The 57,492-nt window shown below is 48.9% G+C and overlaps 2 protein-coding genes across 8 annotated transcripts; one reads left to right on the forward strand and one right to left on the reverse strand.

The window, feature by feature from the left end:
- The first annotated feature begins 3,664 nt into the window (after positions 1-3,664).
- DNAJB2 (DnaJ heat shock protein family (Hsp40) member B2) lies at positions 3,665-11,126 on the forward strand. 4 transcript variants are annotated; one of them, XR_008667005.1, is made up of 10 exons: positions 3,665-3,842; positions 4,053-4,153; positions 4,809-4,918; positions 6,304-6,357; positions 6,524-6,646; positions 7,354-7,446; positions 7,652-7,754; positions 7,930-8,000; positions 8,854-9,978; positions 10,187-11,126. XR_008667005.1 is itself a non-coding variant. In XM_055345417.1 (10 exons), the coding sequence occupies exons 2-10, from the start codon at positions 4,089-4,091 to the stop codon at positions 10,195-10,197; spliced, it is 837 nt and encodes a 278-aa protein (XP_055201392.1). In that variant the 5' UTR covers positions 3,667-3,842; positions 4,053-4,088; the 3' UTR covers positions 10,198-11,126. The 4 variants fall into 4 exon arrangements, 3 of the variants coding, with proteins under 3 accessions (XP_055201391.1, XP_055201394.1, XP_055201392.1); XM_055345417.1 differs by having other exon boundaries at positions 3,667-3,842; positions 8,854-9,060; XM_055345416.1 differs by having other exon boundaries at positions 8,854-11,126.
- Positions 11,127-12,716: 1,590 nt separating this feature from the next.
- PTPRN (protein tyrosine phosphatase receptor type N) lies at positions 12,717-31,353 on the reverse strand. 4 transcript variants are annotated; one of them, XM_055345421.1, is made up of 23 exons: positions 31,212-31,353; positions 29,709-29,759; positions 29,377-29,490; positions 25,790-25,886; positions 24,633-24,894; positions 24,192-24,546; positions 23,622-23,753; positions 22,974-23,008; positions 21,996-22,270; positions 21,721-21,807; positions 21,303-21,382; positions 21,058-21,122; positions 20,464-20,682; positions 19,831-20,031; positions 19,583-19,730; positions 19,347-19,420; positions 18,983-19,060; positions 18,778-18,897; positions 17,327-17,493; positions 14,479-14,532; positions 13,783-13,847; positions 13,522-13,595; positions 12,717-13,316 (listed from the first exon to the last, which is right to left on the reverse strand). In XM_055345421.1, the coding sequence occupies exons 1-23, from the start codon at positions 31,324-31,326 to the stop codon at positions 13,245-13,247; spliced, it is 2,940 nt and encodes a 979-aa protein (XP_055201396.1). In that variant the 5' UTR covers positions 31,327-31,353; the 3' UTR covers positions 12,717-13,244. The 4 variants fall into 4 exon arrangements, with proteins under 4 accessions (XP_055201396.1, XP_055201395.1, XP_055201398.1 ...); XM_055345420.1 differs by having other exon boundaries at positions 23,622-23,756; XM_055345423.1 differs by lacking the exon at positions 31,212-31,353 and adding an exon at positions 31,081-31,117 and having other exon boundaries at positions 23,622-23,756.
- Positions 31,354-57,492: the final 26,139 nt, after the last annotated feature.

Consider the following 57,492-nt stretch of genomic DNA (forward strand, 5'->3'; position numbering starts at 1 on the left):
ACAGTAGTCTCCCTTGATCCATGGGGGATATGTTCAAGACTCCAATGGATGCCTGAAACCATGGATGGTACCAGAACCCATATATACCATGTTTTTTTGCTATACATGCATCCCTATGATAAAGTTTAACTTGTAAATCAAGCCCAGAGATTAACAATAACTAATGATAAAATAAAACAGGGCAGCCCGGTGGCTCAGCGGTTTAGCGCCACCTTCAGCCCAGGGCCTGATCCTGGAGACCTGGGATCGAGTCCCATGTCGGGCTCCCTGCATGGAGCCTGCTTCTCTCTCTGCCTGTGTCTCTGCCTCTCTCTCTCTCTCTCTCTCTCTCTCTCTCTCCCTGTGTCTCTCATGAATAAATAAAATCTTTTAAAAAATAAAATAAAATAAAACGAGTCTAATAATATACCGTGACAAAAGTTATGTGAATGTGGTCTCTCTCAAAATATCTCATGTCGTACTCCCCTCCTTCTTATGACAATAGAAGATGCTGAAATACCTACGTGATCAGGTAAAGTGAGGTGGAGGTATTGTGATATGGTGCTTGGCTACTACTGACTTTCTGATGATACAAGAAGGAGGATCACCATTTTCCAGACTGTGGTCCACCTCGGGTAACTGAAACCATCCATAAGGTGGGCACACATGTTTAGATACATTTTATCTTACCCTCGTTTTTTCATTTAACAAGAAATCTTGGGATCCCTGGGTGGCGCAGCGGTTTGGCGCCTGCCTTTGGCCCAGGGCGCGATCCTGGAGACCCAGGATCGAGTCCCACGTCGGGCTCCCGGTGCATGGGGCCTGCTTCTCCCTCTGCCTGTGTCTCTGCCTCTCTCTCTCTCTGTGTGTGACTATCATAAATAAATTTTAAAAAATTAAAAAAAAAACAAGAAATCTTGAAGACTGTCCCTATCAGTACATATAGATATACCTCATTCTTGTTGGTAACAATGTATTATTTCATTGCATAGTGTATCATTGCTTATGTAACCAGTCCACTATTTTAAAAAACATTTATTTGAGAGAGAGAGTGTGAATGAGCACAAGTGGGGGGGGGGGCGCAGAGGGAGAGAGAGAAGCAGGCTCCCTGCTCCATCCCAGGACTCTGGGATTAGGATCTAAGCCAAAGGGCAGATGCTTAACCAACTGAGCCACCCAGGTGCCCCTAACCAGTCTACTATTAATGAATATTTAGGTTATTTCCAATCCTTTGCTTTGGAAACAAATTCTGGAACCCTTGTACATACTTCTTTGCACATACGTTCAACCATAAACTCTTAGGATCAGAACTGCTGGGTCAAAGACTATGCACCTTTAACTCTGACATGCTCCATACTGCTCTCCTACTACCAGTGTGCTCGCACGCCTATGCCCGGGGCCTTGCCCATATAGTGTATACAACTTGTTGATCTTTGTCAATCATCTGATAAGTGAAACAAAGTATTTTATTGCAGCTTTCCTTTATAATTCTCTTGTTATAAGATCAAGCATCTTTTCATATGTCTAAAAGTCAGCATTTTCTCTTCTGTGAACTGTCTTGTCTGAGCCTTTTGGCCATTTAAAAAACTGCTTTCTTTGTCTTTCCTTGCAAACAAAGGAAATTAACCCTTGGCTTGCTAGATGGCTCGATATCATTTCCTTCAGGTGCCACTTGTCAATGTCCCAACTAGATTTTTATCTCTTTGAGTACAAGGGCTGGAACTTAAACCCCTTTGTATTCCTAATTCTTAATATAATATCACATACACCATAGATGCTAGACAAATGTCTGTTGAGATAAGAGAAGTAAGGAGAAAGAGATTTGGAAAATTTTGGAGTGATCTACCCTATTTCTTCCTCTTATACCAAGGCCAGTCAGGGCTCTTGTAAACAGCAAAAATTAGCTCTGGCAAATTAAAACAAAAAAGACACTCCCCCACCCCCACTCCAATACACACACATACATGCACAAATTAGAGACACTGGGTTGCACACAGAATTAATACGAGGGATGCCAAGTGAGACTCCACACAGATAGGGACCAAGGGAAGCTGAGCATTAAGCATCCTAGTCAAGGTCAGGGCACAGGACAGTCTGCCTAAAAGAAGGGGGTTCCCTACAGAACAAGGGGCTGCAATGAGGCTCCCTCCCCACCAGGCACTGACATTTCTTCCTCCACACACTAGAGGCCACTGCTGGCTCCCATGTCACAACCACTCCAGAATTCTCAATTTTTCTGTGGCTTGCTCCACATTCAAAGTCCCAGTTGGAGCTTTCAATTGGCAGGACGTGTGGCTTTTGCCTGTACCCCCGGAGCTGAGACGTTTGGGACAGCGGGGCTTTGTGACAGGTGGTGGCCTGCCTCCCAGCAAGGCCTACACAATGGGAATTGCCCAAACAGGTGGAAGTCTCCGACTGTGGGCAGCCAGGGGAAGTGGACAAATGCACACTTCCTTCTTTCCTCATGTGTGGCTCAATCTTTGGACAAATGCACACTTCCATCTTCCTCATGTGTGGCTCAAGCATTTCTGGGTCACCCAGCCAGAAAAACACTCTTCTGGACTCACATAGGCATGACTGCCTGGGCCAATCACGCTGCTAGAGAGGATATGTACTAAGACCCAGACATAGTGTGTAGCACACCTTATCTGACTTTCAAGCAGCCCTAGGCATTTACCTGTATTTAGGTAAGAAAAACTGAGTCCTCAGAGGTTTTGCCAAGTCACACAATAGTGCCAGGTTGCAGACCCAGTTCTGTTTTTTTTTTTTTTTTTTTTCTGTCTGTTTTTAAAACCTTGGGATTTCCCAGTGGACTATATTGTTAGGCTGTTATCTTATCAAGTCGGAGCTCTGTGGACCAGGGACTAGGTCATATTCTTTTCACATCCTGCCTGCATCTACTATGTAGAATACGTTCAATTAATACTTGTGGTTTAGCCTGGATGGTATCAAGCAGGAGCCAATTCTGGAAAGTTCTCTAACTCTCCCACGAGGCCTGAACCCAGGAGTCATTTTGAGATGGACGAGGTCTATTTGGGATCCCTCTGCGTGGAACACAACCACAAAAACCACAAAACCTTCCATCTGAGGGACTTCCTTTTCCTGTTTTCCTTTTATCCTTTAACCCCACCTCCCCACGATGTGTCAAAACCGTCAACAAGAGGTTCCAACTTGTTCGTTATTTAATCATCCAAAGGCTGTTCCTGAACCCTACAACTGCCCCACATACTCTTGTGCAAAAAAAAAAAAAAAAAAAAAGGTGGTGGTGGTGGTGGTGGGGACACAATGTCTGTCCCGTGGAATTCACAGTCTCAAGCGGGAGGCGAACGTCCATCAAAGGAAGAATCAAACAAGTAAGGGCTGACTCGCAGCTCGGCCGGCGGGTCTGACCTAGTCGCGGAGTCGGGCGGCCTGTTGTCGGGACCGGTGCGGGGGCGGAGAGCTGAGGCGGAGGCTTCAGGCCGGGGGGGTCTGTGAGTCCGCGCGGCCATCGATCGCCCATCGCCGACCGCCGATCGCCCGCCGCCCAGCCCGCGCCCGGGAGAGCGGCCGAGGCACCGCGGGCGGCGGGCGCCTGAGTGCTGCCGAGCCCGCCCCCGCCCGTCCGGGGATGACGTCACCGGGGCGCGAGCCCAAAATAGTCGGCCCCGCCCCCGCCTCCCGGCAGCCCGCGCGGCGGCCGCAGCCCCGCCCCCGGGCCCAGGCCGCCGGGCCGCCGCGGGCTCTGGTAGTTTCGGCGGCGCTGACGCAGGCCGGCGCGCACAGCCGGGCCCGCGCGTCCTCCGCAGCAGCCGCGAGCCGCGCGGCCGGTGCCAGACGGTTCCGGCGGGGGGCAGGGGCGGGGCGCCCCGGCGGCGGAGGAGGTGCGGGCGGGGGGCCCGGGGCAGGCTGGGGGGCCCCGGCCGGGCCGCTGGAGGCCGGGGCTGACGGGGCGCCCCGGGGCCTGGGCGCCGAGATCGCGGGGCCCGGCCTGCGGGGGGCCTCGGCACGGCGGGCCGCCTCCCCGGGGGGGGGGGCCTCCAGCCCCGGGCAGGGACCCTGGCCTTTGCCTGACGCCGCGTCCTGTCCTGCAGCCCCGGCGAGGCCCGTCTGGCTGCTGACGAGTTGCCATGGCATCCTACTACGACATCCTAGACGTGCCGCGAAGTGCGTCCGCTGACGACATCAAGAAGGCGTAAGTGCCGGCACCGCGCATCAGGAAGCCTGTCGCCCCGCACCCCGCCACCCCCCGCACCCAGCCCACCCCCCCACGGGGCCCTTCGGAGGCCTGGCGGAGGGAACTGGGTCTTTCGAAAGGATGGGGGGCTCCCTCTATAGGGAGGAAGAAGACTCCTGGAGGAGCAGGGGCGAGTCCTTAGCGCGAAGCCCTGCAGAGAGCTGCACTGTGGGGCCTTCTCGGTGGATCCCCCCTTCCCCTTCACTCCCATCCCCAGCCCAGGGTGTGGGCATTCTCAGGATGCCTGCAAAAATGTCCAGGGCCTGTGACCAGGGGGACCAGTGCCGGGTACGCTCCATGGCCACGCGTATTTCCAACTTCTGCCGCCCCAGTGAACTCCGGGGCGGGGGGGGGGGGGGGCGTTAGGGCTGGGGCTTCCTCATGCTTCCATATTCCTCTGCTACTACAAGTAGTCCTAGCACTGGCTGCAGAGGGAAGAGACAGGAACCCCATTAACACACGCCGCAGAGGCAGCCCTGGCAGCTAAGGTGGATGGGGAGCTGAGCGAGGAGAGGACAGTGGCAGGCTAATAGGCAAATGGGTCATTCTGTTTCATGGTGGGAGGTGCTTGCTTTTGTCTTCTGACCCACTCCTCTGAACCTACTTTTTGCAGATATCGCAGGAAGGCTCTTCAGTGGCACCCAGACAAGAACCCGGATAATAAAGAATTTGCTGAGAGGAAGTTCAAGGAGGTGGCCGAGGCATATGAAGTGCTGTCAGACAGTAAGGGCTGGGGGCAAGGCAGGGCAGCACCTATTCTCCCCCCCCCCCCCCCCCATTTCATGCCCTATCCTCCTCCTTCCCAAACAAAGCCAAGCTGCCACCTCCCGTCTCCTCTTCTCCTCCGGGCCTGTTGTTTCCAGCCTGGGATTTCAGTGCCTCCTCCAACAGGGGACTCTGGGACTTTTTATTATTATTATTTTTTTTTTTTTGCTGCAATTCAAGCAAGCACCTATTATGTGCAAAGCAGCCTTTTATTCTTCCCCTAATCCCCCATCCTCAGTGTCTGCTCCCCGGGATCTGGTATGGTAGTTGCAGCATGGGTCTTGACAAGGCTATGGCAGCAGGGCGCATAACCTACATGTGCTGAACCTTCTCTGTGCCAAGCATTGGTGGGTATAATCTCCAGAAATACTCACGGTCATCCTATGAGGCAGGATTTGTCATCCCCACTTTACAGGCAAGGAAACTGAGGCTGAGAGAGGTAAAGTAATTTGCTCAAGGTCACACAGAGCTGGAATATAAATCCGGGTCTGTTTTTTGTTTTGTTTTGGCTTTTTTTAAAGATTTTATTTATTTGAGAGAGAAAGAGCAAGCAGGGGGAGGAGCAAAGGGGAGGGAAAAAAAGGGGGAAAGAATCTGAAGTAGACCCCGGGCTGAGTGCAGAGCTCAACTGGGGCATTGAGCTCACGACCCTGAGATCATGACCTGAGCAGAAATCAAGAGTCGGCTGCTTAACCAACTGATCCACCCAGATGTCCCTCCAGGTCTCTTTTTATTCATTCATTCAGAAAATATGCATTGATGTTTAGGGTGCTGGGCCCTTGCTGGGTAATGGAGAGCAATGGAGGACAAGCAGACACTGTCCTTGTCATGATGGGTTTATTACATTTTAGTCCAGGAAGACCAGCATTAACCAAGGAAATACTTAGGAGTATTCTGAAGGAAGGTACAGGGTGATGTTGATAGGAAATAAGAGGCACCAGGTTTTGTTCTGGTGGTCACAGAATGCCTCTGACCTTGACCTTTGACCCACATTAGAGGTGGTGATATTTAGGCCGAGCCCTGATTGATACCATGGTTATAATTAGCAGATATTTATTGAATACTTACTGTGTTATCAGACACTGCTAAGCAGTGCACGTGGATTGTCTTATTTAATTCTTGCAATGATCCTGTGTGGTTGGTGCTGTTGTTGTGTCCATTCTACAGATGAGAGGGAGCCACTGTGCGAAGAGCTGGCGCTGCTAAAACTTAAAACCCGTGCTCCATGTGCACCCTGCTGTCCCCCTAGCATCAGTCACTGGGCAGTCCTCTGAGGGTCCTAGCCTGGAAGGGGAGGCCATCATCCCAGTGGGAGGGAGAATTGATCTGGTCTCTTTTTCCAGAGCATAAGCGGGAAATCTACGACCGTTATGGCCGGGAAGGGCTGACTGGGGCAGGTAGGTGGAGGGGCGGCAGGGCCCGGGGATAGAAGTGGGTCACGGAAGAGAGGGGGAGGGCAGATTAGGGCAACAGATGCTCTCTGGAGGCGTGCCTTTGGTGGGGTGTGCAGCTCAGGGCAGGATGTGTGCCCTGAGCCCCCTCTTCATCCTGTCCCTCCTCTAGGAACTGGCCCATCCCGGGCAGAACCTGGTGGCGGTGGGCCCGGCTTCACCTTCACCTTCCGCAGCCCCGAGGAGGTTTTCCGGGAGTTCTTTGGGAGTGGAGACCCTTTCGCGGAGCTCTTTGGTGAGTGGGCTCAGGACACCTCCGACTGGCTGGACTCCTGCTCCAGGCCTGCTCTCCATCAGCCTGGATCCCCTGAGACAGAAGGCTGAGAGGGCAGCAGAATTCCACAGACAGAAGATTTTGTGGGGGTGGATCCGGGGACAGTGGGGACAGAACCTGACACAGGCCCGAACCCATAGACACTTGCCTTGTTCAATGACAGCAACAATGGTACATTGTTAGGCCTGCACAATAGGAGCCGTGAAAGCAAGACTCAGAGTGCCATGTGACAATCACAGTGACGTCACACATGACCGATACCATGTTTGTGGTGATTACTATGAACCCTGTGAGGTGGGTAGGGTTCTCCCCATGTACAGGTGAGAACACAAAGGTACTCTCAGTGTGCTTGGATTCCCCCAGCCAACGGGGGAGTCGGGCCTCGTAGCGGGGTAGGCCTGACTTCACACCACGCTTGCCGGCCTATGCTGAAGGAGCTAGCCGTCTTCCCTTCCCCCCTTCATTGGGTACCCTGGACAGAATTTACCAGTGATCTTTTTCATATGTAATATTAAAAAAACAAAACAAAACTTCAGAAATAAGTCCACAGTTAAAAAAAAAAAATTGGAAATGCTTAGGTTATACTTCTAGACTGAAAGGCAGGGTTCACACATTTTGGCAGGGGGCAAGTCTCTTTACTAGATTGTTATTCTGCTTGCTTGTTGCAGATGACCTGGGCCCCTTCTCAGAGCTTCAGAGCCGGGGTTCCCGACCCTCGGGCCCCTTCTTCACCTTCTCTTCCTCCTTTCCTGGGCACTCTGGTATGTGCTGTCCCTTTACGTTTTTTGGAAGCTCTGGGTCCTGGAACCCTGTTCCAAATGTTCTCTCCTGAATATCTGGAGCCCTGCCTTGGGGCAGCTCTGCAGGGAGATGCCACAGAGGTTCCTGGGCGTATTGTGACTGCAGCATGCTGGGTCCAGCCTCCCTCTGACAACTTCTCTGCCTCCTCCTTTGTCTCCGTTCCAGATTTCTCCTCCTCCTCTTTCTCCTTCAGTCCTGGGGCTGGTGCTTTTCGCTCTGTTTCTACATCCACCACCTTTGTCCAAGGACACCGCATCACGACACGCAGGTGAGGGCTCCTCTGGGCTCATTCCAGGTGTAGGGGTGCAGGGGGGAGGCGGGGAGGGGGCGCTGCATACAGCTCCTTGTGGGCGGAGTCTGTCTCGGTCTCTGCGGCATCCCAGGGCATGGACAGGCACCTGTAGGATTCGTGTTCCGTGAGTGAACCATGCCGTCCCCTGCAGAATCATGGAGAATGGGCAGGAACGGGTGGAAGTGGAAGAAGATGGACAGCTGAAGTCAGTCACAATCAATGGTGAGGAGCAGCTGTGTGCCCCGGTCCCTGGCAGGAAGCCCCAGCCCCTGAAGCCCCCTCCACACTGTTCCTCTCTGAACTCCTTTGGGGCAGGGAAGGAGTGGCAGCCACCGGCCCCACTGCAGAATCAGAGTCGAGGATGCCAGGGAGGGGGGCTGGGGCAGGGAAGCGAGGAGTCTCCGAGGGCCAGCTAATCACCATCTTCATCAGTGGGTGCCTGGCGTTTGCAGAGCACTTGACTGTTCTGAAAGCACTTGTGCACAGAACGTGAGCTCTGTATGGAAACGGGCAGGGGAAGTGGGGCTGTTGGTATTTGCCCTATTTTTCACGTGAGGAGACTGAACCTCCGCATCATCAACTGGCCCTAACTCCCAGGTAGCATGAGGCTCAAGGCCTGGTCCTGCTTAGTAAGGTTTGTAAAGCTGGGAGTGACACCCAGGATACAGGACTCCAGGGGCGGAACTCTTCCCACCGTGTCCCTTTGTAGGGCATGCTCAGCATGGTGTCCCTCCCGTGCCTGCCGGCTCTGGGAGCGCTGCACGCCTAGTGCATTTCCTGGGCCGTCTTTGGTTATTAGAACAATTTGACAACATAGGTTCTCTCACTGTTTCCCTTTTATAGATGAGGAAAGGGAGGGTTAGGGAGGTTGAGTAGCTTGTCCAAGGAGACAGCTTCATCCCTGCTGGAGCTCGGTACCAGCCCACGCGCATGACCACCGCACTCGGTGCCAGAGTGCATGCGTGCCAATTCCAAAGGAGGGGCTGTAAGTGCTCAGAGTTGCTATGCATGAGGCAGCCTGGCAGGACTCCCCTGACCTGGTTGGAGGGCTTCATGGTGGCTGTGATTCCTGCAGGTGTCCCAGATGACCTGGCGCTGGGCTTGGAGCTGAGCCGTCGTGAGCAGCAACAGTCTGTCACCTCCAGGTCTGGGGGCACGCAGGTTCGGCAGACTCCTATCTCCCGCCCCTCTGACAGCGATCTCTCCGAGGATGACGAGGACCTGCAGCTCGCCATGGCCTACAGCCTGTCAGAGATGGAAGCGGCTGGGAAGAAACCGGCAGGTGGGCGGGGGGCGCAGCGTCGAAGGCAGGGGCGGCCCAAGGCCCAGGACCAAGAGCCCGGCCTGGGGGGGACCCCTGAGGCTGCAAGGGGGGATGCGGCCAAATCCAGCCCATCCCCAGAGGAGAAGGCCTCTCGCTGCCTCATCCTCTGATCAGTAGGCCCGAACCACCCTGATTCGGGGCGACCGGGGGTCCTGCTCGCTGTCAGGAGCAGAGGGGCAGGGCCTGAGTTGCAGGAGCCCTTCCTCCGCTCAGCACCCCCTCATAGATGCCCCTCCCACGTCCACTTGCACTCCAGTGCGGACTCGGGATTGCTCTGCTCAGCCCACAGTTGATAGGTCCCTGGTGAGGCCCAGGGTGGGGAGCCTCGGGCCGTGGGAGGGCCTCCCAGGAGCCAGGACTCAGGCACTCCTGACAGACGGGGAGTTTCTCAAGGGCATTAGTGGCTTGGGTCGGGCCTTCTGCGCCCAGGTCTGCCACCTGTGTTGCTGATGACGTCAAGGAAGGAGGACTTGGCCTGGGGTTCTCTGAGCCGGATCCGCAGCTACACCAGGGAGTCTCCTGTGCTCCCGTCCAGCTGCAGATACCCCACCCTGGTTTCTGTGCAGCGTTGAGTTCTGACTTGTCTCTGTTGCTTCCCTTCTGGTGCTGCTGCTCCTCCCTCGCTCACTTCTCTCTGCACTTCCCCGTGGGCCGCATCGCTTGCTTTCACTGCCATCTGGCTAGGACTCCCCTTTTTCTTTCCCCAAGAAAGCCTCAGTGTGACCAGGAAGATGCTGTGGCCGGTAGGGCCATAAGGTCTTCTGGGGAGGCTAGCTGGGTGGGGCGGGCGCCTCTCATCCAGATACGGAACCGGAGCCCACTCCTCCTCCCTTCCTCTTGCTGCCTCAGCCTGCCCCAGGCCTCGGGACTAGGCAGGTGAGGCCGGCTATCCCTGGAGAGGTGGGCTAAGGTCAGGGTGCCCCAGGAGGGAGGCCTAGGAGGGGGCTGTACCCCGTACTGTTTCACCATGCATCAGGGCTCAGGGAGAGGCCACAGGGCTGCCCAGGTCTGCATGCTCGGCTCTGTCCTCCACGGCTTGCTGCTGACCCTCTCTCCTGTCACCCCGACCCCGCTCTCTCCTCAGATGTGTTCTGAGCTGGATGGCCGGGATCCAGAGCCGCTGCACAGTTCCAACAGGACAGCGCCCTCCCCCGTGCGCTGGGAGGGGACCCTCCATTCCTCTCCCTCACCTATGCTGAGCGTAGAGCTGGGCCTGGGTGGTGGGTGGGGGCCGGGTGGGAGGCATCTGTAGTCTTAGCCTGTGAACTCTTCCCTGGGTGTTTGGTGCTGTCTCTTGGGGACTACAAGTCCCAGAATGCAACACACCCTGCCTCATTTCTGATAGATCATGTTAGGGGAAGCGATGCGTGGTTGTGGAGCTGTGCATCTTGGGACATGTAGTTCCAGCCCAGGTTGACTTGTCATTCGCTGTGAACTGGGGACATCTTGTCATCTGATTTGACTGTGGCAGGGGTGGCAAGAATGTGGATGAAGGGGTAGTGGACCAAGCTTCGGTTCCCCTGACACCTGTTGCTAGCGCCGGGCTTAGAGCGTACAGATCAGAGCCCCACGCCATCTGGGAGGCTCTCGTCCTGTGGGCAGTCCTGGGATCCGAGGACTGCCCAGTGGGATGGATGGGATCAGGTGTGGGCAGGCAGAGAGCTTGGAAGGGGAGGCGGCCAGTGTGAGAGAGTGTGTCTGTGTGTGTCTGTGTGTGTGTGGGCAGGAACACGCACGCACGCGCGTGGTCAGGATTGGTGTGTGACGGGTGCTCCAGGCATGTTGCTGCTTGTATGGCTTCTTTGGCCTCTGACCCTGCTGCCCATTCTTTTTCTCCAACACCACAAGCGAGCTGCCTCTCCTCCTCCCTGCCTGGGGAGCCCCGTGGCCGGGGAGGGGAGTGGTGGAGCCAGGGTGGTGCTAGCCCTGTGACGTTGCATCTCAGAGACCTATCAAAGCCAGCTGGGCTGAGCTCAGTCCGAGAGAGAAACACTGGAAGTCAATAAAGCTGTTTCGAGAGCTTGGTGGTGTGCTGTGTCCCCGTGTTCTTCCTTTCCAGGGTGGCCCCAGAGGGATCCTACGGGACCAGTGGGCAGCATCCACCCCCCATTGCCCAAACACCTGGCGGTCACAAGCCTTTCCAGATGACAGCAGAAGTCCCCGCTTTGACCAGGCTGCCCTCCCAAGTACATTGTTGAATCCGGAGAAATGCTCCGGTTCTGCCCACACACGTCTTATGGCCCCATGGTGGCTTTCCCCGGCAGCGGTTGTTTCCCTTAGCAGGGACCCACTGTCCACTACTCTGTCACACAGCTAGGACCAGACCAGATGAAGTTATGCCTCGACTGCAAGCATGGAAGGAATGCCAGGAAGTAGGGAATGCATGGTGAAAACTTGTAAAAACTCCTCAGGCCCATAAATGAGCCCCTCCCAAGGCTGGCGGCCTGTCTCCGAGGCCTGCCTTTCCCATGTGCAGTGGTCCAAGTCCACCCTGCCCAGAGCGCAGGCCCCAAACTCACCAGTACCTGGGGAGGAAGATGCCAGGGACCCCACCCCCCTTCTCTGCAGACACCTTCGGAGATAGCCGCTGAGCCCCGACAGGCAACTTCCCATCATCAAGCAGAGCCCTGTGGCTCCCCAGCGACACTCTGCCATTCCAGAAGCGCATGGCTTCCTCTTCAACACCCAGAGGGCCTGTATTGTATTTTTCTCAAAGCAAGGAAGCAGCCTGCCCTGAAAGGCATTTCAAGCCTCTACCTTGAAAGAGAGACCCTGCTGGCAGTTTGTAAAATGACTCTTTTGCCCACTTTTAGGCTTTGTGATGTCAAACACTGGCGCTGAGCCTCAGCAGAACACAGGTGAGGTGTAGGGGGGCCTGTGATCTGCTCACAGGTCCCTTTGCTCCCTGTGCAGGGCAGATTGTACCTCCCCATTTTTCATGTGAGGGCACAGCCTTGGCAAGGTTAAGTAGTCCTAGGCAGCTCCAGGCCCAAGGCTCTTTTTGTCTTGTTTCTACATCTACCATTTTTGTCCAAGGAAGCCTCCTGACATGCAGGTGAGGGCCCCTCTGGGACCCTATGGGGGGAATTGGGGGAGGGGGAGAAAGCTCCCCCTGCCCCCAGGTGGATGGATGCCTGTTGTGATGTCTCACAGGCCTGGTCTACAAGCTGCTGTTGGAGTCCAGCTAGTTTTGCTTGAGGGGTGCCAGGCACCTCACCTGCATGAGGTCCATTAGCCTGAGGCTGAAGGGCACGAAGCAGCTGGTCAAGAACTAAGAGGGGAGGCAGTAGAGAGATGAAGCATGCCTGGTTCGAATCCAGACTCCACTGTATATAATTCGTGTTACCTCGGGAGAGAGTTCTTTGGGGCTAGTGTCCAGCAGCATCGTGAAGCTGTGTGCTTGAGCCCCTTGAGAGCGCCGGCCTCAGGGGAAGCCAGCAGGGAGCGCCAACTGCTTCACCACCGGCTACCACTCCAGCCGAGGAGGGCCAGCCTCTGCAGCCTGGCTCACCGTCACCGCCTGCATCTCCAGAGGAGGGCAGCGGGGCCTGCCCCTTGCTGACACTGGAGATGGGTCTGGAAGCAGAGGCGATGCAAAAGTGGAGGAGTCCGGGTTGTAGCTGCACACACGACACACTAACTTTATTCACATTGATACAAAAGTAGATCTTTCTAGAAATGTTCTCTTGTGCCAGAGGGTGAGAGTGGAGTGGCACGTGGCGGGAGGGCAGGGGAGGAGGCCCGAGGGAGGCAGGGAGGGTGGGGGCGGAGTGGGGGCCACAGAGGCCGGGCAGCAGGCAGCAGGGGCTGGGCAAGCAGGAAGGGCTCAGAAGAACAGGGGACAGGGGCCAGGGAACTCAGGCAGGAGAAGGCTCCGGGGAGAATGACTGCCCACGACGGTCCTCTGCTCCTGGCTGGCTGCCAGCTCCCCGTGGCACTTGCAGGGGCTCCGACGGGGGAGAGGCTGGGTAGGTCTGTCCCTTCCCACTCCCCTTTCCTTACACTTCTCGCAGACGACTGACCGTGCCCAAGAGGGACCAAGGTGGTGGGGTTGGGGACCGAGGAGTGGGCACATGGATGGGTGCTCACACAGGCAAAGAGGGGGCAGAGGCTGGTCTGCCCACCGGGGGGCCCCAGGGCTCTCACTGGGGCAGGGCCTTGAGGATGGCGTTCACCTCCTCCGCCACAGCGGTCAAAGCAAATTCGAACTGGTCCTGGGAAGGGCAGTGGGAGGACGGTCACGAGAGGGCTGACCTCTGCTCCTGTCCCAGGACAGCTTTTGGGAGGGGGAGCTGGGGAGGTCACTCGGGTGAGGGGGGGTGTCCTCTTGGGGAAGGGGGGCTGGTGGGGGAGGCAGGCTGTTGCTGGCTTCCCCGGGGAGGGCTGGCGGCTAGGGGTGGGGCAGGGAGGAACAGTCACCTTAGAGCGGACAAGGCCGGGCCGTTGGTCACGGACATGCTCCAGGGTGGCAGCGATGTCAATCTCCTTTACACCTGGAGGTTGGAGAGGGCACAGGGCTGCTCAGGGGGTGGCCAGGGGAGGAGGAGAGGACCCAGGAAGCCTGGAGCGCTGTGGGGTGGGAGGCTGGGAGGACTGGGCAAAGCCTGGGGATGTGATGCGGGCCTGGGTGCGAGGGGTCTAATCGGGCTGGGCTGCAGGCGCTGCGGGAAAGGTCCTCACCTTTTGCCATGCGGTTCAGTACCATGTCAATGAGGATGTAAGTGCCAGTCCTCCCTGCACCGTCACTGAAACGGGAGATGAGGACAGGCTCACCCAGCAGGAAGGGGGAAGGGCAGAGGAGACGGGGAGGCTAGGCTGGGAGAGAGTGAGTGGGCTGAGGGGGCTGCAGTCCTATCCCCTGGGCCCTAGAAATTGGGCCTTGAGTGGGGAGCCTGTGACCCTTGGGGGTGTCACTTGGGTAGTGGGCCAACCGAAAAGGAAAGCCCTGGCTGGGTCCTAAGGTGGAAGCCCTGGAGGGGATGGGAAGGGCCCTTTCCAGCCTCTGGCCAGGCTTTTGGCTTTTGTTCAGCAAACTTTTGGTGTAAATGGTGTAAATATTCTCCAATTTTTGGGCTGCATGTTAGTGTCTGTCGCACATTCTTCTTCTTTTTTTTTTTTTCCTTCAGCCATTTAAAAATGTGAACAGAATTCTTAGCTCCCGGGTCATTAAAGAAACCAGACGGGATGTTGAACTTGGCCCGTGGGCTGCAGTCGGCCAGCATCAAGGACACAGGCGGGCAGCATGCACGGGAGATATACCCGGGGGGAGGACCAGAGAGGGGGTGGGGACCGGGAATGCCCCACCTCAGGGCCCCAGCCCGGGGCTGTCCTGTCCCCTTTCATCCGCACCCCTGCCCACAGCCCCTCCGCACGCACCTGCAGTGCACAATGATGGGGCAGGAGCGGCCCCGGTAGCACTTGTTCACTTTCCTGCAACAAGAAGCGGGTGTGAGGGTGGGGGGCACCAGCACACACCTGTGGGCCTCTCCTTCTTCCTTTGCTCCCTGAGTGCCCAGGGCAGAGGAGGGAAGAGGGCAGGAGCAATGAGGCAGGGCAGGGGGCAAAGAACCAGAGATGGCGTGGGTGGCACTGGGCTTGCCTTGTCACTTAAAGAGCTGGGGGCCCAAGCTCTGCACCTTTAATACCTGACTTGGCCTCTTAAGGCCTCAGTTTTCTTGCCTGTAAAATGAGGGTGATAATAATAGTGACCTTCTTCGGTTTGACATACAGTAGGTGCTCAATAAATGGCAGTGCTACCAATGATAACAGACAATGTCAATAGCCACCTCTGCTGGAAGTCCAAGGAGAATAGGCTTTCTGGTGACTTCCAGGGTGTCAATCTTGTCAGATTCCTGCTCTGTCCCTCTGCTCTCCCATAGAGCTGCCCAGGCTGTTCCCCTCCCCACCCAGGTCCCTTGTATTCCTCGCTACAGAGGACTACGGGTAGCCCTTGGCACAAAGTTCTGGCCAGGGGAGGACAACCTCTCAGCCCAGAATGTTATGCGGCTGTCTCCCTCGTCTCAGCACAGGGGCTCTATGGTTGGGTCATATTTCGACTTGGGGTCCACTTGGACCTCAAACTCTTTACTGCTACCCTGACTTCTGCCCTGTCAGCAGGGAGCAGGGGATTTCTCCCTTCCTCAGTGGCCCAGTCTAACCTGCCCTTGTCCCTTATGACTTTCCTGCTCTGAGAGTCACCTGCAGTGGGCCCGGACTAGGGAGGACCACCTTCGGGATTATTCGATTATTTCAGGGGAAGCTTGGAATTTAATGGTCTTCCAGTTCGATTCCCCCAGATTTTCAAGGGCCAGGTGACTCTGAATGGTTTTACAGGAGTCCACGTGGTTGTCAAGCAAGTTGGCTCATGTGTTAGAGAGCTGGGGCCGAACAGAAGTCTCCGCAGTAGCTCCCAATCATTTAATAAAAAAGACGATGAATTGCATCTAGAATTCATTAGGCTTTGCTGTGTGCCAGGCACTTAAACTAGATTTTACAGACTTTTTCCCCATTGATTCTCGTAAGGACCTTCTCAGGTATGGGTCATCATCCTTGTTTCACAGGTAAGGAAACAGAGGGAGATCAAGGAACCTGTTCAGGGTCACTCTTAGCACTTAGAGATTATTTTGCCTTCCTTCTGGTAGACCTTCAGCAAACCATATTTATTAAGCAGCACCTAATTTGTTCTGGGTGTCCAATGCCAACTGAGTTTACATAATTATGACCTAAAGCAAAGAAGTGTAACCTTTCAGCCCCCCTTGTGGTCTTAAAAACGGCCCATGCACTAATTCTATAAGCATTTTTTAAATGTGGAAAACAGGAAATAGCTCTATTACCCCTGGCATTGCTTTTGAGAAGCCTCAGAAACTATCCCCAGCTTCCGACTTGCCTGGCTGGCTCAGTCAGAAGAGCATGTGATCCCAGGGTCTTGAGTTTGAGCCCCACATAGACGGTAGAGATTACTTAAATAAATAAACTTGAGAGAGAGAGAGAGAGAGAAAGGAACTATCCCGAGCTCCCCACCCCAGCTCTGCTCTTCTGCTCTCTGCCCAGCACCTGGAGACCTCAGGCCAGCCTGGCAAGAGGCAAAGAAGCAGGAGGAGGCTGCAGTGTGGGCGAGGGGGAGGCTGGGGATGCTGGAGAACTGGCCTGGTGGGGGTTCTGCTGTCAGAACAGGGCAAGTCCCCTAGTTAGCTTCCTGTCCCGACCCCCACCAGCCCCCACCGGCTCCACCGAGTCCCCAGGAATCCCGAGATCCTTCCACTACCTTTGATAGTGTTTTTGTCTCCTCGATTCCTCCCCTGCCTCCAGCCCTCCCAGCAGCCTTCAGGGGGCCCCTGGGCCCACATGTCCTGATTGGGTTGTCCTGTCCATGCAGCGGCCACGCCTGCCAATGATCACTTTTGTGACTATGCAACTGGAGAGAGAACACTAGCTGCAGATCACAAAAATGACACTGGCAGCCGTGAGAGGGAGAGAGAGAGAGGAGGGGAGGCGGTGGACAGAGTGGGGAGACGGACGGAGGGAGGGAGAGGTGGACAGAGGCAGAGGGGGCCAGGAGGTGGACAAGGAGGGGAAACGGTGTGTGGAACATGGGAGGGGTGCAGGGGGCTGAAAGGGGGACAGACTCAGACACTGAGAGACGGAGATGAGGGGAGAGGCAGGGGCGGGCACAGAGGGAAAGCAAGGAAAGACAGACCGGGGTGGGGGGGTGGGGAGAGGGAACAGAGGCAAAGAAACGGCGAGGTGGGCAGGAGGGAGGGAGGGGCCGGGGCACAGCAGACACACAGAATGTGCTGGAGATCGCAAAGAGCAGCGCAGGAGGCGATGCCCAGGAGACAAGGGAGCCGGGACCAGGTGGAGGGACAGAAGGCGGGGTCGGTGGAGGGAGCTTGCACTAGGGTGAGCCCTTCCTGGGGGGGGGGCACGGCGGAGCCAGACGCGGGGGTTGGCAGGGCGAGAAAAGGGGGGGGGCGCGGCCGGCAGAAGAGCAGAGCGAGGGCAGGACGGGAGCGGGGAGCGGGCCGGGGCGGGGGCGCGGCCAGCCTGAGCATCAGTCCGGGCTGGGGGGCGGGGGGGGGCCCCGGGGGGGGCGGGGGGCGGGGTCAGAGGCGGAGGCTCGGGGTCAGGCCGGAGGGCCCGCCTCACAGGACCAGGGCCCGGGGAGGAGCTGGGGGGCCGGGGGGGGGGGACCCCAGCCCGCGCGCGCCCTCCCCGCCGCCCTCACCTGCGGAAGTCCAGCAGCGGCCGCGTGGACGCGGGGGTGCCCTCTGCCGGCCAGCTGAGGAAGTGGAACTGCGTGAGCGTGCGCGTCTCCTGGGTCTGCACGTTCTTCAGGTAGAAGCTGCGCACCAGGAAGTCCTCGCACCAGATGTGCTCCGACACCAGGTTCACCTGCCGAGCAGCGGCCCGGGCCTGAGCTCACCTGGGCGCCCCGAGCGCCGCACGGCCTCTCCAGCCCTCCCAGCCTCCGGGCCGTGCACATTCCACTCCTCCAGGGAGCCTACCCGGCCGCCCCCCGCTGTCCCCCAGCCCCCTCGTTGTCTGTGTCACTTATCTGCGGCTCAGGGCAACTGGTGCCTCCCCACCCCCCACAACTACTGTGGGCTTCTGGGGGCCAGGGTCCCTCCTTCCTCTTCCTCACAGAGTCTAGCAAAGTGTCTGTGCGACACACACCATAAACCTTGATGAAATTCTGGTTTTGTTTTCTTTAACCATGAGCAACACCAATAAAAAAAAAAAAAAAAGCTTTAGGGCACCTGGGTGGCTCATTGGTTGAGCATCTGCCTTGGGCTCAGGGCGTGATCCCGGGGTCCTGGGATGGGGCCCTGCATCAGACTGCCTCTCCCTCTCCCTCTCTCTCTCTGTGTCTCTGTCTCTCATGAATAATTAAATAAAATCTTTAAAAAAGACTGCTGAGTGCCCACCTCATAATGAAAAAAACCCTATCCAGTGCTCACCGGGTGACAAGAAGCTTCTGCTGTGCTCTACAGTGGCTCTGGTTTCACGGAGGGGTAAAACCTTCCATGTGTCAGGAATCTGTTCCTCTTCCCTGGGCTTTGCCTCTGCCCAGTTCCCCCTGCCTATCGTCTCTCCTAATGAAAATGTTTGTTTCTATTCTTCATGTGACTGGTGGTTCTTTCTTTTCTTTCGCTTTTTTAAAGATATTTGTTTATTCATAAGAGACACACAGAGAGAGGCAGAGACACAGGCAAAGGGAGAAGCAGGCTCCCTGCAGGGAGCCTGTTGTGGGACTCGATCCCAGGACCCCAGGATCACGACCTGAGCCAAAGGCAGACGCTCAACCGCTGAACCACCCAGGCATGCCTGGTTCTTTCTTTCTTTGCTTTGGCCTTCAGGGAACTCAGAGCTAAGTGAGGCTCGGTTAAAGTAGGTCCCAATGTTGGTCTTTGCTTTTACTTATCTCTCTGTCTCCTATTCTCTCAGCTCTTAGCTTCTTACCTCAGTTTTGGTGGTTTTATAGTTTTATTTCTGTACCTTTCATCACAGGTCGCTAAAAATGCTCTCTGGCCCTGGACTGGACACACACACACGTAAATATATAATACACGTGTGCACATATGTATGTGTATATGCATGTACATCCATACAAGCATGAATGGTTCACTGTCCACTTTCCCCATTTCCACTGTCCCCTGGCCGTGGGGTCTTGCTGACCTCATATACGTGGTAGAGGGAGGACCCCTCATCTGGCCAGTAGCGGTCACACTGCTTGACACCGTCCTCCACCAGTGGGGTCAGCATGACGATGACAGTGCAGCCACTCTCCCACACCATCTAAGGACAGAGACTCCATTCTAATCTGTCCAGCTGCTCTCAGAGACCACCGGTCCCTGGAGAAGCCTTCCTTCCAGGAACTCACCTGCCAGAAGTCTGCAATGGTATGGGACAGCGGGCCCTGTGTGGCTATGTAGGCTGGCATCCGAGGGTCGTGCTCAATCTGGGGCAGGGAAGACACACCATGAGCCCGAATGGGAAACGCTACTATGGAGAGGTGTGGTTGGAGGGAGCAGGCCAGGGCATGGAGGGCTTGAGAAACCTCCATTTCCCTGCCAGGATACCAGGCCCCATAATTCCAGGGCTTGGGGCAGAGGGTGGGCAGATGGTGACCATAAGCAAATGGGAGGTTTTTTTTTTTTCTTTTTTTTTTTTTTTTAGGAAATGGGAGTTTATGCAGGCAGGATAAAAATGGGGCAGGGGAGGGGGCCGGAGCCAGGGCCACTTACAATGGGGCTGGCGTTGATGTAATCGCTCCGAGAAGGGCTGCTCTCCACCTTCAGCTTGATGCGGGCGTGATCATCTGCACAGACCCCACACCCTACCTCAGAGGCCCCTCCGGTTACTGGGGCCCTGGAACCTGTGCCACTTGGCCTGAGCCAGGAGCCAGCCCTTCCCCCAAGGCCTCCAGAGCTCCCAGCAGAGAGATGGCTGGGCCCGGTTGGGCCAAGCAGGACTCACTCACAGGGCAGGAAGTCCGGGTGGCGGTTCTTTTTGATGTTGCCCTCCCCCTGGGCGGTGGCACAGGTGTTCGGCTCTGCCTGGTAGGCGCACAGGGCCTGCCACTCCTTGGCCAAGCGGTCCCGGTTCCGCAGGTGGTCCTCCATGTAGGCCTACAGGGATACCACGGCCTGGCTCTGGCCCACGCCACCCGCCTTGCCTCTTCGACCATCCTGTCCCTTCACCCGCTCCGGGCCCAGGCTGGGTCCTGACCAGAATCATGTGTCCCGTGGAGATGTCCATGTTGGCCTGGGCGGGCTCCTCGCACCAGGACGGCGTGCTGCTGTGGGAGCTGGGGCTGGCCTGCGCCGCATCACTAAACTGAGAGGACACGCTGCTCACCCGAGAAGGCTCCGGGGGACCCTCTGCCCGGCTGAACAGGGACTTTGTGGCCATGTGCTGGCGGCACAGGTCCTGCAGAAGAAAAATCAGGCAGGGTCCCAGGCCCCCTGAAGCCTTTCCCGCAGCATCCTGGGTTCCATTCTAGGCTCATCCTGATTGATTCCGTATGAAACCCGTCTCCTCCGGGTTGGCTCTTCGGGCCTGGCCCTCATTCTTCTCAGGGCTGTCCCATCTGGGTGGTGCCTATGACAGCCTCAGACACTGGAGTGGAATCCCAGAGTTGTTGCACTGGGAAGAACTTTAGGAAGCACCTGCTCCCAATTCCCATCCATTCAAAATACCCACCCCCATACACCCCTGCTTGGGTTTCTGTAGCCCCGGCCTGGGTATTCCCAGGGATGGGTGCTCACTTCCCGTCCAACACCCCACCCTCACCCCATGTGACACCCAGACTCCCACACCCCTTCCATTACATCTCATCAGCAAGCTTTTGGGGCTGCACACCTGGTACTCAAAGGTAGTGTCACCATGGGCCCCCTCAGGGCCTAGCGCTGCCAGGCGCTCCTTGTCTCGCTGCCGTGCATGCTGCCGCACACACAAAGCCACTGCCAGAGCCACCAGCAGCCCGGCCACCCCTGCCAGGGCCACCAGGGTGAGTAGCACTGAGCGCATGGGAGAGGTGCTGCGGGCTGGCCGGGGAAGAACCGCAGCTGCCTCCTCCCTCTGTGGGAACAAGGCCAGCATCACCGCGGGGGGCAGTGGCTGGGGAGCCGAGGGGCTGTTCCTCAACCCTGTCCCCCCATGCCACACTCCGTGCTATGGTATCTCTAGGGCAAAGCTGGGAAGGCAAGGGCAGGGGGAAGGAGGAGGGGGAGGAGCCACTGGGGCCGTCTGGTGGCCAGAAAGAGAACTGCAAGGGGGGGAGGCTGCTTTGGCAAAGCCTGGGGTGGGGGTGGGGGTGGGGGTCGGGGTGGGGGCGGGGCGGGCAACCAGGTACAGGAGGCTTCAGCTCCGGTTTCCCTGCCAAGTTTGCCCCCCATCTCTTGTGGGCAATGTCCGCCCTCCGGGGTTTCCGCTGATTCTTCAGTTAGCTCCTACCTGTCCCACTCCCGTCTGCAAGATCTGCAGCCCTGTCTGTGCTTCCAGTTCCGCCTTCACCAGGCCTGCAGGGAAGACATAAGTCAGACTCTCTCCGGCTCCGTGTGCTCTCCAGCCCATGTCCTGCTCTGCTAGGTGGCAGGCACAGCCCGGGTGTTGGGAACAGTTTAAGGGGAGGCATCAGCCACAGGCCTGGGTACGTCCTACTAGGGCTGGGGCTGGGGCTGGGACCAGGCGGTATTTACCAGCTTGCTGGGTCACATCAGCCAAAGACAGGTTTTGTTCATTGTGTCGGATGCGGAAGGTGAGGGCCGGTCCCACCACACTGCCAAACAGGAACTGCGTTACCGCCTCACCCACCACAGCCCCCAGATGGTGACGGAGGCCAGCTCAGGCCCTCTGCACAGGAGAGGACCAAGCTGAGGCTGATCAGAGATGCCTTACAGGGATGTTTGAGGGCAATGCTGGATGAGGTCAGCATCCGGTGAGGGTATGTGTGTGTGTGTGGGGGGGTACCTTCAATTCAGCTGGGAGCATCTCTGACCCCACCTGGGCCACTTACCCAAGACTTTGTCTTCCCTTCCTTCCCTGAGCCCCTCTAGCCACCTCTCCCCTCGAGCTACCTTCTAGATCCTTGCTTCCCCAGCTGGATACCAGCCCCACCTGATGTTGATGAAGCTGCCTGAGGACACGTGCACATGCTCAGCTAGGATCTCCAGCAGCTTCACTCCTGCGGCCAGACTCAGGGGCCTGGAGGTGGGGAGCAGGGAAAGGAAAGAAAGTAGGGATCCTATTGGCCACTTTCTTGAAACGAGCTATCTCCAAGGGTGCAGAGGAGCCCACCCCCGTCCACTCTACATCTGGATTTCTGCTATCTGCTTCTTGCCGGGAGGCCAGCCCACACAACACCCCCCACCCTGGGGGACTGAAGCCCTTACTTCTGGTCCGTGACAATGTAGCCATACTCCTCTGCTGATGACTGAGCTGAGGGCTGCCTCACCAGTGTGGGCTGGCTCTGGCCCAGTGGACTTTTCTTCTCCAGCAGGACAGGTGTGGCAAGGTGGCTAGCAGCTTTGGGAGGCTCAGAGGATCCAGAGCTCGGCACCTGCTGGGCTTTGCTGGCAGTGGGGCTGGCAGTGGGGTACCCAGGCAGGGAGGGTGTGGGGGGTGGAGGCTCTGCCGTGTTTCCACCCTGCACCTGCTCCTCCATTGTCTGCATAGAAGAGAGGACAGAGGTGTGGTCTCTGGACAGTATAGGGGATGGGAGGGATGGGGGTCCACACTGTAGGGACTCTGAAGTCCCTAAAGTAGACCCTGGGACTTGTTTCTTTCCACCCCCACCCCCACCCCCAGGTTTAGGGCAGCACTGGGCCCAGAAAGGTCACCCAGAAAAGTGATTTAGGTGGATGAATGAATGAATAAAGGACTGGATGAGTGCGACATGGTCAGTAATGATCCAGAAGGTGGAGCTGGAGTGAGGAGAACCTCTGGAGGGAGGGCCGGTGGTGTTAGGAGACATGAACAGGCAGGTAATGGTTTTTAGACTTCTGTTTAGCTCCAAAATCTCAGAAGTCGAACATGTGAGAAAGAGAGCTCTTCAGGCTACAGGCAGTCAGAGCCTGCATGCTTGCAACTCCCCTCTTCACCTAGGGATCCTCAGGGTAGGGTCTGAAATGACTCTAGTGAAAAAAGCAGCAAATTGGAAATTCCAGCTTCTAGACCCAATTTGCCCTCAACTTGAGGTGAGATCTTAAGGCCACGGCTTGGAGTCTCTGGTCCCTGGTGCTCCCCACCCCCCACCCCAAATGAGGAAGGTTGGAGGATACAGATCAGGGTCCCAATGCTGAGGTTTAGATTTTGACAAGGGGGGTTTGCTGCTAGGGGCACCACGGGGCAGGGAGGTGTCACGAACTCACTTTCTTGACGTCAGCTCCAACATTTACAACCCCTCCTGTAGAGACAGGATAAACAAGATTCTGGGCAAAGGACCAAGGTGAAGGTCTACACAACACAGGCAGGAGAAAGGGCCAGAGGCCCTGGGCCTGTTGTATCTTCTGTGGCCTCTTTTCCCTCTGTCCGTGACCTAGCCCTGTTTTTGGTGTCATCCTAAGCATGACCTCATGCCTCTCTGCTTCTACCTTATAATTGTTGTATCAGTTCCTTCCAGAGTTATTGGCTACACCTCTCAAAACTATTCTTTGTTCAGTCCTCCCTACCCATCAATTATTGGCTTCACTTGGCATTGGCTACTTCCTTCCTCAGAGGCTGTTATCAACCACCCACCTTCCTTGGTGCCTCCTGATCCCTGCCCATACCCCCTGTTGGCCTCTTCTTCCATTACTACCACCTTCCAGGTCTTTCCTGCTCTAACTCAGCTCACCACCCCACTCCCTTGCTTCCTGCCCTTGCCAGGCAATGACCCTGTGCTTGTGTCTCAAAAGAACTCCCTTCTCTGACCCTGACCCTGACCCTTCCCCTCTAGGCTGCTCCATGTGGTCTTGACACGTGGGGCAAGAGGCCATCATGGAGCTGGTAGTTGCTGGTCTCTCGCCCTGGACACTCACCCAGATTTCGTCCTGCGCCCTTGGGCAGCAGCTGCAGCAGGGTTGAGAGGGTGGAGAGCTGCTCAGGGGTCAGCTGACGCAGCTCCACCCCATAGCCCGCCAGCACAGCTGCCAGTCTCTGCAGAGTCACGTCTGCTGGGAGCCAGACACAGAGCTTATGGCGAGATGGTGGTGGGGAGGTGGTGGTGGTGAGATGAACTTGTGGGATGCATTTGGGGGTGGGAGGGCACTAGTATACTTAAGAGCTTCTTCTCAGACACCAGGACACTGATGCCCTCCACCTTCCAGCCCTTGTCCACACTTTTGGGGAAAGGCCTTCTTAGGGCCAAGACCAAACTTCGGGCCCACTATGGACATTGCGACTCTCCAACTGAGGAAGAGTTATATCACCTCCACCGCCCCACCACCCCGTATCCCCACTGCCTACCTAGTGCCTGGCATAGATCTGGCTGTCAGTAGATATTAGTTAAATGTAGGAATGACTTCAAAGACAAATTAACAAATGCATGGATAGTTTGGGAGGAGTCCTCGAAAGCAGCCCCCACGGAAGGATGCTGAGAACTCTGTTACCTGGCTGCTCTGCTGGAGAAGGAGGTTTCTCCCTGCGACCTTCTAGCCCTTCCTCCTCATAGCCCTCTGAGGAGTCCTTTGCCCGTCTGCTGCCTCCTTGGTCTGGCAGCCTTGGTGCCCTGGCCCTGCTGGGCACTGGCAGCTCCTGGGCCAGGTAGAGAAGCCCTGACTCCTGGAAAAGTTGACCAGGTGAAGGCCCTGGGGGGTCCCCATAGGAGTGGTCAGAGTGAGCCCCAAACATGGCCTTGGAGGCAGTTCTGCTGAAGAGGGCAGAGGATTCGGACTTGGGCAGAGGGCCGACACTGACCATCCCTGGGGAGCCCTCTGAGCCCCGGGAGCCATCGCGGGAGCCAAACTGTGGGGAAATCAGAGATCCAGGTCAGAGCATATATCAGGGCTTGGGGGACAGACATTGGGCTGGGGCCAGTGTTTACAGCTCACCTGATGGAACAGGTAGGGCTGCAGCAGGGCAGGTTCATAACTTAGAGCAGGGTGGGGGGCCTGCGGGGGTAGCAGTAGATGCTCCAAGAGAGGGTGCAGCAGCTCAGCCTGCAGCGGGGACAGTGGAGAGCCCACCCCAGCTCCACCCCCACCCACTGGAGGTTGAGGAAGCCGGTGCTGGGCAGCAGGCGTGGAACCAGTAGGGAGGCCTTGTAAAAGCAGCTCCCCAGCAGGACCAGATCTTCTGGGCACCAAGCCAGATCTGGGGAAGAAAGCAAAGCATTGTGTGTATGTGTTGGTTGTGTGGGGCAGGAGTGTTCAGAGAACTACAAGAGGGAGAGATGGTGGACCAGCAGGCTTAGAAGCTTAGGGTAAGCCCAACCTCTTAAGAAATGAGGTAGCCTCAGGGGAAGAGAGAAGAGAATGGGGAAGGGCTAGAGGGCCAAGCCTGGGCATTGCCTCCCTGGTAAGCACACCTAGGTCCCTGAAACACCCAGGAGGTCAGGGAAATGTGAGACGAGGGATGGAGGAAAGAATGGGTGCAGGGGGAGGCAGTCAGGCACCTCTACAGACAAACTGTGGCTGCAGTATGCCCCATTCCCCCTGTACTCACATTCCCACACCTGGCTCTCCAAGTGTACGTTCAAGCATTCAGTTCAAACTTCAGTACTATGCCCCCCGACTCTGCTCTCCCACCCCACTCCGCCTTTTTCATCTTGGAATCATCATTTGAGCTCCATGGCCCTTGTTTGCTTTCCTCTCTGCTTGCAGGGTCTGAAGAGTGCCTTCAGAGGCCCTAACCACAGAAAGACCATGGTCTCTCCACATACACTTCCACATACTAATGAAATGGAACATTAAAACAATTTCAGTATGACAAGATTCTCATTTGTCCCATGCTGACTCCATTGATGCTTCTTTTAAATTATGAAATGTCCAAGTTTTTACATTTTTTTTCTGTTTTGCTGGATCCCCAGGGGTGAGCTCAGCTCATGCTGAGCATGTGAACATGTCATGACTACTCCTGAACCTCTTTTACCTGTGCCTGAGGCTACTCACCTTGAAGGTCACTTCCCTCCCCCTTCCCTCTGTCCATCAGGATGGGACCCAGATCCACCAGCCTTGCTATGCTAGAGCGGTTGAGAAATGATGCCTACCTGTCCCTTGGACGGGGCTCTGGGGGGCGAAGCCTGGGGATGCGTTCCATCTCCTGGGAGATCACATATTGAGTGAGGTCATCGTGCCAGGACAATCCTGCCAGGGGATAGGATAGGGTGAGGTTGGCTCGGGACAGTCTGAGGACCCAGTAACATGGACCAGTGGAAATCAAAAACGGCACTCCCTACCCTGCAGTATATTGAGTTTGGCAGAGCAGAGGGGCGGTGGAGGTGGCCCAGGGACCTGGGGGTGATCTGAGCTATCTTTCCCACTCTCAGGTACAGATTTTGAAGTCAGACTGCCTCCACTGAGACTAAGTTTGAATCCTCTGCCATTTATTCATTGTGCAACTTTGGGCAAATTACCAAACCTGTCTGAGCCTCAATTCTCTCATCTGTAAAATAGGGGTTTATACCTCCTAAGATTGTGATAATTAAAATAACCCAATGTAACTTGGTAAGAACAGTACCTGTCACATAGTGAACTTTAAACAGCTGCTCTTATTATTAATTATTATTATTATCCTCATTATTATTCCTATTCTTTTTGTTGATGCCGAATCTTACTTATCTTCGTAAAGTGGGAATAATACATCCTTCATGGAGCTATTGTGAAGATCAAGTGCAATCAGAGAAATGAAAGTGCTTAGAAAACTCTAAAGCTATACACATTTTAAACATTCACCACCACCACCAGCAGCAGCAGCATCAATCATCCTATGCTGAGGCAGATCTCCTGTTTGACTCTTTCCTTTCATGAAACTGTTCTCAGGCAAAGTCAGTTACCTATTCTAAAGGCATAATCTCCCACGCTCCACCTCCATTCCTTCTTCCTTGCTCCTAAGTTAATAGTCTGTACTGCTTCTAATTCACATACTAAGATTGATCAGCATCCATACCTGCCTCCTTGCCTCTGAACATCAGATAACTCATCCTATCTAAGGCCAATTGCTTCACTTGAGCACTGGATTTCATCCCTTGCTATCTACTTAAGAATATCTTCTCCACAACTTCCTCCTATTTCCTACATGATCATTCTCCTCTGTCCTCTACTGAATTATTCCCTTTAGCACTCAAACATGGAATACCTTTCATCTTATAAAGATACTGTATGACCCCACATTCCTCTCCAATGATCACTCCATTTCTTTCCTTTTCTTTCCAGCAAGACTCCTTGAAAGTGTTATCTCTATCTACCAGCTGTATCCAATTCTTTTCCTCTCCTTCCCTCCTCTATTCAGGATTTTATTCCCACTCATTCTACCAAAACTATTTTAATCAAAATCACCAGTAACTTCTGCATAGCTAACTAAAGCCAGTGGCCAATTCTCTGATCTCATCTTACTTCACCTACCATCATTATTTGACACTGTTGATCACTCCTTCCTCTGTGGTACATTCCACATGGCTTCTAGGACACTGAACATTCTTGTTTTTCATCCTACCTCATTGCCTCCCTCTTCTCAGTCTTCCTTGTTGGTTCTTCTCCTTGTCCTGGTCCTTTTATTATTATAATTCTCTAGGCTTCTTCTTCATATACACCAAATCCTTTGGTTATCTCGCCTACCTTATGAGTTTACTTGCCATTAATATGCCAAAGAACTCCAAATTCATATCTCCACTCCAGAATCCTCCATCTCTTTTCAAAACCGAACTCATACTCTCAACTTTCAGTCTACTTGAATAAACATCTTAAATTCAATATATTCAAAACTGAACACCTCCTCCTCCAAATTGATCCTTCTGTACAGTTAATGACAACTCCATTAATCAATTATTCAGGCAATAAAACCTGTTGTCATTCTTGACACTTCCCTTTCTTTCACAGCATTTTCCAATATTTCATGATAACATGCTTACTACCTGTAAAATATATATAGAATTCTCTTATTCCTTTCTACCTCCCTGCAATCACCTGATCCATGCCACATTCATCTCTTACATGAGTTATTGTGGTACCTTTTAATGACCTCCAGCTTCTACCCTTGACTCCCTTCCATCTATTCTTAACAGCAACAAGCTTGATCTTATTAAAGTAGAGGTGAGATTATGTATCCCTATGCTTAAAACATTGTCATGGGTTCCTCTTTGACCCAGAGTAAAGACAACATCCATCCATACATTCTCTTGTAGGTCCCTACAATGATCTGCATCCCTATCTCCCAATACCTATCTGCATCTTCCACTTTCCCTCTCTATCCCTCCTTTACAGCCAGACCATAGAGGTGTTCTCCATGGTATTCTTCAAACTCATGCTCCTGCTTTAGTAAAGCCTTTTGTTCTAGCTCTTTGATCAGCTTGAAACAGTGCCCCCAATAACCTCCTGGAAAACGTCTCCACTTCCTTGATGTCTTTGTTCAAATTTCATAGTCTCAATAAGATCTACCTTGACCACTCAATTTGATACTGAAGCTTCTTACCCCACCATTTCTGACCCCTTTATCATGCTATGATATTTGTTTTTTCAATGGCATTTATCACCTTATAACATACTATATATTTTCTAATTTGTATATTGTATTCCCCTTATCTCCCAAAATGTAAGTCCCAGTAGACAGAGATCATTGTCTGTTTTATTTATTTATTTTTTCATCCTAAGCTTTTTATTCTTCAAATATTTAAAAGAACAACAACCTTACATTTATTTCACAAATGTTACATTTTCTAACTTAGGTTGGGTCTTCAACAAATAACTGTATTTCTTTGAATAGCAATTTAGGTAAGTAGGTTTAGGCAGCTTATGAAGATTGTATATCTGTATATCACAATTGTTAAGGTTGAATTTGTAACAAATGTAATTCAAGGCATTCATCCTCCTTGTGTGGATCTCAGATCCCCCTACCAACATTTGTCAGCCTGTGTAAAAAGAGATATAACACACAAGTAATCTTTTGGGTAACATTAGATGACTGAAGAAAAACTTCTGCTATAGGTCCTTATTAGGGTTGGAACACAGCCTGTGTGTAGGTTTTGAATGTAAGAAATGAAGAGCCTTAAAGCCTTCATATTTTCTTCTTAAAAGCCCCTTAGTTCAAATTCACCCTTACATGCTGCTATTCTCCAAGAACATTTTTATCCAGGGCAAATGTTTATTCCCTCTATCATTCGGCGCCTCAGTCTCTGCAAGAAATCAATCCATTGTCTGTTTTATTCCCTGATACATCCCAAGCACCGAGAACTAAGCTTGCCACATAGTAAATACTCAACAAATAGTTGTTGAATGAGTGATTTTGATGAGTGGGGTGTTCTGGCTGAGGACTCCAGAATTCATAATTGTGGAGCACTCAGACAGTTCCAGGGAATAGACTGGTCCTAAGGAGATGGACACTGGCGTCTTTCAGTGGCTCCTTCTGTGGAAGCCTCTAGACTCCTCCAAAGAGTCCAAGTGTGAATAGCCCATCTCTATGGTTCCACCCCGACTCCTGTCTTGTCCCCTTCTCCAGAAAGGTCTGGGAAGGTGAGGCTCTAGAAGTAGGTGTGATAAGAATGTTTCATGAAGAGAAATTCTCAAGTCAGGTGGCCCCTCACTTCCCCACCCTTATCTAACCAAATTCCAGTGTCTCTCCTTCAGTGCAGCTAGACCTCACCTTGGGACATGAGCTGTCGGAGCACACTTTGTAAGCGCTGAAGAACTGGGGAGGTGACTTGCAAAAGGGGCCGGGCCTGCCCCACTCCCACCTGGCACTGTCCAAATAAGCCATCTAAGAGCACAAAAGTGGTGTCAGCAAGGAGCTTTCAAAGTCCAGGTTGCAAAAGGGCATTACTCTCTCCATCTCTATTGGCTTCAGAGAACTCTGTTCCTTCAAGCCATTCCTTCTTCACAAGCCTAGCACCCCTTCCCCCCTTCCAGGCCTCCCACACACACATCTTTCATGTTGTGTCCCCTGTCTTGTAAATCCTATGCCTGATCCTCACTCACCCTGAATACAGACTTCAAGGTGAGAGCAGAGTCTGCGATCAAACAGACAGCCTGTAGAGGGAAAAGCAAGCAGAGTCTAAGACACCCACACACATAGAAGGGTAAGAGAATGGACAGGCTGGGAAAGGGGGAAACAGATGAGGCCCATTCTTTCATTCTCAGAAAGGCTTTAAGCTGGGAGGAGAGTAGGGAGGCCTAGAATTCTTAAGAGAAGGAAGCACAGGATCTGGCTTTGGATTTTAAGGATCTGAGAGTCTGGATCTTTTCCCTAAAAGCCTCAGTTGGCTTAACTGAGTGATGGGGAGAAGAAGCCTTGCAAGTGCAGGGGGTACTGAAGGATCGTATACTTCTATTGTCATAGAATTACTGTGGGGGGGATTTTTGGCCAAATTCTGAGGAAAACGGGACTTTCCTCCCCAAATCTCCAAAAGCATTCTAACTATGATGGGCTGGGACTCCAACGAGATGGAAACCCAGGCACACCTTCCCTTCGTGTAAGAAAGGGGTAGGGGTGGAGAGTCTGGAAAGCAGCGCTCCCCGCACGGTCCCTAGGTCAGCGGCCCGAGCCGCTGGCGCTGTCCGCGGTGCTGAAGCTCCGAGTCTGGCGCCGCCGAGGGCTAGCTAGCTCGGAAGCAGTTACGGGGGAGGGAAGGGTACTAGGGTCGGGAGTCTCCACGAGACCTGACCCCTCCGCCGTTCTAGACTTCACTTACCACCCTACCAATCCACAGCGCCACAGGAAGTACCCCGCACTGTCTCCAAGCCAGGGGGGGGGAAGGAGGGCGTCAGACCGGGAGGCTGCGCCCCTTCCCCCACGCGCCCCACCCCCTCCCCAGGCCCGTGAGTCAGCGCTGACTGTCTCTGTCCGCTCAGATGTGAGTCAGCACCGGCCTGGCTGTGGGGAGGGGGCCCGGAAAGGACCCTTCTCTCTTCACCCTCCTTTGCCGCCTCCTCTAGCCGTCGTCCTCTTATTGGAGATGAGGTCGCAGCAATCTGCCTCTCGGGACTTAGAGGGAAACCCTGGCCCCTCCCTCGGTCTGATCCTCTCCTGGGAGCTGGGACCCCATGCTCAGTGGCCCCAACTCCTGCCCGAACGCCGGGGCTCCCTCTTCCTACCCCTGCCTCCCACCCCCATCCCTCAGCGCCAATCACCACTTCTTTGGCGCCTCAGCGCCACTTGCTTCGCTCGTGGTCTTGCAGCCCGTCTCTAAACCCTTCCGTCCATAAGCACCCCCATTCCTCCTCCCAAACCCGCAATCCTTCCCCGAGCCTGCTTCTCCTCGGTCCCGCCCCCGTATTCCAGCCCCACCTCCAGGCCTACGCCCCTTTCCTCCCAGACGCCCTCTCGTCTTCCCCGTCTCCCAGCGCTTACCCCTGCCGGACTCCAGACACCTATTCCACCCGAGGTTCCTACCTTCGTGACATCTCTCCCCACCCCCCACCGAGTTACGCTCCCGGCCCCATCCTCCACCCCCCACCCCACCCCCCGCGTTTCCTCCTGACCGTGGGCACTAATGGCGCTGCAGCCTCCCGGGCGGCTGCTCAGCAGCAGGAGGCAGAGGAGCAGCCGGAGCCCCCCGGAGCCCCCGGGACCCCCAGGCCTCCGCGGGCGCCTCATCCTTCCGGGCTCGGCGCGCTCGCTTCCCTGCCACAACCGCAGCGACGCCGGCCGGAGCCAGCCACAGGGGCCGAGGCGGGGCCTGCCGCTCCCCACCCACCGGCGAGGCGGGGTCTATACGCCCCTCTCGCGGCAACTCGGCCAACCCTGGGCGGGTGGTGACGACATCTCCACCCCCGGCTCTTACGCTTATTTGCGTCACACGTGGCGTAAGAGCTCTGTCTTACGGAGGTGCCTGCCCGCAGCTCTTCTCCCTCCACCAAAGAGTAGGCGCTGCAGTAGCATTCCCCCTTGGCCCCACCCCCTTTGGACACACATTTCTCGCCAAGGACTGCCCCCTCTGTCACCCAGTCCCAGGGTTGGAGGAAAGGGCTGCAGCTGGGCAGAGGCCAGGAAATAGGAGTCGGTTAGTATAGACCTAGGATCAACATAAAAGTGAGTAGAGGGGGTACTGTTACGCATCTCAATTAATGGTACTGGTGTCATCCTTAACAGCAGGGATGGTCCTGCGTGTGTGCCTGGATTCCAAATCTAGCAATGCCACCTACTAGGAGTATAACTTTGGGGAAGTTGCTTAACTTCTCTGCACCCAAATCCCTAATCTGTAAAATAGATGTGCTGGGACCCCTGGGTGGCTCAGTGATTGAGCGTCTGCCTTGGCCCAGGTCGCAATCCCAGGGTCCTGGGATGGAGTCCCACATCAGCCTCCGCTGGGGGAGCCTGCTTCTCTCTCTATCTGTGTCTCTGCCTCTCTCTGTGTGTCTCTCATGAATAAATAAATAAAATCTAAAAAGAAAATAAAATAGATATGCTAATAATTCCTACCTCACAAGGTGGTTGTGGGGGATTACACGAGTTAAACTCATGTGGATCACATAGAACAAAGACTGCCCTGGCATATGCTAAACACATGATACATATTGGCTTTTGTTATTAGTCTTGACTCCTCTTTCAACCTCTCCTGCCTCAAGCCTATCAACAATCTTATGGTTTCTACCAGCAAATTATATCTCCCATCTGTCTATTTCTCTTTTCCTCCACTACTTTATCTAAACCTCTAAACCACTGTGCTCTTTCATCATGAATATTGTAATTACAATCTAATTAGTTAGACTGTAATTGTCTAACTAATCTTTTGTTTTAACTCCTTTCACCCAGAAAGCTAAGAAGTGAGCATTCTAAAGTTCAAATTTGATGACTTTATTTTCTTGTTCTTCATTAAAAATTTTCCAAAATACAAGAAAAGATAGTGGTGCATACTAAATACTCATATATTCATCAACTAGACAACAGTTATTGCTGTTTTGCCAAATTCGCTTCTTTTTAAAACTCAATTATAGACGTCATGTTTGCCTTATAAACGTGTCAGTGTACATCTCCAAGAAATAAGGATATTTGCTCACATAATCCAAATGCCATTGTGACTTCTAACAAAATTTACAGTAACTCTCTAATATCATTTAATGCTTAGTTCATATTCAAATTCTCAAATTGTTTCCAAAAATGCCCTTCCCATCTGTTTTGTTTAAAATAGGAGTAAAAAAAAATAGGAATAAAAGGCCACTATTGCATGTGGTTATGTTTCTTAATTCTCTTTAAATTAACATAGACCCCCACCCCATTTTTGACATTGTCTTGTTGAATAGATGAGGTTAGTTTTTCTTTACAATTCCCCACCTTCTAAAATTTTCTGATTATTTCCTCATGATAGGTTTCCCTGTATTTCCCCAGTATCTATCCTGTGTATCCCCTGCATTTACTGTATGCTGGAAATTGTTTTTAAAAGATTTTATTTATTTATTCATGAGAGACACAGAGAGAGGCAGAGACACAGGCAGAGGGAGAAGCAGGCTCCCTGCATGGGCCCTGATGCGGGACTCGATCACTCCCCGGGCCGAAGGCAGGTGCTAAACCACTGAGCCACCTAGGGATCCCCAGTATGCTAGATGTTATATCTAAAGTCTTGATTGGATCAGGTTAAATTTTTTTTAAACAAAATGCTTTATAGGTGATGTTTATGTCTTCAATTGTGTCATTTCAGGAACTGCATAATGTCTGCTTGTCCTACTATTAGTGATGCTAAAGTTGATCACTTGTTTAAGGTAAAGACCAATCACTGTATGTAAACTTATGTTTCCCTCGTTTCCCTCTTATAACTAATATGTAATCCATGGGATGATATTTTGGCATTGTGAAAATATTTAGTTCCCATCAACTTTTCACCTAATGGATTTGCTGTTCCTTGATGGTTCTCGACTAAATTACTTCATTAGAGGGTCACAAAATAGTGACTTTTCTAATTCTATCATTCTTTTAACGTTTGTTAGCTAATTTTATTGTATAAAGATGAACTTTCTTCATCAACTGGGTTACTTACTCTGAAATACAATTCCACCTTGGAAAGGTAGCATACATTCTAATTTTTTTGGTTTTTATTTGCAGCATAATGAATTTAGGTATAGTAGTTACCTCCAACAGTGACAAAATTCTTTTTAAGATATTATTTATTCATGAGTTACACAGAGAGAAGCAGAGACATAGAGGGAGAAGCAGGCTCCCCGCAGGAAGCCTGATGTGGGACTCAATTCCAGGAGTATGGGATCACTCCCTGAGCCGAAGGCAGATGCTCAACCGCTGAGCCACCCAGGCATCCCACAAACAAATTTTTTAAAAATATTTTAACGACTTTTCTTGTTTGAGCATTACTATGGAAGTATGGATTTTCATATATTCAATGTGCATCAATCAATTGCAGTAATTATTTTTTTATATTCAAATTCCCTCAGAATAAGTCAGTGAAAGCTCCTTTAAATTGGCTCTAGTGTTGGGATCCCTGGGTGGCTCAGCGGTTTAGGGCCTGCCTTCAGCCCAGGGCGTGATGCTGGAGACCTGGGATCGAGTCCCACCTTCGGCTCCCTGAATGGCGTCTGCTTCTCCCTCTCTCTGTCTCTCATGAATAAATAAATGTGATCTTTAAAAAAAAAATAACCGTGATTTATACTGAACTCTTAACTTTGTACTCATATCTCTTTATTCTTATACTGAAAACTTTGGTTTCTTTTTTTTTTAACTTTGGTTTCTTATAATACTAATATAATCACATATATGTGTAATCCTATAATATACATACAATTATTTACAAATAATGATACAAATATTACTCTACTAATAAAACAATAAAGACATTTAAGATGTGTGGTAGTTTATTTTGTCCTTGGAATATAATCCCTCAGAGTATAGCATTAAAATACTGCATTCTAAAGTTGTTTGAGGGGCAGCCCGGCAGTTTAGTGCCGCCTTTGGCCCAGGGTGTGATCCTGGGGACCTCGGATCGAGTCCCCGGTCAGGCTCCCTGCATGAAGCCTGTTTCTCCCCCTGCCTGTGTCTCTGCCTTTCTATCTATGTGTCTCTCGTGAATAAATTAAAAATCTTAAAAAAAAAATAAAGTCATTTGAAATAGTTCTTTTGTTTGTGTAGGCATTTTTACCAATTTGATATATAACTTGGTTTGTCTGTTTTCAATGTTAGGTTTTTTTTTTTACTTTATATATAATTTTATTTTTTGAATATGTAAAATACATATTTTTGAATATGTAAAATATTTACATTTTTCAAAAATCAAAACTATGTAATAAAATATACTCAGGAAATTCTCTGCATCTTCCATGATTTCTCCTGCCATATTTTTAAAAAAGATTTATTTATTTATTTGAGAGAGAGAGAGCACAAGTGAGGAGAGAGGCAGAGGGAGAGGGAGGGAATCCTCAAGCAGACTCCCCACCTTGAGCAGACTCACCAAGCCCAATGTGAGTCTTAATCCCAAGACCCTGAAATCATAACCTGAGCCTAAACCAAGAGTTGGACACTCAACCGACTGAGCCACCCAGGTACCCCTCTCCTGCCATTTTTATCTCTTCACTCATTTATTTTCTTTTAAAAAACTTTGTAAATTGAGAAATAAAAGAAACAGAAAAACACATAAAACATAAATGAACAACCCAATACATTGTCACAAAGTGAACACTCATGTTACCCAGGTCAATAAATAGAACATTTCTAGCACCCTAGAAACCTTTTTGTGTCTCCCTAGTCATTACTTCTTCCCAAAGGTAACCATTATTCATTCTTTTTTGACCATATTTCTTCATTTTTCTTTACAATTTTATAACCTAAAGATGCATGGGTAGGTTATGAAACTGTAAAGAAAAGTAAAAATACATAGACTTTGGATTATCTCCAGTCTTGGTTTATCATGAATAGTGTGACTATGTATAGCATGTACATGTTTCCTATTGCACATATGTGCTAGGAGGAGTAGACAGCCTGTAACAACCTTAAAGGCAGGAGAATGAGGGGAAAAACACCCAGCTCTTACTCCCCTCATTCCCTCCCTCTGAGCTCTCCTAGATATTCCCATTGTCCTAACTTAACCAGAATCCAGAGGAAGAGAGAGCTCATTGAAGTAGTCCAGACAGGTTAGCCTCTTGGGAGAGAAAATAGGGTAAAGTCAAGTAGAGAAAAAGATCCATCATTAAACTTACAGTATCTGGTTATCTGCTTTCGATCACCTTTTTCCCTCTTTCTCTCTCTTTGAGAAACCATCTGTCAGTATAATGTTACTCTTTTGTAGGTGACCTTTGATTGTCAACAGTTTTACTAGGCTGTGATTAGAGAGACATTTCTTTACATTTATTCTCCTTGAGATTCAAAGAGCTTCTTGTATACATAGCTTGATGTCTTTCATCAATTTTGAGGTATTCTCAGACACTCTCTACTTAAATATTGATTCTTTTTTTTAATTTTTATTTATTTATGATAGTCACACACACACAGAGAGAGAGAGAGAGAGAGAGAGAGAGAGGCAGAGAGACAGGCAGAGAGAGAAGCAGTCTCCATGCACCGGGAGCCCGACGTGGGATTCGATCCCGGGTTTCCAGGATCGCGCCCTGGGCCAAAGGCGGGCGCCAAATCGCTGTGCCACCCAGGGATCCCTTAAATATTGATTCTATCCCACTTTCTTGTTCCCTTCCTTCTGGAACTCCAAGTAAACTATATTAGACTGTCATATGGTATCTTTTATGGTTCTACCTTTTCTTTTGTATTTTCCATTCTTTTGTCTCTCTGTGCTTTATTCTGGATGTTTTGTTTTGTTTGTTTTAAAGGTTATTTGTTTGAGAGAGAGAGCAGAGCATGTGAGAACAGGAATGGGAGGATAGGGGCAGAGGGAGAGGAAGAAGCAGGCTCCCTACTGAGCAGGGAGCCCACCAGGGGCTCCATCCCAGGACCCTGGGATCATGACCTGAGCCTAAGGCAGATGCCCCGAAGGCAGAGCCCCCCCACTCCTCCGGTTTCTACAGTTTTCTATTGAACCAGTACTACTGGGAAGGAGATACAAAGAGCCCGGGTTAATTCCTTTGGTTCCAGTAATAACCTTTTTTTGCCCTCATTTTGTAACAGCAACTCAATTTCTTCCTGGTAATTAGAGTCAATCACTGTGGCTAATACAGTGATACTGTCTATTGGTTCAGTGGCATGAGGAACCCAAAGTGACCAGGTGGTAGTTTTCAGCTTCCAATTCAACTATGACGATGAGTATGGTATAAGCATTCTCTCTTGGGCACTAGCACCTGAAAACTCATCATTCAGGAGATGGGAAGATGGGAAGCAAAGATTCCTTCAGAGATTTTTGAAGTTTAATAGTGAGGGAACCACTCTGACCTGTACCCTTTGGTTCCAAAACTCTTGCAGATGGGTAAAACAACCACTCTGTAAGTTCACTAATGGGGAGTAGTGTTGTCAGAAGTATTGTGGACAGAAAGGGCAAATCTATATCCAGAATATAATTCACTGCCTTTTTTCATGGGAAAAGAGGTTCAAAAGAAAAATTTGTCACTAGGTGTGTGATACTGGGAGATCAATATTATCCTCTGCGGCTGGCAAATTGGTATTCAGAGGTGGCTGTTCAAATGGAGAATAGTTGGCCTAAAAGGGCACCACCTCCCTTTAAAAGATCATTCATGAGGAGAGAAATCCACATGGGTAAGCCCATGTATAGCTTCATTTCCTGCTACTATATCCATTGAATGTGGGCCCATTAAGAAAGAACCCCGGTGGCTGGAGAAAGAGGATGACTGATATCCACAGAATTGGTCATTTCGTAACCTAATCACTGATGAAGTTTTCTATAGTTTATGTCTTCTCATGGTTATTTACACAAGAAACCATGACTATCTTCACACTGTGTTCATCCCAAGTGATCCCTCTCAGACTTTCTTGCCACGGATTTTCTTATCTTGTTCTATTCAAATCCCAGACGAGCCAACCAACCTGTTAGTCATGAGTATTGTCAGTATAGACACATACCTCAATTCTTTTCTTCTTCCATCCCAGATGGAACCACCAGATCTACTGGAACCACCAGATCTGGACCACCAGATCTACTAACAAAACTTCCCACAGAGGGGATTGCTCTTCACCGATGTAATCCACAGACACTTGAAAATTGTGCTGTAACATAGCATCCTTCCACTTCTAACTGATGCCCCCCCCCTTTTTTTGTCCACACATTTCTACATTGGCTCTGTGCTTTACCTCCAGTCTGTTAGCTGATCATAGAGAATTCCCCCATAAGGCTATAATAAGATTGTGGGAAAGGCAGTGAAGCAAGAAAGCTACCTTCTCATGCAATTTATTCCATCCAGATCTTCTTGGGCCCAGTCTTGCATACACCATTTCCATTTAACTTCCAATGTTATAGTTTAGTGGATCAGATAATACCCAGTGCATAATTACTGGTTGTTTCATGGCCAGGTGTTCAGTACACGACAGCCTTGTAGGAAACTAAGCTGCTCTTCAAATGGAGAATAGCCGATGGCCTAAAAGGGCACCACCTTCCTTTAAAATCCTAGGGATCTGCATAATAATAATCTTACTGGGGCTTGCCAGGGGATTCTTATGACATTATAGTGGGCTACAGACACTTCCAATGCTACTGAGACCACTGGTCATAATTTTCAAGTGAAAGGACATCTTGCATTGCAATCTGGAATTCCTGCAGAATTTTTCTTGCTTCAGGCCATACTAAAAGCCTGATGGGTTACTGTTAAATGGGTCAGAGTAGCACATTTAAATGTGTTTTATGTTGCCTCAAATGCCAAGGAGGCTCATTCTTCCATGGAGAGTAATGTCTCTTTTTTATTGTGGTAGATGTCCAAGGTTAATTAATTTATCTTCCTTCAGAGAGAGGGCATCTCGACATACTACAGATAACTGGACCCCAGAAACTTCATTAATGTGGCAGGACTCTGGACTTTCTTGACATTCTTCTTCCATGCATGTGTTTTATGACATTTAAGGGTACATGCTCTCCTGTCCACCGTATCCAGTTGCTACAATATCATCAAAATAATGGACCAGTGTGATTTCCTGTTTCCTCTAACATCTTGGGTTGAGATCTGAAATGATAAGGGTCTTTGGCTTGTTTGGAGGGCTACTTATGCTTTTTGTGTTGATATGTGGTTTTGAGGATGTGTTTGTAACCTGTAATGAGCACTGGCTTCAGATCAGAATTAAACAAAACCCTTATTTGCATTATCAGCAACCTCAGCACTATGAAATATATCTGGGAACTGACTGTCCTACAACCTGAGGGCTGTTGGATTTCTTTGAGTTCCTTTACCCTATCTCTTTGTGTGGAATCAAAGCAGAAGGGCACCCATAGGGTATTCTCGTTGAAAGTTCAATCACTTATGAGCCAGCATATTTATTTATTTATTTATTTTTTAATTTTTATTTATTTATGATAGTCACAGAGAGAGAGAGAGAGGCGCAGAGACACAGGCAGAGGGAGAAGCAGGCTCCATGCACCGGGAGCCCGATGTGGGATTCGAACCCGGGTCTCCAGGATCGCGCCCTGGGCCAAAGGCAGGCGCCAAACCGCTGCGCCACCCAGGGATCCCGAGCCAGCATATTTAAATATCACTGGTTACCTCCCAATATAATTCTATAATCAAAGAAAGCATTTGTTCAACTGTGTGCAAAAAGAGATAAAGAATAATAGTAGTACATATGAAGAAACAGCCCAAGGGCCAAATGGGACAGGAAAAGTCAATATCACCTCAAATGGAAAAATGTGGGTATTCATCCATGAATGTCTTTTAGGTATAGCTTTCCCCCCTTGGACCCATAAATTTTTATCCTTCCTGGTAAGGGTGGGAATTAACCTATATATTCTAGAGGGTGACACAGCCTTGCTGACCTTGGCACTGTGACTATCTGCGGACTGCACCGTGTATCAGAAGCTACACTGGTGCCCATGGATATCATCTTTTACAAATTCATGAGTGTTATCTTTCAATGAAGAACTTGTTCCAATGTCTGTATTTATGAACTCTTTGGGTAGAGGGAAAAAGGAGCTTCCCTAGATTTTAAATTTATAATAAAGGCCTAATAAATAAATTAATTAATTATTAAAAATATTTAATTTATTTATTCATGAGAGACACGTAGAGAGAGGCAGAGACATAGGGAGAGGGAAAGCAGGCTCCCTCCGGGGACCCTGATGCAGGACTTAATCCCAGGACCCGGGGATCATGACGTGAGCCAAAGGCAGATGCTCAACCACTGAGCCACCCAGGTGTCCCTAAAGGCCTATGTAAAAAGAAAAACAACAACAACAAATAATGGACCAGTGTGATTTTCTGTGGGATATCAAAGTAAAAAATATCTTTTACAGAGAGCAGGAGATTTGATATAATCTTGTTTCTTTTCTACTTTTTAAAAAATATGACTACTAATAATTATTTTTGAAAATTTTAAATTACATATATAATTATAAATTATATTTCTACTGAACAACACTGGTTTAGGAAATTCTTTCTTTTCCATTCTTATCAGGGAAGATAGCTGGAAGAAGTTTGTATTCACATGGCAGAGATACTAGTATATCCTAAAACTGTCTTACTTCAGTTGTAAGAGTTTATAGATATTATTTTTTTTAAGATTTATTTATTTATTTGAGAGAGAGAGAGAGAGCACAAGCAGGAGGGAGAGGAGCAGGATCCCTGCTGAGCAGGGAGTCTGATGTGGGGCTCCATCTCAGGACCCCAAGATCACAACCTGAGCTAAAGGCAGACAGTTAACTGACTGAGCTACCCAGGCACCCCCAAGAGGCTTAACCAACTGAGCCACCCAGGTGCCCCTAAAGTTTATAGATATTCTTAATTTAATGTACCAAATGTACTATCTTTTCCTTTATTTTTTGTACTTTTGTTTCTTAAGAAATCTTTTCTAATCATTAGGACATGAAGTTGTTCTTACACTATCTTCTATTTTTAAAAAAAAGATTTTATTTATTTATTTGAGAGAGGGAGCATAAATGGGGTGGAGCGGCAGAGGGAGATGGAGGAGCAGACTCCCTGCTAAGCAGGGAGTCTGTCCTGAGGCTCGATTCCAGGAGCCCAGGATCTCAGGGCCCTAGGACCTTGGAATCATGACCTGAACTGAAGGCAGATGCTCAACTGACTGAGCCACCCAGGTGCTCCTCTTATACTATCTTCTAAATGCTTCATCTATAAAATTTTGCAGAGTAGGAGTTCAGAGAAGTGAAATAAAACCACCAATGGCTTTAAACTACAGAATAAGTTTCATCATTTAATTCTTCACATTGGCCTATAATCCACCTGGATTCTATTGGTGTGTATAAGTTATGGACAAATGTGGATTTTTCCTTCTGTAAGGGTATTCAACTGTTTCTGGACTATTTGTTGAAAAGATTATCTTCTCCTCTTTGCAGTGCTGCCTTTATTATAAAAAAAAGGGTCCTCATTGTTGTGGACCTATTTCTAAGCTCTTTGTTTCACAGATCTACCTTCTATCCTCACATTAATACCACAATTATTTATTTATTTATTTATTTATTTATTTATTTTATTACCACAATTTTTTAATTACTACAGCTTCATACTGAGTATTGAAAGCAGGTAGAGCAAATCACCCCATTTTCTTCCTTTCAGAAACATCTTTTCTCCTATTCACTTTTTACATTTTTTTGCTTTGAGAGGCTCATAGTTATTATTATTATTGAAGTATAACTTATAGCCAATAAAGTATGGAAACTTAGGTTTATAGCTACATGAACATTAGTATATGTACACAACTCCATAACCCCTTAAAGAAATCAAATCCTGACACCTCCCCATTTGCTTACACCATTGAGTATCCAGTGAGTGTGAGAGTACTTGAGAACTATAAAGCTCTGCAAACAGGATATTCTGGTGTTCAGCTGGGCTAAGCATCAGTGGTCAGATGACTCACTCCCTTTTAAGATTTTCAGCTACCAGGAGCAAACTAGCAAGAGCCATCAAAATATTTAATGTGTGTACACTTTGGTTACAACAGTTTTCTGGTGATTCTTGGGAGCAAGATGAGTGTGGGAGATGGCTGGCAAGGGTGGTAATGCTGGACAGGGAGCCCCTCATAAGACAGCAGGGTCCAGGCTTGTCTGACATGGAAGGGTATGCGATAGACCACATAGTGCAGGTAGGTGTGGGTAAGAGAGCCTGCATTCCAGCTGTGGTCCTACTCTCACTTTCCCTGCTTCAGGTCATGGAGGGAAGATAAGACAAAAACCAGTCTCCTACTTGCACCGAAGAGCTGTGCTCTTTTCACTGTACCCTTGTTCTGGTCCACCCCTACTCTTTCACTTCAGGGGCTCTGGCCATGTCCGAATCCCACCCATCTTGCCTCAAGACAAATCACAGAAAGAGTCTGCATGAAAGTTCACTTTAATGATCTAGATTAGGGTCATCCTAGAACTGTCCTTCTGGAGGGCAAATGGGAGGGCACTGGGGCAGAGAGGCTTAACGTGAAGTCTCAGTCAGCAACAAGGTGGCGGCCCACAGTGGGGGGTGGCTCAAAGAAGCCCTAAAACAAGAAGAAACAAAGGACTGGAATCAGTATATGGGGAGGTGGCCCCTTCCTTACCTACTCTCCTTCACAAAAAGCTTCAATAAGAGCCTGATTTATGTAAACTACAGTGACTCAGCCCATCACCATTGTCTGTCCCCTTGGCTCCCACAAATAGTTCACCCTCCCTCCCATGCTTTTCCCTTGGGCTCTGGGCTGGAGAAGAATGGCAGCACCTTGTTTGCATTCACAGAAGCACCATGGCAACCATCCCTCACAAGTGGGTCTGTCACTTAGCTCTGAATGCCTTGACCCAGCAACCAATCCAGGCTTAGGAAGACCAGCTGCTATTTGATGGAGTGGAAACTGGTTTCCTAGGATAGCTGAGGGGATAGAAGCCCCCTGAGGTGCAGGTTTCTTGCCTCTCTCAGTTTTCATGCTTGCTCTATTCCCAGATGTTATATTCCGATATCATGACGGGGGGGCTTTTGGAATTATGCATCACGTTATGACCTCTCCTTCCTTGAAACTTCCCAGTTAAGTTGTCACTATGCTTAGAATAAAATTCAACTTTTTACCATGATCCTATGTGGTCATTCCTGGGTCTGCTTCTCTCCAGCCTAACCTTCTGCCACTGACTTTTCCACCTGTTCCTCTAATGTGAATGGTATACTTGCCTCAGGGCATTTGTCACTGCAGTGCTCTCAGCCTGGGATGCCCATTAGTTACACTTTCCTCTGGCTGCCACCTTCTTGCAATTTACGTCTTAGTCCAAAAACAAACAAACAAACAAACAAACAAACAAAAAACACCCTTCATCAGTGTAGAGGAATCTGATGTTTTGACCAGCCCAATTATTACTGCAGCCCCTGAGAGGAAGGGCAGGGGCTGTGCAAGGGACAGGTCTAGGAAGAAGGAGATCTGGGTCCAATCTTGGCTCTGCCATGAACCTGCAGTGCAGCTCTGAGTAAGTCCCTTGATCAGCCTGGGCCCCAATGTCTCATTTATAAAGGCAGATAGGAGTGCTAGATGGGTGTTTTGGGTTCTTTAAAAATGATTGTATGTATGTATGTATGAATGTATGTATGTCTGTATTTGTTTATTTATTTATAGCTTGAGTTGGGAGGGTGGGTAGAGGGAGATGGAGAATCTCAAGCAGACTTCACACTGAGTAAGGAGTCCAACGCGGAGCTCAATCCCACAACCCTAAAATCATAGACTTGAACTGAAATGAAGAGTCAGATGCTTAACTACCTGAGGTCACCCAGGTTCCCCCACGATGGGTGTTTTAATATGGATTCTGAAGAATTCAAGCATCTCAAGGAGATAACCCAGAGCCTTGCCCAGGTCACTTCCCCAGGCCATGGAGTAGAGCAAGGAGGGGAGGGAGTGCTGAATATGAAGGCCTCTGGGCTACCTCTCCCATTTATCCAAAGGAGCTTTGCTATCTCTTGCTATATGCAAAGGAGTATATGGGGGAAAAAAAGGACTTTTAATTTAATTTTTTTAATTTAGCAATCTTCAATTCCTATTTTTTAAAAAGATTTTATTTATTTATTCATGACAGACAGAGTGAGAGAGAGAGAGAGAGAGAGGCAGAGACACAGGCAGAGGGAGAAGCAGGCTCCATGCAGGGAACCCGACGTGGGACTTGATCCTGGGTCTCCAGGATCACACCCCGGGCTGAAGGTGGCGCTAAACTGCTGCGCCACCGGGGCTGCCCTCAATTCCTATTTTTGACTCAATGTCTATGCACAATCTTTTAGATCATTTCATCCTTAGAGGCTCGGAGCATCTGCCCTCCCAATGTCTCACACTGATACCCACAGGTATTTCTGTGAGGAAGGAGGGTGAGGATACCCTTTGATTGGAAAAGGAAAGAACTTTTCTTTAGTTTTTCTGTTCACACCTCAATATCCATTTATTTCTTCATAGCTGCCTCTCTCATTTAAACAGGTTTTTGGTGGTTCCAACCTGTGAGAAAAAGTAAAACCTTTACCTTGACAGGGTTGGCCATCTCTCGTTCAAGGGTCTTCAAATCCACTTTCGAGGTAAAGCACTGCTCCCTGTTCACTTTGGCCATTGGGCTCTGGGAAGGTGAAAGCCAGGAGTAAAGAGGAAGGCAGAAAAGCATGACAGGGCTCTGGAGGGGAAAGGAATAGGCCCCAAAGTTAGGGATTTACAATTCTTGAGAAGACTCATAAGTCTTACTTTGGGTAATAGGAGTCGAAGTTTCTCCTCTTGCTTGCTCCTAGAAGAGACAGGGATGACAGGTGGAAGCCAGATTTTCCAACACCCACCTCCTCTCCCTTTGTAGATATCACTAATGGCTAATGGAGCTATTTTTTGTGGATCCCAGACAGAACCCCTGAATCATTCTCATAGTTCTGTCAGCAGCTCTTACCTGCAGTTTTAATATCTGTTCCCTCCATGCTGTCTGTCTGCTAGACAGCATGGACCAAAAATTGTCCTCACGTACATTACCTCAGTGGTTTTGGTGGGAAAGGCTGCCTGCCCATGCCTCAGACATGGATCTTGGGGGTGGAATCTACCGATCTGCTCTATCTTCTGGGCCATCACATCCTGAGTGATGTCATCCTTCCAGAACAAAGCTGCAGGGTAAAAGGATGTGGTGAATTGTACTCGGGACACTCTGATTGGTCCACTCCAGGAACCAGAGTGAGACCAGCAGTCGCCATCTCCCTCAAGTAGATAAAAAATCACAATTCGTACAGAGAACTAAATGAGCTGGTGTATAAAAGTTGCTTAGCATAATGCCTTAGCATAATAAACCTTCAACTAGGATTACATTCTGTTTGCTGATTTATTTGATGTGATTGGGGTGTAAAGAGAGCTTAGAAAATTCTTAAGCAGTGATTTCCAAACTTTGTTGTGCATTAGAATTTCATTGTTAGAACATAAATTAGGGGCACCTGGGGGAGTTCAGTCAGTCAAGTGTTTGCCTTCAGCTCAGGTCATGATCTCAGGGTCCTGGGATGGATCAGTAGTAGTAGCAGTCATATAAATTCCAGGTAGATTTCCTTTCCATGAATTGTACTCTAAGGAAGGGTCAGACACCTGTCTCCAAGGGACTTTTCACTCCCTTTAATTCCTCCTGTCCACTTATCATGCCATTTGCTCTGCTTCCTACTCAGAGGCTGAAGGGTGTATATGTGTGTTCTCCTGGCTGAGATCTTAAGGATTGCTGGCTATGGAAAAACTCAGATAGTACTAGGGATTGGGTCACATCAAAGAAATTGGATCCTGGCCCCTTCCCCTCTGCTGGATTCTTCCAGGGAGTTCGACAAACCTACCCATCCAACTACACCCCCATTCAGTCATACTCTTTTCTCCATGAGGTGAGCATGACAGGAAAGTTTCAAGTAGAGATATCTGAGGAAGAATGCCCATCCTCAGATCAAACAGTCCCTCATTCTCCCCAAATTTTCTGATCAGGCCCCAGCTTCTCTTCCCTAGCCCTTACTCACCTTGGGGCACGATCTGCTGGAATATAACTTGTAAGTGCTGGAAGACTGGAGTGGCAAATCCTGGGAGGGACCAGAACTGTCCTACTCCCACTTGGCCCTGACCATCTACGAGGCAGAATGGTGGTATCAGCAAGGAGCTTGGCTAGAAGCCTTTCAAATCTCTTCCATTATCACCCCTGGGTTCCCTGATCTCTGTCCTTCCTCTCACAGACCACTTCCTCCTCTAAGTCTTCCTTCTTTTCATGTTTCCTTTCCCCCATCACCACCAGCCTCTGTTCTTCAGAACCTCATTCGCCTTTGATGCCAACTTCCAGATAAGAACCAAGCTTATGAGCAAAGAGTGGCCTGTGGAGGGTGAAGTAAGCAGAGACTCAGAAAGCTATACGCATGGGATGGATAATTGAGTGAACAAATGGAGCGTGGGAAGCAGGTGAACTGCATCCCAAAGGCTTAGAAGGCTGGAGGGGATTATAAAGGAGTCCTAGAATCCTCAGAGGAAGTAAGTGTTGGTATGCATAGGGTTTGTGTGTCTGGATCTTTGTCCTGAAAGCCACAGTTTACCTATTTGTGCATAGGGGAAGGACAGAGTGTGGGGGAGGATAATCCCTAATGCCATAACACCTTCATTATTCGAAAGAGATGGGGGTAAGGTTGGCAGAGAGTGCATTTTTTTTGTTTACATAAATTAAATTTATGGAATTCATGGAATTACCATGAGCCATTATGGACAGGTGTTAAGCAAAGGGAATTGTCCTCTGAAATCAAATGGATTCTCATACCAATTTCCTGGCTTTCAGAAGAAGCAGAACCTCCAGCACCCTACTGAGAAAGAAAAGAGCGTCTTCTGGAAGGGGGAGATTGCTAGGGAAGGCGTCGCTCCAGCAGGCTCTACGGGACACCCGAGGCTCGAGGCGCTGTCCGTGGTGCTGAGCGGGCGACCGAAGCCCGGCTTGGACGAGGATCCTGAGTCTGCGCAGTCGGGCTCTGGACGCTCCGCCGCGAGCCAGCGCGGGTCTACCCCGGAGGCTCCGGGTGCAGGCGGACGAAGGAGGATGGGCTCCTGCCCTCCTACTCTTTGACCCTAGCCTCAGCTTCCCCTTCTTGTCGGAGTGCGGACCAGATACCAGGCTCTGAGGGCTTCTGAGGAAACCCTAGCCCAGCGCGGCGCAGCTTTCTGTCTGGAGCCAGGACCCCGTAGCCGTGCGTCGTCCCTGCTCCTGTAGTCCAGAAACCCTGGTCCCTGCCTAGCCCTCAGCCCCGGGCATCTCTTCCTTGGCCCCTCGGCCGGCCTATGGCGGGCCTATGGCAGCACAGGCGGGGCTTACTTCCCTCTGCCCACGCGTTTCCCGTCCTCCTCCCGCATACCCCATCTTCCCCTGAAATCGCTTCTCTTAAGTCCAGATCCCATATGCGGAGCCCCACCTCAAGGCTGCGTCTCTTTCTACATTTCTCTCTTTCACGCCCCGCCCCCTCCCCCCCACACACATCCTTTTCCTCCTGGGTTCCTAACCTCAAGGCTTCCCGACCCACCTCTCTCAGGAGTGCTCTCTGGGTGCCCGCCCTCCCCCCCACCCCGCCCCCAGGTTCCTCCGGAACGTGGCCACTGGTGTCGCTGCAGCCCCCTGGGCGGCTGTTCGGCAGCAGGAAGCAGAGCAGCAGCCAGAGCCCCCCGGAGCCCCGAGGCCGCAGCAGGTGCTGCGGCATCCTCCCCAGCTCGGCGCGCTCGCCCCCCTCCTCAGTCGCAGAGAAAGGAGAGCGAGCAGCCGTAGGGCTAAGCGGGGCTGTAGCTTCGCTCCCGCAGCGAGGCCTGGGTCTGCATAACCCTCGGCAGCTTGGCCAGTCGCGGTCGGTCCCTGTCCCAGCGGACGTGTAGCCGACTCCTCCTTCCCTAACCGCGGGCAGAGCCATCCCAGCTCCCTCCCGGGCGCCCGCTTTTTTTATGTAAACCAGGTCCAAAGGACTACTGCTTTTTTTTTTTTTTTAAGATTTTATTTATTTATTCATGAGACACACACACACACACACACACACACACACACACAGAGTGGCAGAGACACAAGCAGGCTCCATGCAGGGAGCCCGACGTGGGACTCGATCCCAGGTCTCCAGGATCACGCTCAAGGCAGGCGCTCAACCGCCGAGCCACCCAGGGATTCCCAGGACTACTGCTTCTACTCCCAGCCCCAAAGTTGTACAAACCGATTGCACCTAAGATGCGGGTCCAAATTGTACCTACTTCATAAGTTTATTATAAGGATTAAATATGAATAGCGACTGGACAGGGGACACTTAATGTAATTGGTCTATTTTTATTATCCTTGATGCTTACTTTACCATCACCTCTTAAAAATCTTCAACATGCATGCGTTCAACCTGCAAAATCTAGCGCACATCCATCCTCTTCTCTCCACATCCACCGCCAGGGCCTTGGTTCAAACGCTGGTGCTCTGATAACTAGTTAACAAGCTAATTGATCTCTTGAGTCCATTCTTATTTAGTTATAAGCTAGTGTGTGAGCTTTCTAAACCATAGATTAGCATTTCAACATTTAAAATTTTTAAAAAATTACCCTTAACGTGGGGCTCAAACTCATGGCATGGATATAAAGAGTCACATTCTCTATCAACTGAGCTAGCCAAGCACCTCTCCACATTTTTTTCCCATTAAGCTTAACAAATTTATTGTGAACATTCTCACATATTAAAAAAGAGGGGCACCTGGGTGGCTCAGTGATTGAGCATCTGCATTCGGCTGGAGTAGTGATCCTGGGGTCCTGGCATTGAGTCCCGCATCAGGTTCCCCACAGGGAGCCTGCTTCTCCCTCCGCCTGTGTCTCTGCCTCTCTCTGTGTGTCTCTCATGAATAAATAAATGCAATCTTTAACAAAAAAATAAAATAAATAAAAAAGAATCTAATGAAGACTCATATATGTATCCCAGACTTAACAATTATTAGGATTTTTCAGAATTGCTTCTTTCTCTTGGAATATTTAAAAGTAACTTACAGGGGCACCTGGTGGCTCAGTGGTTGAGCGTCTGCCTTTGGCTCAGGTCGTGATTCCAGGGACCTGGGATTGAGTCCCTCATGTGGCTCCCTGCAGGGAGCCTGCTTCTCCCTCTGCCTGTGTCTCTGTGTTTCATGAATAAATAAATTTAAAAATAAATAAATAAATAAATAAATAATAAATAAATAAATAAATAAATAAAAGTAACTTACAGACATCATGACATTTCACTCCTAAGTAATTCAATATGTATCTCTTAGAATTAACAATCGTTAGAATTATGTAGTTTCCTACATAACCACAACACCAGACACCTGTGGTAGACTGAATAATGTCCCTTAAAGACGTCCATGTCAGAGTCTCTGGAATCTGTGAATATGTTATTTTATATGGTAAAAGGGACTTTGCAGTGTGATTAACCTTAGAAGGTGATTAACCTCAGGTGAGATTAGCCTGGATTTTCCAAGTGTATGTGATACAATAACGAGGTTCTTTATAAGAAAAGCAGGAGGGTCAGAGTCAGTAGTGGGAGAAGTGACATTGGAAGAGGTTGGAGAGATGCCAGGAAGAGGCCACAAGCCAAGGACTGCAAACAGCCTCTAGAAGCTGAAAAAGGCAAGAAAATGATTCTTTAAGACTCCAGAAGGAACGCAGCCCTGCTGACCTCTTGATTTTAGGCTTCTGACTTCCAGAACCATGAGAAAACAAATTTGTAATGTTTTAAGCCACTAAGTTTGAGGGGATTTATTTATTTATTTATTTATTTATTTATTTATTTATTTATTTATTTATTTATTTATTTTTGAGGGGATTTATTATAGCAGCAATTGGAAAGGAACATAACATCTAAACATATTTATAACTTCCTAATTTCCACAATTCTCTAGTCCTTCTGGTACAACTCCTTTATCAAATAAATGGTTTGTGAATATTTTCTCCAACTCTGAGCATTTCATTTTAATTTTCTTACTACTGTCTTTTGAAGAACAAATATTTTAATTTTGAGGAAGTCCAATTTATTAGTTTTATTTTTTATGGCAAATGTTTTCTGTTTCTTAAAAATGTGTCATAACCCAGTTACAAATATTTTTCTCTTAGGCTTTCTTCAAAAGATTTAGTTACACTGATCTCATCTCATTAGTCAGAAAGCATTTCCTCTTTGGTTATGTTTTGAAAGAAGTGGGATCCCTGGGTGGCGCAGCGGTTTAGCACCTGGGCGCGATCCTGGAGACCCGGGATCGAGTCCCACGTCGGGCTCCCGGTGCATGGAGCCTGCTTCTCCCTCTGCCTCGCGCTCTCTCTCTCTCTCTCTCTCTGACTATCATAAATAAAAATTAAAAAAAAAAAGAAAGAAGTTTGTACGTGATTGGTATTACTTCTTTAAGTGTTTGGGCCTGGAGTTTCTCTGTGAGAGAGTTTTATTACAATTTCAACTTCTTCAGCTACTCAAGATATTCTATGTCTTTTCATGTCTATTTTGGAAACTTGAACTTTTCAAGAAATTTGTCTATAACATTTATCACATTTATTAGCATTAACATGCCCCATTATCCTCTTAATAGCTATAGAATTTAAAGCTTCACTTTTTGAATTCTTGATTGTGACCATTTGTACTTTTTCTTCTTTTTTTCTTTATCAGTGTAGCTAGAGATTTATAAATTTTATTGGTCTTTTTAAAGAATTGATTTTTGGTTTTATGGGTTTTTCTCTATAGTTTGCCCATGTAATTGTTTTCCACTCATTATTATTTCACTTTATTTTCTTTTGGTCTCATTTTTTTTCTTTTTCTAGCTTTCTAAGTTAATAGCTGAGATCAGTGATTTAAATCTTTTCTTTTCCAGAGTAAATGCATGTAAAGCTATATGTTTCCCTCTAAGTGTTACATTTTTGTGTTTTAATTATCAAGTGGTTCATATTTTCTTTTTTTAATTATTATTTTTCTTAAAGATTTTATTTATTTTTTCATGAGAGACACAGAGAGAAAGAGAGAAAGAGGCAGAGACACAGGCAGAGGGAGAAGCAGGCTCCATGTAGGGAGCCCGATATGGGACTCGATCCCAGGACCCCGGGATCACACCCTGGGCCAAAGGCAGCGCTAAACAGCTGAGCCACCCGGGATGCCCTGGTTAGTATTTTCTATCTTTTCTTGTAACTCCTTAGATCTATGGATCATTTGGAAGGATGTTGGTGTTGGAGTTTTTTTTAAGTTTTTTTGTTATTTATATTTAATATGGTCTGAGAATGAGCTTTGTATGACTTCAATTGTTTTGACTTTATTGATTTTGTTTCATGGCTCAGCATGTACTCTGTCTTGTGCATGTGAAAAGAATATGTATTTTGCAATTATTAGTTTTAGTGTCCTATGAATGTCAGGTAAGTCATGTTGGTTAATGTTCATTTTTTTTTCATATCTGTATTGATTTTTGTTTGCTTGACCTATCTATCCATCATAACCAAAGTGACTTGTGGACTTGTCCATCTTTCCTTTAGGCTCTGTCAATTTTGCTTTGTGTTTTTTGAAACTTATTTGATGCATCTGCATTTAGGAATGTTATTCCCTCTTGAAGAATTGAGCCTTTTACCATTATGAGATATCCCTCTTTTATATATATATATATATATATATATATATATATATCCCTCTTTATCTCTGGTAATACTGCTTATCCTAAGCCTACTTTTTCTGATATTGAGATGGCCACAACAGCTGTCTGTTGGTAAGCATGTTCATGGACTTTTTCCATTATTTAACTTTCTAATGGTCTCTGTCATTATATTTTAAGTATATGTCTTGTAAACAAGATATAGTTTGTTTCTGTTTTTTTTTTTTAAATCCAGACCAGCAATCTCTGCCTTCTCTCTCTTTTTAAAAAAGATTTTATTTAAAAAAAATTAAAAAAAAGATTTTATTTATCTATTCATGAGAGACACACACACACACAGAGAGAGAGAGAGAGAGGCAGAGACACAGGCAGAGGGAGAAGCAGGTCCCATGTAGGAGCCTAAAGTGGGACTCGATCCTGGGACTCCAGGACCACACCCTGGGTCAAAAGCAGGTGCTTAACTGCTGAGCCACCCAGGCATCCCACCTGCCTTCAAATTGGACTGTTTAGTTCCACATTATTGATTTGTTTGGGGTTAGTTCTGCCATCTTGTTGTTTTACCCATTTTCCATTGTTTCTCTTTCTCTTTTCTTTTGGAATAATCAAGTAATTTTTAGTATTCAACTGTATGTATTGATTTTTTGGGTATATTCCTTCATGTTGTATTATTTTCAAGAGGTTACTCTTTTTTTAAATTTTATTTATTTATTCAGGAGAAACAGAGAGAGAGAGGCAGAGACACAGGCACAGAGAGAAGCAGGCTCCACGCAGGGAGCCCGACGTGGGACTCGATCCCGGGTCTCCAGGATCACGCCCTGGGCTGAAGGCAGATGCTCAACCGCTGAGCCACCCAGGTGTCCCTCAAGAGGTTACTCTATAGGATTTACAGTAGGCATCCTTAATCACAACTACTTTAACATTATTCCACATCGCTTAAAATGTATGAACCTTACAACAGTATAATTCATTTGTCCTTCCCATTGTGTATTATTGTGATATATTTTATTTCTACATATTTTGTAAATCACACAGTACTTCTTACAATTTTTTTTCACTTCTTACATTTTTTTTGCCTTAATAAGTCAGTAGACTTTTAAGGACATTAAGAAAAAATATTTATATTTATTCACATTTTTACCATTTCTGATATGTTCTTTATTCCTTCCTTAGAGTCCAGTTTCTATCTGGGATCATTATATTTCAGTTTAAAGAGCTTTCTTTGTAATTTCTCGTGCAGGTCTGCTGACCATGACCTCTCGTATTTTTATTCATTTTAGAAATACCTCCATTTCTCCTTCATTTAAAAAAGATGAGTTTACTATATATAGAATTTGAGGTATACCTTTTTTTCCTTCAGCATTTCAAGATATCATTCAGGGCTTCCTGGGTGGCTCAGCTGGTTGGGTGTCTGCCTTTAGCTCGGATCATGATCCTGAGGTCCCAGGATAGAGCCCCCTGCTCAGTGGGAAGTATGCTTCTCCCTTTCCCTCTGCCCCTCCCCCTGCTCCTCTCTCTCTCTCTCTCTCTCTCTCTCAAATAAATAAATTAAATCTTTTAAAAAAGATTTCATTCTATTGTTTTCTGGCTTCTATGATCTGAAAACAGCCTTGATTTTTACTATTGTCCCTCTGAAAAAATGGATCTTTTTTTCCCTCTGAGATGTCTTTTTCTCCCTAACTTTAGTATTTTCTTCTTTATGTTGGTTTTCAGCAAATTGATTATGGTGTGGCTAAATGTGTCCTTTTTGTATTTATCCTGAATAGGGTTTACTGAGCTTCTTAATCCGTAGGTTGATGTATTTTATCAATATTGGAAAATTTTTAGTTATCTTCTCTTCAAACACTCTTTGCTTCCCATTGTGTCTCTCCTCTCCATCTGAGGCTCCAGTTACATACATGTTACACTAGTTGCTCTTATCCTACAAATCTTAGGTTCTGTGTTTTGGTTTTTTAAAAAAATATTTTATTTATTTGAGAGGGAGAGAGAGCACAAGCGGGAGGAGAAGGAAAAGAAGACCCTCCACTGAACAGGGAGCCTGATGTGGGGCTCCGATCAAGGACCCCATGATCATGACCTGAGCTGAAGGCAGATGCTTAACTGACTGAGCCACCCAGCCACCCCTGTATTCTGTTTTTGTTTCAATCTTTTTTCTTTCAGTGCTTCTGTTTGGATAATTTCTGTCGATTTGATCATTATATCTGCTATATCCATCCTGTTATTAAACTCAACCAATGAATCTTCCATTTCAGATACTTTTTTCACTTACAAAATTTGAATTTTTTAAAATAATTTCTACTTCTTTGTTGATTCCTCAATCGTATATCTTTTCTGGTAAATTTATTTAAGATATTTATAATAGCTGCTTTTTAAAATATTTTATTTGTTTATGAGAGAGAGAGAGAGAGAGAGGAAGGCAGAGACACAGGCAGAGGGAGAAGCAGGCTCCATGCAGGAGCCTGATGTGGGACTCAATCCCGGGACTCCAGGATCATGCCCTAGGCTGAAGGCAGGCACTAAACTGCTGAGCCACCCAGGGATCTCCAATAGCTGCTTTTAATTCTGTGCTAACATCTGGCTCACCTCTAGGTCTGCTTCTATTGACGATTTTTCTCTTGATTACAATTTACATTTTCCTACTTCTTTGCCAAGTAACATTTTGTTGTATGTTGGATATTTTGGATTGATGCATAGTAGAGATTCTGAATTATGTTATCTTCCTTTAAAGGGTGTTGAGTTTGTTCTGGCAAACAATTATTTTTTTTAAAGATTTTATTTATTTATTCATGAGAATACACAGAGAGGAGAGAGAGACAGAGGTGCAGAGACACAGGCAGAGGGAGAAGCAGGCTCCATGCAGCGAGCCTGATGTGGGACTCGATCCCAGGTCTCCAGGATCATGCCCCCGGCCATAGGCGGCACTAAACCGTTGAGCCATCGGGGCTGTCCTCTGGCAAACAATTAAATTTTTGGCAGAAAACTTTGAAGCCTAGTTAAGACAGGAGTATTTTGGTTCTGCTCTTTTTTTAAAATAATTTTTTAAAGATTTTATTTATTCATTCATGAGAGACATAGAGAAAGAGGCAGAGACACAGGCAGAGGGAGAAGCAGGCTCCATGCAGGGAGCCTGATGCGAGACTCGATCCCAGGACCCCAGGACCCCAGGATCCCAGGATCCCACCCTGGGCTGAAGGCACCAAACCGCTGAGCCACTGGGGCTGCCCTTGGTTCTGCTCTTAATCCTAGGCTGTAACTGTCAGTCCTGGGACATTGTACTTATACCTAGGGTTTGGTCCTTTTGGGATTTCAATGAAAAACCCAAAGTGTTTACCAATACCTGTGGACTTCCTTTTTTTTTTTTCCAAGGATTATATTCCTTCTTGTTTTTCTTGCTTTTGGTTGGTCTCCATGCTTTCAGCTATTTTTATTATATATGTATATATATATTCAATGTATATATATTCAATGTGTATATATTCAATGTGTGTGTGTGTGTGTGTGTGTGTGTATATATATATATATATATATATATATATATATATATATATAAATGTATATATTCAATGTTAAAAGGAGACTAAAACAAGCTCATTTGTCACACCAAAACCTGGAGGTTTATCTAATTATCATTGGTTTGTGTTTTACACATTTGAAAATTATTTAGAGGTAATTTGAGGCCTAAGAGCAAATGAGTCTGAAACTGCTTTGAGAAGTCTAATGCTATAGGAAAGAGGAATGCACTAGCTTTTGGGTGGTTGAGCAGAGGTGGAAGTAGTTCTCTCTCCCTCCTAAGATTTCAAACTGCCAGGGAAATAGCAAAATAAAAACGTATGTATGTATTGACCCTGCACTTCTTTTTGATATTCATTGGAGGGCATCTCTATGCTGAGAGTAATAACCTCAGAAGACCAAGCAGGTTCTCAGGCCTATTGGACCTGGAGTTCAAAAGGAGGAAGTTCCGGGGATCCCTGGGTGGCTCAGCGGTGTGGGGCCTGCCTTTGGCCCAGGGTGCGATCCTGGAGTCTCGGGATCGAGTCCTGTGTCGGGCTCCCGGCATGGAGCCTGCTTCTCCCTCTGCCTGTGTCTCTGCCTCTCTCTCTCTCTGTCTATCATAAATAAATATTTTTTTTAAAAAAGGAGGAAGTTCCTTTCCCAAGGGAAAAAGACCACCAGAAAGTGTAGTGAGGGGCAGGGAGTGGGTGAGGAAGGATTGCAATTCAGTTGTGGTCCTACCCTGCCTTGCATTCATTTTATGAGATGTCTGAAAGGAGAAAGGGATAATAAACCAGGCTTCTATCTGCACCATCACCACCCCAAGTGTCTTCTCTGTTCTGGCCCTACGTATTTTATTCCAGAGGATCTGGATGGAGCCCACTTGTCCTGCCCACAGGAAGAGTTTTGACAAAAACACACTTTAAAAATCCAGAAACAGGTTTTTCTAGAACCGCCCCTCTAGACAGCAATGCAGGGTGTGGGGAATAGGGATGCCTCAATCAGCTACAAAATTTTGCTCAGAGAAGGAAACAGTTTAAAAAGCTCTAATGTGTGGGACACCTGGGTGGCTCAGTGGTTGAACATCTGCCTTCGGCTCAGGGTGCAATCCTGGGGTGCTGGGATTGAGTCCTGCATTGGGCTCCCTGCATTCCATTTCAGATACTTCTTTCTGCTTCTCCCACTACTTCTCCCCCTACATCCCCCTCTGCCTGTGTTTCTGTCTCTCTGTGTCTCTCATGAATGAATAAATAAAATCTTTTTTAAAAAAACAAAACAAACTCTAATGTGTAAAGAAACATGGGATTTGGAATTTGTAGGTATATGTGCTAGAGGATTCCCCATCTATAACATAAACCACCTCTCCTCCAATAAGTAATAGACTCTAATAGCAGTCCTGATTTGGGCAAGTTCTGAGGCATAGTGACTTAGCAAATGCCTGACCGCTGGCATCCCCTTGGGTCTGGTATCTGATCTTCTCTTCCCTCCTTGATTTCTCCATAATTTTAGAGCTAGTCAAGGACCCTGACTTGGAGAAGAGTGGCTGATTCTTTTATACATACTTTAGCACCATGACAACCAGTTCTCATTGTGGGGATCAGTCACTTAGTGCAGCTGATGTCACCAGAGCGACCAATCTGGGCAGATGAAGTGCAGTTACCATGGTGACAGGAGGCAGAAACTGTTTCCTTGGAGAGCATGAGGGTCTGGATTCCCCCTGAGGTTCAGGCTGTCTCTGGGTAAAGTGCATGGCCAGCTGGAGGTACTCAGTTCTATGCAATTGTCCAGTTCAAGCTATCACAGTGTTCCCTAGACCAAAACAATACTTCCCAACAGGCCTGTCTGTTCCACTCTGGCCCTCTGTCAATACATTATCCAGCAGTGCTAGGGTGGTCTTTTAAAGTTGTACATTACATCATTCTATCCATTTCCTTATAATCCCTAGTGATTTTCTTCTGCCCTTTGTATAAGATCTAGACTCTTTACTACTAACTGCAAGGCTCCAAATGGTCAGTTCTGAGCCTACTTTTGTTTTTGTTTTGTTTTGTTTTGTTTTTTGGGGGGCCTACTTTTGTAACTGCATTTCCTACCACTGGCTGTTCTGTTTGTTCCTCTAATGTGCTATTTTATTCATTCATTCATTCATTCATTCATTCATTCATTCAATGTGCTATTTTAGAACCAAAAATACAATAAACAAAATAAAAACCAAAAGTAAATATTGGATGAGCTCAATAACAGAATAGGAATACAGAAAAAAAGTATTAGTTAACTTGAAGATGGAATAATAGAAGTGATCCAATCAGAACAACAGAGAGGAAAAAAGTAAACAGTCTCGGGGACCTGTGGGACAATACTAAACATCTAACATGCATGTCACTGGAATCCCAGAAGAAGAGGAGAAAAGGGGTAGTACATTAAAAATATTTGAAGAAATAATGGCTGAAAATTTCCCAAATTGTCAAAAGCCACAATAAGTTCAGTGAACTCCAAATGAAACCAGGAACCAAAAATAAAAAAATAAAAATTAAAAAAGGGACCCCTGGGTGGCTCAATGGTTGAGTGACTGTCTTGATCCTGGAGTCCCGGGGATCTCTGCTTCTCTCTGTGTCTCTCATAAATAAATTTTAAAAATCTAAAAAAAAGAAACCAGGAACCAAAGGGCTAATGGGGCAGG

The sequence above is a fragment of the Nyctereutes procyonoides genome, unplaced genomic scaffold, assembly GCF_905146905.1.
Source record: "Nyctereutes procyonoides isolate TBG_1078 unplaced genomic scaffold, NYPRO_anot_genome, whole genome shotgun sequence".
NCBI classification, from domain to species: Eukaryota; Metazoa; Chordata; class Mammalia; order Carnivora; family Canidae; genus Nyctereutes; species Nyctereutes procyonoides.

What these genes read in the sequence shown, in the direction of transcription:
- PTPRN (XM_055345420.1), bottom strand. Translation starts at nt 31,326, where the DNA reads ATGAGGCGCCCGCGGAGGCCTGGGGGTCCCGGGGGCTCCGGGGGGCTC. An exon ending in GGCAGCTTCATCAACATCAG is followed by an intron (nt 21,383 to 21,720) that starts GTGGGGCTGGTA and finishes CCTGTTTGGCAG; the next exon opens with TGTGGTGGGACCGGCCCTCA. An exon ending in ACACTACCTTTGAGTACCAG is followed by an intron (nt 20,032 to 20,463) that starts GTGTGCAGCCCC and finishes TTTCTTCTGCAG; the next exon opens with GACCTGTGCCGCCAGCACAT.
- DNAJB2 (XM_055345416.1), top strand. Translation starts at nt 4,089, where the DNA reads ATGGCATCCTACTACGACATCCTAGACGTGCCGCGAAGTGCGTCCGCT. An exon ending in GCTGACGACATCAAGAAGGC is followed by an intron (nt 4,154 to 4,808) that starts GTAAGTGCCGGC and finishes TACTTTTTGCAG; the next exon opens with ATATCGCAGGAAGGCTCTTC. An exon ending in CTCCTTTCCTGGGCACTCTG is followed by an intron (nt 7,447 to 7,651) that starts GTATGTGCTGTC and finishes TCTCCGTTCCAG; the next exon opens with ATTTCTCCTCCTCCTCTTTC.